At 41.9% G+C, this 72,089-nt stretch overlaps 2 protein-coding genes across 3 annotated transcripts; both read left to right on the top strand.

Annotated features, from left to right (window-relative positions):
- Nucleotides 1-44,547: 44,547 nt before the first annotated feature.
- uba2 (ubiquitin-like modifier activating enzyme 2) lies at nt 44,548-53,259 on the top strand. The gene is made up of 17 exons (XM_053505086.1): nt 44,548-44,775; nt 45,696-45,779; nt 45,871-45,941; nt 47,956-48,020; nt 48,112-48,212; nt 48,335-48,456; nt 49,272-49,339; nt 49,499-49,620; nt 49,701-49,800; nt 49,898-50,049; nt 50,255-50,348; nt 50,485-50,597; nt 51,525-51,680; nt 51,901-51,997; nt 52,126-52,231; nt 52,314-52,453; nt 52,558-53,259. Exons 1-17 carry the CDS (start codon nt 44,632-44,634, stop codon nt 52,752-52,754), a joined length of 1,932 nt encoding a protein of 643 aa, XP_053361061.1. The 5' UTR covers nt 44,548-44,631; the 3' UTR covers nt 52,755-53,259.
- A 1,959-nt stretch (nt 53,260-55,218) lies between these two features.
- Nucleotides 55,219-69,076, top strand: ca5a (carbonic anhydrase Va). 2 transcript variants are annotated; one of them, XM_053505758.1, is made up of 8 exons: nt 55,219-55,603; nt 61,555-61,584; nt 61,684-61,881; nt 63,359-63,477; nt 64,328-64,423; nt 65,065-65,127; nt 65,845-66,003; nt 67,423-69,076. In XM_053505758.1, exons 1-8 carry the CDS (start codon nt 55,444-55,446, stop codon nt 67,576-67,578), a joined length of 981 nt encoding a protein of 326 aa, XP_053361733.1. In that variant the 5' UTR covers nt 55,219-55,443; the 3' UTR covers nt 67,579-69,076. The 2 variants fall into 2 exon arrangements, with proteins under 2 accessions (XP_053361733.1, XP_053361734.1); XM_053505759.1 differs by lacking the exon at nt 61,555-61,584 and having other exon boundaries at nt 55,222-55,603.
- Nucleotides 69,077-72,089: the final 3,013 nt, after the last annotated feature.

The raw sequence follows: 72,089 nt of genomic DNA, 5'->3' as shown, positions 1-72,089 counted from the left end.
GTCAAGGCCAGAACCATTTTCTAGGTAGAGAGAATCATTCCCAGACACCAGACGCATCCCAGAGAGACACACGGGGCATCCATGTGACGAGATCTTCAGCCCGAAGCGGGGCACCAGGATGGGTCAGACAGGTCCGGAGGGCAGAGGGAGTCTGGATCACTGGCAGCTCAGGAACAACATGTGTAGCTCGACAGAGAGAGAGAAAAAGAGTGAAAGGGGGGGACAGGAGGAGAGAGAAAAAAGAAAGAGGGGGGGAAAGAGAAGAAGAGGAGAGATAGCAGTTAGGTATGGTCACAGTCACACAATGTATAATGTGAATGTATATTAACTGTAGAGTGCAAGCAGAGACTCCGGCAGGACTAACTATGACAGCATAACTAAAAGGGAGAGCCAGAAGGAAACACAAACATGAGGGCTTCCTGACATGTAAAGCAAACAATCACCTCACCGTCAGCAAACCTGAGTGATCAATGAGAGTGAGGAAGATAGCATCTAAACATACCAGTTCACCATAATACTCTACGTCCATGAGTCCCCCAGATCTGCTCCTTTACCTAAGGCAAATCTATTTATAAAAATGCTCGGCTAAATAAATAGGTTTTTAGCCTGGACTTAAACACTGAGACTGTGTCTGAGTCCCGAACACTATTTGGAAGACTATTCCATAACTTTGGGGCTTTGTAAGAAAAAGCTCTGCCCCCTGCTGTATTTTTCATAATATGCGGTACTGACAAGCAGCCTGCATCCTTTGATCGAAGTAGGCGTGGCGGATCGTAAGACACTAGCAGTTCGCTCAGGTACTGCGGCGCGAGACCATTTAATGCTTTATATGTCAAGAGTAGTATTTTAAAATCAATGCGAAATTTCACAGGGAGCCAATGGAGTGAAGATAAGATAGGGGTGATGTGCTCATATCTTCTGGTTCTGGTGAGGACTCTCGCTGCTGCATTCTGGACTAGCTGAAGCTTATTTATGCATCTAGCTGAACAACCAGACAGTAAGGCATTACAATAGTCCAACCTAGAGGTGATAAAAGCATGAACTAGTTTTTCTGCGTCGTTTAGCGACAATAAATTTCTTATTCTGGCAATATTTCTGAGGTGAAAGAATGCTATCCTGGTAATATTATCTACATGTGCTTCAAATGAAAGGCTGGAATCAATAATCACACCAAGGTCTTTCACTGTTGCATTTGATGGAACAGAAAGGCCATCTAAAGTTACGGTGTGATCTAAAATTTTACTCCTAGCTGTATGCGGTCCTATGACTAGAACTTCTGTCTTATCCGGATTTAGCAGAAGGAAGTTAATTAGCATCCAATTTCTTATGTCCTGTACACATTGCTTAATTTTAGTAAGCTGTTTTTTCTCATAAGGTTTTGCTGAGACATATAACTGTGTATCGTCAGCATAACAATGAAAACTAATACCATGCTTACGGATTATGTTGCCTAGAGGAAGCATGTAAAGGGAAAAAAGCAGTGGACCTAAAACTGAACCCTGCGGAATGCCAAACTCCACTAGAGAACATGCAGAATAATCACCATTTAAGTCTACATACTGATAACGATGGGTCAGATAGGATCTGAGCCAGGAGAGGGCTGTACCCTTAATTCCCACTACATTTTGTAATCTGTGAAGAAGAATAGCGTGATCAACAGTGTCAAAAGCTGCACTGAGGTCGAGTAATACAAGCATAGTTACACAACCCTGATCAGAGGCCAATAGAATGTCATTTACTACTTTAACGAGCGCTGTCTCTGTACTGTGATGAGGCCTAAATCCTGACTGATACAGTTCATGTATGCCATTTTTATGTATATATGAGCATAGCTGCTCCGCTACTATCTTTTCCAGGATCTTAGAGATAAAGGGGAGGTTTGATATTGGTCTGTAACTGGACAGCTGACAGGGGTCGAACAGCTGACAGGGGTCTGATTAATGAATCTTACGCTTTAATACTACTGGATTTTTGCCTTTTCCTGTTTTTTTTGCGTTCTTTCAGAGAACGCGCGTATCATCTGAGAACAACAAGCGGAATTCATCACCAAACAACTACAACTCCGACTCAGGTACGATATCATGTCTAATATTCAGCTCGTTCAGTGTGTAGAGTGCAGGATGTTTAGACATTCTTCCTCCGTTATTAGTAGTAATTTTATTTGTGATAGGTGTGTGTTAGTGAGCCTTCTGACGGAGAAGATATTAGCGTTAGAGGAGCGCATCCAGACTTTAGAGAGGGTTAGAGAGTGTGAGAGCAGTGTTATTACTGTAGCGGACAGTCTGGGTGCCACAGGCGGAGATAACCAGCCCCCGACTCCGGCATTAGAGCCCTCACAGCGGGGCGAGTGGGTGACGACTCGGCGGCATACTCGTTCAGCCAAAGCTAACGCTAAGGCTAGCCCACCGGAGCACACCTCTTCTGCGCTTCACGTGTCCAACAGGTTTGCTCTCCTCAGTGATGCACCCGCTGAGAAACCTGAAAGAGCTCTGGTTATAGGAGACTCTATACTGAGACATGTGAAATTAGCTAGACCTTTAGGGGCGCCAGCGGCAGTGGTTAGGTGTATCCCGGGAGCCAGAGCACCGGACATAGCAGGTAATCTTAGGGCTCTAGGACAGCACAGGTTCTCTAAGATAGTGGTACATGCTGGAGCTAATGATATACGCCTTCGTCAGTCAGAGGTTAGTAAGAATAACTTTATAGAGGTGTTTAAATTAGCGAAGGCGATGTCTGATGGAGTAGTATGCTCTGGTCCCATCCCAATGAGACGTGGTGACATAACTTACAGCAGGTTATGGTCGCTGAACCGCTGGATGTCCAGGTGGTGCTCCGAAAACAACGTGGGCTTCATTGATAATTGGAAGACCTTTGAGGGCAAAGCTGGCCTGTTAGGGCGGGACGGTGTCCATCCCACTCGGGAAGGTGCTGCTCTCATTTCCTGTAGTATAGCTCATAGTCTCAGAAGAGGCCTAGTTAATCGGTGACAATCCAGAGCCCAGGCCAGGGAGCAGACAGACAGGCTAAACCAACCGTCTGCTAGCTGCATAGAGTCGTCACTCAGGGTTCACTGTATTGAGACTGTGTCTGTTCCCCGAGCTAAAAACAAATTTAGAAAGACTCAGAAAGTCTGTTTTAGTAATTTAATTAACATAAAGACCACAAACTTGGATCAGACTGAATGCGCAGCCGGTACCTCTGATCTGATGCTAGGACTGTTAAATATTTAATATCTCTTTAAAGCAGTTGTTGTTAATGAAACTATCACGGATCAGAAGTTTGGTATACTATGTTTAACAAAAACCTGGATTAAACAGAATGAGTATGTAGCTCTAAATGAAGCTAGTCATCCTGGATACAGCTACATACACCAGCCTCGGTTAACTGGTAGAGGAGGAGGCGTCGCAGTTATTCACAATGATAATTTGACTATTGTACAAAAACACAGATTTAAATTTAATGCATTTGAAATTCTCTATAGTAACATAAAGTCAGCTCAGACGATTCCGCTAATCATCATTTACCGACCTCCAGGGCCGTACTCTGAATTTCTCTGTGAATTTGCAGATTTACTCTCAAACCTAGTCGTTTCTGTAGACAAAGTGTTAATTACTGGAGATTTTAATATTCATTTTGAAAACCCAGAAGACCCTCTGAGAACAGCATTTATGTCCATACTGGACTCGGTAGGAGTAAATCAGTGTGTAGTAGGACCCACTCATAAAGCAGGTCACACTTTAGATTTAATAATATTATTCGGATTAAGTATAAGAAATTTATTTACAATTCCACTGTCTGAAGTTATATCAGATCACTATCTTGTCTCGATTAAAGTGTCTCATAGTAATAATGTACGCACAGCACCGCGCTACCGCCTTAAACGTACGTTCACATCAAATACCACACAGAGCTTTATCGATAATCCCCCAGAGTTATCAACCTTGATTAGATCACCATCTGACTACACAGAACTCGATCAAGTGACTGAATATCTAGAGTCAACTAGATATGTCTGTGTTTCCTTCTGGCTCCTCCCTTTTAGTTATGATGTCATAGTTAGTCTTGCCGAAGTCCCTGCTTGCACTCTACACTAAATATACATTCACCTTATACACTGTGACCATACCTAACTGCCATCTCTCCATCTCTTTTGCTCTCTCCTCTTCTGCTCTCTCTCTCTCTCTCTCTCTCTCTCTCCTTTTTCCTCTACCTATCTCTCTGTCGAGCTATACATGTCACTCCTGAGCTGCCAGTGATCCAGACCCCCTCTGCCCTCTGGACCTGTCTAACTCATCCTGGAGTCCTGCTTCTGGTTGGAGATCTCATCACATGGATGCCCCCGTGTGGTCTGCCTGGAATGCGTGTGGTGACTGGGGTTGGTTCCACTTTTCCATGAAGGTGGTCCTGTCCTCGACTGATGCAGACAGCTGTTCTCTGAGGAGCTGTGACTTCAGTCACTCAATAGTTCAGGACTGGAATTTCTTACAGTCTACCTGAGCCTCCAGGAACAAACTGGACTTTAATCTTACACATCTCCTCTTATACTGAACTTCCAGTCTCGCATATTATTATGCACATCAATCCCTGCTATCTGTTTTTACCCAGATGAGGATGGGTTCCCTGTTGAGTCTGGTTCCTCTCAAGGTTTCTTCCTATTACCATCTCAGGGAGTTTTTCCTTGCCACTGTTGCCGTCGTCGTAGGCTTGCTCATCAGGGACAAACATATAATTTTGATTCATACACATTCACATTTCATACAAACTTAATTCTTTTGATTGTGTAAAGCTGCTTTGTGATAGTGTAAATTGTTAAAAGCGCTATATAAATAAAATTGAATTGAATTGACTAGTGTTTGTGTGTGTGTGTGTGTGTGTGTGTGGTTTTTACTACTATCTAGTATAAGCACATACATGGTATTTAAAATGGGTTATCAATTACTTTTGTTGTTATTATTATTGTCATTTTTAATATTATAAAAATCTTCTCAGTATAGATTAAAAACATATTTATTAAGCATTCAGCAATAATAACAAGCATCAAGTTTAATTTTTTTTTCTTTTTGTATAGTGCTTTAACAATAGTAATTTTCTTAAGGATCAAAAGAAAAGTATGTAATGTGTATGAAATGTGAGAAATTTTGTATTAATTAAAATGAATGTCTGTGATGAGCAAGCTGAGTTTATTTGATTTATTTGACAAGTTTAAGTTTATTTGATTGATACATTTTATTGATACATTTGATTGGATTTGCATTTCTGTCTTGTTGAAGCTGCAGCATCGACCTTTTTATTTTACTTCCCTCTTTATTTTGCACAGGGGTTTTTGCGAACACACAGTTTAGGGTGCTTAGTTGTTCTAACACTAAAACACAAACACAAACAAACACACAAGTGAACAGAGATCTATAACACATTATTCAGAGTAAATAGGTTAAAAATTTTAATTATGTTTTTCATCATATAATAAACATTATGCACAGTGTTTAATGTCTAAAGACAGACACTCACATGAAGCCATGCTGTGGACAGCGTGAATCTATCTTTCGCACGACCAGGACTTCAGCAGGAAGAATTTCCTCCTCGAAGAAATCAAAACAGCACGGGCCATGGTTCACGCTGAGAGCTGAATAAGAGAAACAGATGAGTTCTTTCAGGTTAGACTGTAATAATGGGTTAAATAAATCTACAGTTAACATCCATCTTAAAAGCAGACATTATACAGAAACTGCTAGAAATGAAAAGAGAAATACTGCAAACATGCTATAAATGATTTACATATACAAATAATATTTTAGTTTTTTTTATATTATAAATACTTAGAGAATAGCAATAACATTATTTAATATAATTATTCAAAAGAATAATGTACTACTTCTACTACTGCTAATAGTACTAATGATGACTGTTTTTACTTATTTGTTTAATTATTTATTCACTCACTCACTTCTCCTGTTTGTGGTCACAGGAGGTCTGAACCCTATCCCAGAGGGCTTGGTGTACTAGGCGGTTTACACCCTGGGTGGGGGGCCAGTACACCATAGGGCACACAAATACACAAACACTCTCATATTACATATTTGGGGTCCCTATGAAGTCTTGAGCCTAACCCAGGGAGCTCATAGCACACGACTTCACCCTGGATGGGTACAGGGCATGAGCTCACACAGTTATTTCCAAACAGAGCAGAACCTAACAGACCGTTAGAGGAGTACCTGAAGGAAACCCACCACGCACGGCGAGAACATGCAAACTCCATGCATACAGACCGGGGGTGAGATTTAAACCACCTTCCCCGGAGGTGTGAAGTGACAGTGCTAACCACTGAGCGGCCGTGCCACCTAATAATAATTACAAACTGAATAAATAAACTGTTCACAGCTAAAGAGGTGCTCCAGCCTCAGACTGTACATCTACAAGGAGAATAAAAACCGGTAGGTGTGCTTCAAAAGTGTTGAAATAAAAGGCAATAAATATAAATCCGCCCAGATGTGCTGTTACATAACTGTACATATATATATATATTGTATAATAAACTTACGGTAAGCCTCAGAGGAAAACGCCATGACAATGACGAAGCCCAAGACAAAAAACACACAGCTTGTCTTCATGTTCCCAGCAAAAACGTGAAACGTGAAAAGATCCGCTCTCTTCTTTATCTAAGATTTAAATGCAGTGGTTATATTTTGTTGGCTCATTATATATACATATACATATGTGTGTTCATCTATATAAAGATTTTTCCCCGCCTCCTCCACATTTATACACACCTACAAACCTTGCCAACTCACCACTTCCTCAGTTCAGTGGATAGCCACCAAAAAACTGCTAATGGCACATAATTTGACTTAATCGGAAATATCTCTAACTGATCCATCCATCACTGCACGGTTCTCACACACACACACACACACACACATACATACACACTTATAATCTTTACAGTAAGGGTAGTGTATGATAACATCACATGCACAAATCACATGCAGGTTCATCAGGTGCAGAGATCAAGGCATGTTATTAATAACAGCACAGAGTGATCCAGGGAATAAATCCAAAACAATGCGAGGGTCAAAATACATAACAGCAGATCAGAATGAGACCTAACCTTCCTGGGCCCTAAACAAACGTCTCCTAAGAGGCCCCCTATGTGTTTTCTGTTTCAGTTAACAATAAACATTGACTATTCTATATTCTTCTTCAGGTTCATCCTGGGGTTCGCGCTGGAAGTCTATCGTTCCTGTGGACTGTGCTAGTCCCACCTCACCAGATACCACATACAGTCCCTTTGCTGTTTCAACTTGAGCTTCAAATTTGTTTATACTGGTATAAGAGTGATACATGGAATGTGAGTGTAGTGTGACAGGAGCCAGGCAATTCTTACTAATATAAAAAGACTAATTTGTCTTGGAACCTTAAAATAAAACAATGAACAGATCTAATAGTGCTCAGCTCATGGGTTTGGAGGGAAATTAAAATGGGTTTGGGCAACATCTTTGCAATATCGTATCTTTAATCTTCTGGTTGCTCTTAGTAGTCTAACATGAGATAAATTCCAGGTCTTAACAAGGACAACAGGTTTATATCATTGTGCCACACTATATTGTTTTTATAGAAATATTGCACAAACTTCACATGAGCATCTAAGACTATTTATGAAGAAACCAATTAATTTTAATAACCCATGACTTCTCCTGAAGTTCTGATTTACAATCTTAGGTGTTAGTCTTCTGTCTTGTTTAATGTTCAATCTCTTCTCATACGCATGAGCATCGAAGGAAATCAACATTATCTGTGCAAAGAAAAAACTAATCAGGCAGCTGAAAAGGGAATATAAACAACACATTCCAGAAATTAGTGTGAATAATTAAACAGAACTAGTTTATTCACAAATAAAATCTCACAGTCATCATAAGGAACATTGTGTACAGGAACATTCATGTACATACAGAAAATAAAGAAAAGCTAAATGTTAAATATATATACTTTGCTAAACATTTTATTGCTGGATCTTTCGTAAAACCTTAGATGTAAACCAGCTTTCTGTGTAATCTTAAAGCAATCACCTGCGGCTGGCACATCTCGAATGCGGTTACTACAATGAGATACACTGACATAGCGTGAGAGGGAGAGCGGGTACAGTACGTGTTACAAACAGTTTAATAAATAAAAACTTTGAACAGAATCCTGGACAATAATAATTATTTGCAATCTTTTACAATATATATTTTAAAAGCTTTATGAAAAGGCTCCGAATTAGGACAGAAACTTTAGTATCAAAAAGAGGATCTCTGTCTAAAGCATGGGCACTTAGTATGCAGTATAGTATAAACTGCTGTTGGATACATAATTAATAAACATTCACTAAAAAATCAGCTGAATTTATATTAAAAGATTGATTCAGAGATGGGTGTGTTATTGAGTCCAAGTTTTAATACAGGAAGCACAGAGTTGAGTTTTTGTCAGTAGAAAGTATAGGGGAAGAGTTGTGAGATGTTGAAGCATCGACTGCCAGTACAAACGGTAAAAACAGAACTCTATGACACAGTAGCACTGGGAGCACTGGGAGCACTGGCTAACTTGACCATCAGACTGTTGAAATCAGTGACGGTGGGTTTATTCTTCTGAAGATTCTTGGGTTTTCCTCTGGCCAGAGACGTAGCAGAAGCAGCCAGTGAACCAAATTCTCCAAATATAATCTTCTGTAGAAGGTCTATAAATCTTAGGAAGCCTCGCAGGCCTTTGATGCTATGTTGCAGAGGTGTGGCTAAGACTCCTTTAAGTTTTTTATTTTTTAGCATTTTATGTATCCCAGGAAGTTAAATGAGGGCTGTATATTCACACTTGCACCTTCACACTTTAACTTAATATATAAATTATTGTCCTGAAGCTTTCATTATAGACAGAGACATGAGAAGAGAAGGATTTCATCATTGCAGAAAACAACCTGGAGTATTGCATTCACAAAAGCTTGGAAGCGTTTCCCAGACCACAGGACATTGTAAAATATTCATAATCTACACATATATACAGTTTGGGAGCAGATTGAGATAAATTCTTTTCTTTTGCAAACACATTTTTCTGATTTTGCAAAAAGCTATAAATCCACCATCCACAGTTTTATCAAACTGATTAAATCAGCCTGTTTGAGTTTTAATTAAAATATAGCAAACTTATGCTATGATTGTGATTCTGCAGTGAGTCAAACAGAACGTAGTAACAGAAAATTAAATTAATGAAAAAAAGGCTGAGATGACAAGATGACAAAAATGTTCTTCTTGATGTTTGCTTAATGTACAGTCTACTAATGTACTATGGAATAAACCAGTGTGCATGGAGAGATGGTGGTGGTTGACACATACTTACTGTACCATTAATAACAAATACGTAGGTGTGGAATATCCCCAGGACACTTTAAGGAGACTAGTGGAATCACCTAAACCAATACAGGTGATCCTATTATAGACATAATTACTTCATAATATTGTCCGTGAATCTTACTACTTTGTGATCAGTCTGACAGGAGACACACTTTCTCTAAGTACTCATACAGCACGCACTTACCCTTCAGTGTAAGACAAGTTCAAAATAACGAAACTATCACAGACCAGGAGTTTGATATACTCTGTTTAACAGAAACCTGGATTAAACAGGACGAGTATGTAGCTCTAAATGAAGCTAGTCCTCCTGGATACAGCTACATACACCAGCCTCGGTTAACTGGTAGAGGAGGAGGCGTCGCAGTTATTTACAACGATAATCGTACAAAAACACAGATTTAAATTGAATGCATTTGAAATTCTCTATAGTAACATAAAGTCAGCTCAGACGATTCCGCTATTCATCATTTACAGACCTCCAGGGCCGTACTCTGAGTTTCTCTGTAAATTTGCAGATTTCCTCTCAAACCTTGTCGTTTCCGTAGACAAAGCGTTAATTGCTGGAGATTTTCCAGAAGACCCTCTGAGAACAGCATTTATGTCCATACTGTCCATAGTAGGACCCACTCATAAAGCAGGTCACACCATGGACTTAATATTATCGTTGGGATTAAGTATAAGAAACATAATTACAATTCCACAGTCTGAAGTTATCTCAGATCACTGTCTTGTCTCGATTAAAGTGTGTCATAGTAATAATGTACGCACAGCACCGCGCTACCGCCTTAAACGTACGTTCACATCAAATACCACACAGAGCTTTATCGATAATCCCCCAGAGTTATCAACTCTGATTGGATTGCCATCTGACTCCACAGAACTCGATTAAGCGACTGAATATATAGAGTCAACACTTTGTTATAGCTTAGATAATGTAGCTCCAGTTAAAAGAAAAATGATTAGAGATAAGAAACTCGCTCCTTGGTATAATGACCAGACACGCACTCTAAAACAAACCGCTCGGAAATTAGAACGCAAATGGCGTCAAACTAAATTGTTAGTATCCTGAATAGCATGGAAGGAGAGCATCCTGAACTATAGAAGAGCTCTCAGTGCTGCTAGGTCAATGTATCTCTCCACTCTTATAGAAAATAACAAAAATAATCCTAGATTTTTATTTAATACCATAGCTTAATTAACTAAAAACAAGACCACTGCAGAAATCTCCACAACAACAACATACAGTAGTGAGGATTTCATGAACTTTTTCAATAACAAAATCATAAATATTAGGCAAAAAATTTAGGCTTTGAAACCAGACAATTTAAGTGATACGGATGATAAATTAATCACATCACATCAGAACCTAGAATACTTTACTAACCTTGAAGCGAGTAAACTAATTTCACTCATCTCCTCTTTAAAATCGTCAACCTGTATATTAGATCCGATACCGACACATTTTCTCAAGCAGATAGTTCCAGCAATAACAGAACCCCTGTTAAAAGTAATTAACTGTTCACTCAGCAGTGGGTATGTTCCTAAATCCCTTAAATTAGCAGTTAATAAACCACTAATCAAGAAACCTGACCTCGACCCCTGTCAGCTTTCCAATTACAGGCCGATATCAAACCTCCCGTTTATCTCTAAAATTCTGGAAAAGGTAGTATCACAACAGCTATGTTCATATCTACATAGGAATAGCATACATGAACTGTATCAGTCAGGATTTAGGCCTCATCACAGCACAGAGACAGCGCTCGTTAAAGTAGTAAATGACCTCCTAGTGGCCTCTGATCAGGGTTGTGTCGCTATACTTGTGTTACTCGACCTCAGTGCAGCTTTTAACACCATTGATCATAGTATTCTTCTTCACAGATTAGAAAATGTAGAAGGAATTATGGCTAAGATCCTATTTGACTGATCGTCGCTCCAGCTCCCCAGCCGCCGCCGAGCGTCACTCCAGCTCCTCAGCCGCCGCCGAACGTCGCTCCAGCTCCTCAGCCGCCACCGAGCGTCGCTCCAGCTCCTCAGTCGCCGACAAACGGGTCCTGCTCGCGGAGTGGGATCGACCGCCTCAGTATCGGGGGCCCAGACTGGTGCCGCTGGGGTGGGAGTCCGGGACCTCCGGTGTCGCTCCGGAGGAGCGTTTTTAAGGGGGGGGGACTGTAATGGTTAACACCTAGAGGGCGCCAAAGCGTCGGGTTTGTTCGTTTTCTGTTTATAGTTTCGTTAGGTTGGACTTCGTGTCCCAAACTGCACCTCAGTCAGGTGACGTAAGGATTCACCTGAACCGAGGTAAGCCAATTAAGTTTATTATAAATAGCCTGACTGGAGCGCAGTCAGGCGTCGAGCTTTTGTTGTTGTTGTTATTCATATCATGATTAAACCAAATGGTTATTCATAACCTGGCTTAAACCAAATGAATATATTGGTCTGAATGAGTCTACTCCGTCAGGATATTTTTATAAGCACGAGCCCCGTCTAACTGGTCGTGGTGGTGGTGTCGCCACTATCTACAATGATGTACTCACTGTTACTCAGAAAATGAGGCCCAGGTTTAACTCATTTGAAGTGCTCATCATTAATGTTGCACTTAATGAAATACATAATAAACCCGCGCTATATTTTACAATGGCCACCGTGTACAGACCCCCAGGGCCATATGCCGATTTTCTTAAAGAATTTGGACATCTGCTATTAGACCTAATTGTTAACTTTGACAAAGTGTTGATAGTAGGAGACTTTAACATTCATGTAGATGATGCTAACGACGCTTTAGCCCTCGCATTTACTTGGATTTACTAAATTCCTTTGGGGTTAAACAAAATATAAATGAATCAACTCACCGCTGTAATCATACGCTAGATTTAATTAATTTAATAGATCTACTGTTGCTCCCATCAGATTAAAAAAAGTCAGAGATAAAACACTTGCTCCCACATACCTAACCAGTCTTCTAAAACACTATAATCCACCACGTCCCTTAAGATCACAAAACTCTGGACTTCTTGTAATTCCCAGAATTTCAAAATCTACAAAAGGGGGTAGGGCCTTTTCATATTTAGCTCCAAAACTTTGGAATAGCCTTCCAGACAGTGTTCGGGGCTCAGACACAGTTTCCCAGTTTAAAAGTAGACTTAAGACGCATCTCTTTAATCTGGCATACGCGTAACTCATCCCATAACCTCATACTCCAGTACATCTATCCTGAATGGCAACTACGCTAATTCTCTCCATCTGTTCTGTACTTTTCTACCCATCCCGAGGCATCTGAAGATTGTACCAGCTTCAGTAGACAAAGGCCAACCCTGCGAGGATCCTGAGGCATCCAGAGAAGGACCAGCTCCAGCTGAATTCTGCCTTATTATGGTTGGAGCTACACATCCTGCTCCTGTGCTTCCAGTAATCCAGATCCCATCTGCCCTCTGCATCTACTGACTCATCCCTATGATGAACTGAACTTCATGTTAATTTAAAGAATTTCTGTTATATTGTACTGTACTTTCAGCTGCATAACACACATGATGTTATATCATCTCTATCTGTTTCACCCAGATGAGGATGGGTTCCCTGTTGAGTCTGGTTCCTCTCAAGATTTCTTCCTATTACCATCTCAGGGAGTTTTTCCTTGCCACTGTCGCCGTCACCCTTGGCTTGCTCATCAGAGAAATTTCATTCATTCATCTCGTTATTATCTAGACACATTTTTCTCACACATACACAAATTATTATTATTATTTTTTTTTTTTTTTTTATTTTTTTTTATTATTTTTTTTTTATGAATTTCTTTCATCTTTGTGAAGCTGCTTTGAGACAATGACCATTGTTAAAAGCGCTATATAAATAAAATTTAATTGAATTGAATTGAATTGATTATGTCGGTGTTGATTTTCGTTAAAGGTAAAGCTTTAAACGTGCTCAAAGAAAAGAGCCAAGGTTTTGTTTTGCCTTGTTAATAAAAGCCTTTATTAAAACGCCAGCTCGCCTCCTGCATTTATGCCACAACCACGCAAACACCGACTGAGGAATCGTGACAGTCGCTCAATAGTTCAGGACTGGAATTTCTTACAGTCTACCTGAGCCTCCAGGAACAAACTGGACTTTAATCTTACACATCTCCTCTTATACTGAACTTCCAGTCTCGCATATTATTATGCACATCAATCCCTGCTATCTGTTATCACCCAGATGAGGATGGGTTCCCTGTTGAGTCTGGTTCCTCTCAAGGTTTCTTCCTATTACCATCTCAGGGAGATTTTCCTTGCCACTGTCGCCCTCGGCTTGTTCACCAGGGACAATCATATAATTTAGATTCATACACACTCACATTTCATACAAACTTAAATAATTCTTTTAATTGTGTGAAGCTGCTTTGCGACAGTGTAAATTGTTAAAAGCGCTATACAAATAAAATTGAATTGAATTGAAGTGTGTGTGTGTGTGTGTGTGTGTGGTTTTTACTACTATCTAGTATAAGCACATGCATGGTATTTAAAATGGGTTATCAATTACTTTTGTTGTTATTATTATTGTCATTTTTTATATTATAAAAAATCTTCTCAGTATACATTAAAAACATATTTATTAAGCATTCAGCAATAATAACAAGCATCAAGTTTAATTTAAATTTTTTTTTGTATAGTGCTTTAACAATAGTCATTTTCTCAAGGATCAAAAGAAAAGTATGTAATGTGTATGAAATGTGAGAAATTGTGTATAAATTAAAATAATGTCTGTGAAGCTGAGGGCGCCGATGGCGAGGAACAACATCAAGTGTTTGTACAGTTATTTAAGTTTATTTAAGTTTATTTGATTGATACATTTTATTGATACATTTGATTAGATTTGCATTTCTGTCTTGTTGAAGCTGCAGCATCGACCTTTTTATTGTACTTCCATCTTTATTTTGCCCAGGGGTTTTTGCGAACACACAGTTCAGGGTTCTTAGGTGTCTTAACACTAAAACACAAACAGAAACAAACACACAAGTGAACAGAGATCTATAACACATTATTCAGAGTAAATAGGTTAAAATTTTAATTATGTTTTTCATCATATAATAAACATTATGCACAGTGTTTAATGTCTAAAGACAGACACTCACATGAAGCCATGCTGTGGACAGCGTGAATCTATCTTTCGCACTTGCAGGACTTCAGCAGGAGGAATTTCCTCCTCGAAGAAATTAAAACAGCACTCGTCATGGTTCACGCTGAAAGCTGAATAAGAGAGACAGATGAGTTCTTTCAGGTTAGACTGTAATAATGGGTTAAATAAATCTATAGTTAACATCCATTTTAAAAGCAGACATTATACAGAAACTGCTAGAAATGAAAAGAGAAATACTGCAAACATGCTATAAATGATTTACATATACAAATAATATTTTAGTTTTTTTTATATTATAAATACTTAGAGAATAGCAATAACATTATTTAATATAATTATTCAAAAGAATAATGTACTACTTCTACTACTGCTAATAGTACTAATGATGACTGTTTTTACTTATTTGTTTAATTATTTATTCACTCACTCACTTCTCCTGTTTGTGGTCACAGGAGGTCTGAACCCTATCCCAGAGGGCTTGGTGTACTAGGCGGTTTACACCCTGGGTGGGGGGCCAGTACACCATAGGGCACACAAATACACAAACACTCTCATATTACGGGCGATTTGGAAATGCTAATTAGCCTAATCTGAATGTCTTTGGACTGTGAGAGGAAACCAGAGTACCTGGAGGAAACCCTGAAGCACTGGGAGAACATGTAAACCCTCGACCCTGAAGGTATAATTCCACAGTGTTAACCACTATGCCTATTTATAGATTTAAAAATAATCGTTTAATAAACTCATTTTATTATTATAAATATGAAATTATTTGTAAATGTTTATACACAAAACTATACAATTAAATAAATATTTGGGGTCCCTATGAAGTCTTGAGCCTAACCCACGGAGCTCATAACACACGACTTCACCCTGGATGGGTACAGGGCATGAGCTCACACAGTTATTTCCAAACAGAGCAGAACCTAACAGACCGTTAGAGGAGTACCTGAAGGAAACCCACCACGCACGGCGAGAACATGCAAACTCCACGCATACAGACCGGGGGTGAGATTTAAACCACCTTCCCCGGAGGTGTGAAGTGACAGTGCTAACCACTGAGCGGCCGTGCCACCTAATAATAATTACAAACTGAATAAATAAACTGTTCACAGCTAAAGAGGTGCTCCAGCCTCAGACTGTACATCTACAAGGAGAATAAAAACCGGTAGGTGTGCTTCAAAAGTGTTGAAATAATGCAATCCAGTGTCAAGAGTTTAGGAGTGATAGTAGGGACTTTGTGTTGAAATAAAAGGCAATAAGTATAAATCCGCCCAGATGTGCTGTTACATAACTGTACATATATATATATTGTACATATATATATATATATATATATATATATATATATATATATAATAAACTTACGGTAAGCCTCAGAGGAGAACGCTATGACAATGACGAAGCCCAAGACAAAAAACACACAGCTTGTCTTCATGTTCCCAGCAAAAACGTGAAACGTGAAAAGATCCGCTCTCTTCTTTATCTAAGATTTAAATGCAGTGGTTATATTTTGTTGGCTCATTATATATATACATATACATATGTGTGTTCATCTAGATAAAGATTTTTCCCCGCCCCTCCACATTTATACACACCGACAAACCTTGCCAAATCACCACTTCCTCAGTTCAGTGGATAGCCACCAAAAAACTGCTAATAGCACATAATTTGACTTAATCGGAAATATCTCTAACTGATCCATCCATCACTGCACGGTTCTCTCTCTCACACACACACACACACACATACACACTTATAATCTTTACAGTAAGGGTAGTGTATGATAACATCACATGCACAAATCACATGCAGGTTCATCAGGTGCAGAGATCAAGGCATGTTATTAATAACAGCACAGAGTGATCCAGGGAATAAATCCAAAACAATGCGAGGGTCAAGATAAATAACAGCAGATCAGAATGAGACCTAACCTTCCTGGGCCCTAAACAAACGTCTCCTAAGAGGCCCCCTATGTGTTTTTTGTTTTGGTTAACAATAAACATTGACTATTCTATATTCGTCTTCAGGTTGATCCTGGGGTTCGCACTGGAAGTCTATAATTCCTGTGGACTGTGCTAGTCCCACCACAGTTTAAAAAATTTAGTCGAAGTCAATAGTATCAATTCCGATTGATGCAGATATGATTTACTTTGACTTGTCAGATTCTGTCAGTAATTGGGAATAAGTCAAGAAGTTGCACAACTTTGAGAAGTCTTACAGAATGCTCCCATCAGGATGCTCTCTATGGTGCAGGAGTAAAATGGCTAATTTTACTCCTGCAAAACCTGAGCACCTTGGAGGGCAGTCTGAAGCCTCTGAAGCGTCTGAGGTGGTATAAACGCTGTCGGGCCTTTTTTACCTACGATGTTGATGTGATAGGATCATGACTCCTCCTGCGTGATGCGAACACTGAGATATTTGAAGCTCTCCACTCTCTCCACTGGGCTCTCGTTAATGATGGAGGTCTTAGTGCTGAAGTCCACTATCAACTTCTTTGTCTTACTGATGTTTGGAAGGAGGTTGTTCCTCTGGCACCAGTTCTCCAGATTCCCAATCTCCTTCAGGTAGGCCAACTCATTGTTGTCAGAGATCAGGCCCACCATGACGGTGTCATCAGCAAACTTAATGATGGTGGTGGAGCTGGTAGTGGCCACACAGTCATAGGTGTACAAAGAGTACAACAGCCTGGTGCTCCAGTGCTGAGAGTGATGGAGGCTGAGACATGTCCACCCATCCTGTGGTCTGCCAGTTAGAAAATTAGAGATCCACTGGCACAGAGATGAGTTGAGTCCCAGGTGCTCCAGCTTGGTGGTGAGTGTGGAGGGAATTATGGTATTTAATGCTGGGCTGTAGTCGATAAAGAGCATTTTAACATAATTCCCCCTTCTAGTTCCCCGTCCGCACCGATAGGTCCGTCCAGCGCGCGACCTTCCTCTGACAAGGAACTTTCTGTTTTAGCCTTTGTATTTTGGCATGAGGAAGATGGCGGCATGGTCGGATTTCCCAAACGGTGGACAAGATTGTGCCTTGTAGTTGTCCTTGACTGTAGTGTAGCAGTCATCCAGTGTCCTTTCGCCCCTGGTGGGGCAGGTGATATGCTGGTGAAAGTTCGGCGCTGCGCGTTTGAGGTTGGAGCTGTTAAAGACCCCACCACAATGAGCATCCCAGTGCTGTGTCTGGTGCTGTGTGAGTGCCTCATGCAGCATGCATAAGGCAGTGTCTGTGTCCGCTTGAGGCGCTGATTTTGACCAATGTAAACTCCCGAGGTAGATAAAAAGGACGACACATGACGGACAGTAGTTCCAGGTTTGGTGTGCAGAAGCATGTAAGAGGAACAACTTGGGATTTTACTCGGCCAGCTTGGATCCGGAGTTAAAAATGTTGAATTGTGAGTACATTTTATACCAATGGAAACAAGAGTGTCTCTATCGTACCTAATGCACTCAATGGTGGTGAATTAGCCGGTTAAAAGTTACTGAAAGATAACTTAAAAGACGAAAACAAAGTAAAATAGGTCGGAACAGTCGTGAGGGCAGCTGACCTCACCGGCGCCATCTTGGAATGTTTGCACCATGAGTCTCTTAGCTCCTTTTCTGATTAATGCTGATTAGTGCTCCATGAAATGTTTAGAGCTTGGGATATTTATTACTTAACCCTGCTTTAAACTTTTCCACAACTTGTATGGTGGGTTCCTTGGGCTTCATGTTGCTGTTTGTTCACTAACAAACTTCTGAAGGCTTCACAGAACAGCTGTATTTATACTGAGATTAAATACTAGTGGATACTTGGTTCCACTGAAATTAGTTTGGGGTATCAGAGTAAATGGGCTGAATACAAATTGACATTAGTTGGTGTGAGAGAAGAGGATGGAGAGGATAGGTTTAGATGGAGGCAAAAGAATCGGGAGTACTGGGAGTCATAAAGTTGCGTGACTTTAAGAGGTCTCACAGTCATCATAAGGAAAAGCTGTACATCCGGAGAAAAAGGGAAAAAATGTGTGTGTGTGTGTGTGTGTGTGTGTGTGTGTGTGTGTGTGTGTGTGTGCGGACACAAATTTGCAGTGATCAGTCAGAGATACACAGGCTTTTCTGCTGGAGTTTCTATTAATGACCAACATACAGTAGACACTTTACAAAACATTTCAGTGCTGCATTTTATGAAATCTTTAATAAGTAATCTTTGCTGGTAAACCAGCATTCTGTATAATCCATGGTTGAATTGTAAAATAAAAGTTCAAGAGCATAATTCGTTCCGGAAGCGGGCTCTTATTCCAAAATACTCATAAACCAAATTAAATTTTCCCATAAAAAATTATGGAAACTCAAATTATTCATTCCATAGCCAAAAAAATTCAAACCAAAAAAGTAATGAACACAAAATATTGATAATGCATTTTTGATAAAATCAAAATAATGCAACCACGGGGGGGGGGGGGGCAATCCAGTGTCTTCTTGTGCCAGTCCCAAGTCTGGATAAATGCAGAGGGTTGTGTCAGGAAGGGCATCCGACGTAAAACATTTGCCAAATCAATGATGCGAATCACGAATATAATTCCCATACCGGATCGGTCCTGGCCCGGGTTAACAACGACCGCCACTGGTGTTGTTGACCTACAGGGTGCCGGTGGAAATTGGGCTACTGTTGGTCGAAGAAGGAGAGGAGGAAGGCGTGTTCGAAAGCAGAAAGAGAAGAGGAAAGGCAAGAGTTTAGGAGTGATAGTAGGGACTTTGAATGTTGGGACCATGACAGGGAAGGGAAGAGAGTTAGTTGATATGATGCAGAGAAGGAAGGTGGATATACTGTGTGTCCAGGAGACCAGGTGGAAAGGTAGCAAGGCCAGAAGCTTAGGATCAGGGTTGAAATTGTTTTACCATGGTGTGGATAGGAAAAGAAATGGAGTAGGAGTTATTCTGAAAGAGGAGTTTGTAAGGAATGTTCTAGAGGTGAAGAGAGTACCAGATAGGGTGAAGAGTCTGAAGCTGGAAATTGAAGGGATAATGTTCAATGTTGTTAGTGGTTATGCCCCACAGGTAGGATGTGAGTTAAGAGAGAAGGAGAAATTCTGGAGTGAGTTAGATGAAGTGATGCAGAGCATCCCCAGAGGTGAGAGGGTGGTGATTGGTGGAGACTTTAATGGACATGTTGGGGAAGGGAACGGAGGTGATGAAAATGTGATGGGTAGGTGTGGTCTTCAGGACAGGAATGTAGAAGGACAGATGGTGGTGGACTTTGCAAAGAGGATGGAAATGGCAGTAGTAAATACTTTCTTCCAGAAGAGGCAGGAACATAGGATGACATATAAGAGTGGAGGCAGAAGCACCCAGGTCGACTACATCTTGTGTCGACGTTGTAATCTGAAAGAGATCAGTAACTGCAAAGTGTTGGTAGGGGAGAGTGTAGCCAGACAACACAGAATGGTGGTGTGTAAAATAACCCTGGTGGTGAGGAAGGTGAAGAGGACAAAGGCAGAGCGGAGGAGAAAGTGGCGGAAGCTGAGAATGGAAGAATGTTGTGTAGTCTTTAGGGAGGAGTTGAGACAGGTTATGGGTGGTCAGGAGGTGCTTGCAGTTGACTGGACAACTGCAGCCAATGTAATCAGGAAAACAGGTAGGAGGGTACTTGGTGTATCATCAGGTAAGGGGAAAGTGGACAAGGAGACTTGGTGGTGAAATGAGGAAGTAAGTGTATACAGAGAAAGAGGCTAGCTAAGAAGAAGTGGGACACTGAGAGGACTAAAGAGAGTAGACAGGAGTACAGGGAGATGCAGAGTTAGGTGAAGGTAGAGGTGGCAAAGGCCAAACAAAGAGCATACGAGGACTTGTATGCTAGGCTAGACAGTAAGGAGGGAGAGGGGGATCTGTACAGGTTGGTGAGGCAGAGAGATAGAGATGGGAAGGATGTGCAGCAGGTTAGAGTGATTAAAGATAGAGATGGAAATGTACTGACAGATGCCAGGAGGGTGATGGGAAGATGGAAGGAGTACTTTAAGGAGTTGATGAATGAGGAAAACGAAAGAGAACAAAGAGTAAAAGAGGTGACTGTTGTGGAACAGGAAGTAGCAAATATTAGTAGAAGTGAGGTGAGAAGGGCGTTGAAGAGGATGAAGAGTGGAAAGGCTGTTGGTCCTGATGACATACCTGTGGAGGTATGGAAGTGCTTAGGAGAGGTGGCAGTAGAGTTTCTGACTAGTTTGTTTAACAAGATCTTGGAGAGTGAGAGGATTCCAGAGGAATGGAGGAGAAGTGTATTGGTGCCAATTTTTAAGAACAAGGGAGATGTGCAAAGCTGTGGCAATTATAGAGGTATAAAGCTAATAAGCCAGACAATGAAACTGTGGGAAAGAGTAGTGGAAGCTAGGTTAAGGGCAGAGGTGAGCATTTGTGAGCAGCAATATGGTTTTATGCCTAGAAAGAGTACATCAGATGTAGTATTTGCTTTGAGGATGCTGGCGGAGAAATACAGAGAAGGTAACAGGGAGTTGCATTGTGTCCTTGTAGATTTAGAGAAAGCGTATGACAGGGTGCCAAGAGAGGAGCTGTGGTATTGTATGAGAAGGTCTGGAGTGGCAGAGAAGTATGTTAGAGTGCTGCAGGACATGTATGAGAGCTGTAAGACAGTAGTGAGATGTGCGGTAGGTGTGACAGAAGAGTTCAAGGTGGAGGTGGGTCTGCATCAAGGATCGGCTCTAAGCCCCTTTTTGTTTGCTCTGGTGATGGACAGGATGACAGATGAGGTTAGACAGGAGTCTCCATGGACTATGATGTTTGCAGATGACATTGTGCTTTGTAGCGAGAGCAGGGAACAGGTGGAGGAAAATTTGGAGAGGTGGAGGTATGCTCTGGAAAGCAGAGGAATGAAGGTTAGCCGCAGCAAGACAGAATACATGTGTGTAAATGAGAGGGACCCAAGAGGATCTGTGAGGCTACAGGGAGCAGAGGTAAGGAAGGTGCAGGACTTTAAGTACTTAGGGTCAACAGTCCAGAGCAACGGAGAGTGTTCAAAGGAGGTGAGAAGGCGGGTTGGAATGGGTGGAGAAAAGTGTCAGGTGTGTTGTGCGATAAAAGAGTATCAGCGAGAATGAAAGGAAAGGTGTACAGGACAGTGGTGAGACCAGCGATGCTTTACGGCTTAGAGACAGTGGCGCTGAAGAAAAGACAGGAGGCAGAGTTGGAGGTAGCAGAGCTGAAGATGTTGAGGTTCTCTTTGGGAGTGACAAGGATGGATAGGATCAAGAATGAGTTCATCAGAGGGACAACCCATGTTAGATGTTTTGGAGACAAAGTCAGAGAGGCCAGATTGAGGTGGTTTGGACATGTTCAGAGGAGAGATGGTGAATATATCAGTAGAAGGATGCTGAGGTTGGAACTGCCAGGCAGGAGGTCTAGAGGAAGACCAAAGAGGAGATTTATGGATGCAGTGAGAGAGGACATGAAGTTAGTTGGTGTAAGAGAAGAGGATGCAGAGGATAGGGTTAGATGGAGGCAAATGATTCGCTGTGGCGACCCCTGAAAGGGAACAGCCGAAAGACAAAGAAGAAGAAGAAGAAGAAGATTGAGTAAAAAATAAAACAAATTAACCTGCACTTTAATTTTTAAAAAAAGTAAAAATAAATTCCGACAGATAAGTGTTTCTGTTTGTGCACGCAGGTGCTGTGTGTGTGTGTGTGTGTGTGTGTGTGAGTCTAAAGTAAGCTCCCCTCCCCTCCTTCTCATCTTACCCTTCCTCCACTCTTTTCACACACACGTGCGCACACACAACGGAAACACTGTTTTATCGGAAAAAATAAACAAGAAATCTCTCTAATGACACTCTAATGACTGTGTAGAGCAGAGAGAAAGTGTGTGTGTGTGTGCGTGTGTGTGTGAAGTAGAAGGGGTCTGTGTGTGTGTGTGTGTGTGTGTGTGGCATAAAGAGCAGCTGATACAGAGAGAGAAAATGTATCTTTAACCTCTTTAACGAGACTTGCTTTTGCTTTACACGCGCGCTATACAGACACGCATACAGACACAAAATAAAATATGTTTTACACACACACGTGGTCACAGTGTTACAGTACACGCATGCATGGATGTTGATTATACCAGTAAGAGACGCGCACTAAGACCCAGCAGGGGAGACGATTACCCACAATTCCGCAGCACAAGCGAGAGAAAAAACGTTGGCTCAGTTGTGATCACGTGACGCTCGGCGTCAAAACAAGAAGCGCATGCATGATACATAATACTTAGTGCTTGTAAACCAAGATGTGTTCGTTTTCCAAGTCAAAATTTAATCTTTGCTTGTCTTGCGGAACACTCGCAAACCGTGTTACTCGCAATCCGTGGTTTCACTGTATATTAGTGATATATACAGACTTATGCAAAAGTTTAGCCACTTGATAAATAACAGATTTTGGTGATTTTTTTAATTGAAAAGATGTTAACAATAATTTTCACTCGCTTTCAAGTTGCTTTTATGGATTTTATACATATAAATACTTCCGCTTAAGATGACAGCTATCCAGACAAGGGCTGGATGGCTGTTCAGTTAATTTCGTAAGCTGGAATGTTAAGTCACTTAACCATCCAGTAAAACATAAAAAGATATTTGCACATTTAAAACAACTTGATGCGGACATCGCATTTCTTCAGGAGATTCTTTTAGGTACAATGGATCATTTCTGGCTCAGAAGGATTTGGGCGGAACAGATATATCACTCCAATTTTCATTTAAAAGCTAGAAGTGTGACCATACTCATCAAGAAAAATACACCATTCACTATGACTAGTGTAGAGGCTGATTCCTTGGTGCGATATGTTATTGTGGTGGGCCAGCTTTATTCCCTCCCAGTCATCCTGGCCAATATTTATGCACCAAAATGGGAAAACCCTGCATTCTTTTCAAACCTGTTCTCTCGGTTACCAGATATATAATCACACCACCTTATTCTTTGTGGCGACACGAATTGTGTGCTTTCCACTGTTTTAGGCCATAGCGTGTCCAAGAAAGCTCCCCTTTCTAAATCAGCACGTTAAATTAAACTTTGTCTTAAATCATATGGTATAGCTGATGTTTGGTGGTTTCGGAACCCTACTTCTAGAAAATATTCCTTCTTTTTTTCTGTTCATAGGACCTTTTCCATATAGATTTTTTTTTCCTAGACAAGAGACTTCTTCCTTTTATTACCAAATGTCATTATGGAGCTATAGTTATATCTGATCATGGTCCCCTAATTATAAAAATGCGTATACCCAATACACAGTCCAGCTACCGTCCCTGGAGGTTCAACTCCTTGCTTCTATCAGAGGAAGCTTTTACTGAATTCATTTCCTTTGAGATTACATTATTCCTTGAGAGCAACCAAACACCAGGGATGTCCACTTCAACTATATGGGAGTCACTTAAGGCATATTTTCGAGGCCAGATACTTTAACATTGTGCAAGGAAGAATAAAAATGACACTGCACGCCTTAAAGAACTGGCTGATGAGATACTGGAGCTAGATAGACTATATAGTTATATACCCTCTGCAGACATAATGAAAAAGCATATATTTTTGCAGACTGAGTTTGATCTCCTGTCAACAAGGCAGGCTGAATATCTTATTTCTAAATCAAGACATATGTCCCATGAGCATGGGGACAAGGCTGGGTGAACACTTGCTCATCAGCTAAGACAAAGGACTGACAATCAGTCCATCTCTGTAATTAACAATGAGCAAGGCTTAAAAAATACTGATAGCCTTAAAATTAATGCATGTTTCCAAAATATTATCAGTCACTATATACTTCTGATTCATGTGGTAATCCTCTTTCCCTGGAGGACTTTTTCAATAATATACATATCCCTTCTAGTGTCCAAGTGAGTAAGTGATGTGTGGAGGAGATGAGAGATGGCATCATCAGTAGAACAATTTGGACAGTAAGCGAACTGTAGTTGGTCCAGTGAGTCTGGTAATGAAGAAATGATAAAGTCCTTGACCAGGCATTCAAAGCACTTCATCACTACTGAGGTGAGGGCTACAGGGCGATAGTCATTATGAGAAGCAGGATGAGGTTTCTTTGGGACAGGAACAATGATGGACACTTTGAAGCATGTGGGGATCACCAACTGAGATAAAGAGAGGTTGAATATCTCAGTGAACACAGGTGCTAGCTGGTCTGCGCAGGCTTTGAGGATACCACCTGAGATGCCGTCTGGTCTTGCTGCTTTCCTGGTGTTCACTCTCTTGAAGGCTCTCCTCACGTCACGCTCGGAGATGTTGAACGCGTTTCCAGTGCTGGCAATGTCTTCCTGTCTGCAGCCGTTAGCGCCGCTAGCATTAGCATCGCTAGTGTCTTTAGCTGCAGCCTCGAAGCGAGCATACAAAGTGTTCAGATGTCTGCCAGTTGCGTCCACGTTCGTCATACCGGATGTTGGTGCTTTATAGTCCATAGTTGTTCTTAGTCCCTGCCACAGGCTCCTAGAGTCACTCTTTCACCGCCTTCCGGACATTATACAACGCAGCCTTGTACGGTTCCATGTCCCCCGACGCAAGTCCCGTGTTGTAGGCAGCAGTGCGAGATCTCAGAGCGTCGCGGATGGTTTTATTAACTTATGGCTTTCGGTTGGAAAAATGTTCTGGTAGTCTTTTTCTCCACAGTATCATCCGCTAGTTTCCCAATGAATCCCACAACCGCTTCCGTAAACACGCTGATGTCATCATCGGAGCTGTTTCTGAACATGTCCCAGTCTGCGTCATTGAATGCGTTCTCTAACGCAGCCACCGATTGGTCCGTCCAGCTGAACCAGAACTTCCTGTTTCAGCCTTAGTTTTTATTTTGGAATGAGGAAGATGGCAGCGTGGTTGGATTTACCAAACGACACATGATGGACAGTAGTTCCAGCTTTGGTGTGCAGGAGCGTGTAAGTGGAACATTGCTTGCGCTGTTGCACCAGCTGCTGTTTACCATTAAACACACGCACAAACTGTCCATGCGGTAAACCGAGAAGAACTCAGCCGGCTGGATGGCATGGTCTGGCACCACTGGGTTCAGCCATGTGTCAGTGAAGCAGAGGAGATTGCAGTCCCGAATGTCTCTCTGAAACTTTACCCTGGCCCTGAGGTCATCGAGCTTGTTCTCCAGTGACTGGACGTTGGTGAGCAGGATGCTAGGCAGAGGTGTGCAATGTACACGGGCTCTCGGCTCGTTTCCCTCGAGGCCGCCGCTTCGCGTGTGTCTCTAAGAGTGTCTCTATCATACCTAATGTACTCAATGTTGGTAATTTTGCCGGTTTTAAAAACGCTGAAAACTAACTTAAAAAACAAAAACAAAGAAAAGGGGGTCAGTTATTGACTCTACTTACAGAGTTTGGCAAAATATCTGGCTATAAAGTTAATATCCAGAAAAGTGAACTAATGCCAGTTGGTGATGGAGTCAGTCTGTCAGTTATTGACTCTACTTACAGAGTTTGGCAAAATATCTGGCTATAAAGTTAATATCCAGAAAAGTGAACTAATGCCAGTTGGTGATGGAGTCAGTCTGTCATCTTTAAGCTCAATTCCCTTTAAAATTAGCCCTAATAAATTTAAATACCTTGGGATTTGGATTATGCATGATCATAAAGACTTGTTTGGAGCCAATTATCCACCTCTTTTATCCAATCTAAAACAAGATCTTGAGTGTTGGGACCACCTCCATCTTTCATTCGGTGGAAGAATTAATACAATAAAAATGAGTGTGTTGCCCAAGTTTTGTATATTTTTTAGTGCCTTCCATTATTCTTAACAAAATCTTTCTTCTCCAAATTAAATAATCAGATTTCAACCTTTATTTAGAACAAAAAAACACCAAGAATTAAAAGAAGTATACAGCAGAGACCTCGTGCAAAAGGAGGGATGGCACTTCCAAATTTCATGTATTATTACTGGGCAGCCAATATAAGAGCAGTCATGTTTTGGTTAAATAATGACATTAATTCCCCTGTTTGGACAATTCTGGAGGGGGGCTAAGTTAGGCCCACTTCTCTAATAGCATTAATGTGCTAAAATCTAAAATACCATTTATTCAACCAATCCTAGAGATTGATTTGACCTCTTTCCAGTTGTTATACATTCAGTTAAAATCTGGAATCAATTCAGACTATCGTTTTCCCTTAGAGAGCTACCGCAGGCTGCCCCAATTGCTAAAAATTAAGTTTTTTCCATCTACAGTGGTGTGAAAAACTATTTGCCCCCTTCCTGATTTCTTATTCTTTTGCATGTTTGTCACACTTAAATGTTTCTGCTCATCAAAAACCGTTAACTATTAGTCAAAGATAACATAATTGAACACAAAATGCAGTTTTTAAATAAAGGTTTACATTATTAAGGGAGAAAAAAAACTCCAAATCTACATGGCCCTGTGTGAAAAAGTGATTGCCCCCCTTGTTAAAAAATAACTTAACTGTGGTTTATCACACCTGAGTTCAATTTCTGTAGTCACCCCCAGGCCTGAATACTGCCACACCTGTTTCAATCAAGAAATCACCTAAATAGGAGCTACCTGACACAGAGAAGTAGACCAAAAGCACCTCAAAAGCTAGACATCATGCCAAGATCCAAAGAAATTCCACAACAAATGAGAACAAAAGTAATTGAGATCTATCAGTCTGGTAAAGGTTATAAAGCCATTTCTAAAGCTTTGGGACTCCAGCAACCACAGTGAGAGCCATTATCCACAAATGGCAAAAACATGGAACAGTGGTGAACCTTCCCAGGACGGCCAGCAGACCAAAATTACCCCAAGAGCGCAGAGACAACTCATCCGAGAGGCCACAAAAGACACCAGGACAACATCTAAAGAACTGCAGGCCTCACTTGCCTCAATTAAGGTCAGTGTTCACGACTTCACCATAAGGAAGAGACTGGGCAAAAACGGCCTGCATGGCAGATTTCCAAGGCGCAAACCACTTTTAAGCAAAAAGAACATTAAGGCTCGTCTCAATTTTGCTAAAAAACATCTCAATGATTGCCAAGACTTTTGGGAAAATACCTTGTGGATCGACGAGACAAAAGTTGAACTTTTTGGAAGGTGCATGTCCTGGTACATCTGGCGTAAAAGTAACACAGCATTTCAGAAAAAGAACATCATACCAACAGTAAAATATTGTGGTGGTAGTGTGATGGTCTGGGGTTGTTTTGCTGCTTCAGGACCTGGAAGGCTTGCTGTGATAGATGGAACCATGAATTCTACTGTCTACCAAAAAATCCTGAAGGAGAATGTCCGGCCATCTGTTCGTCAACTCAAGCTGAAGCGATCTTGGGTGTTGCAGCAGGACAATGACCCAAAACACACCAGCAAATCCACCTCTGAATGGCTGAAAAAAAACAAAATGAAGACTTTGGAGTGGCCTAGTCAAAGTCCTGACCTGAATCCTATTGAGATGTTGTGGCAGACCTTAAAAAGGCGGTTCATGCTAGAAAACCCTCAAATAAAGCTGAATTACAACAATTCTGCAAAATTCCTCCAGAGCGCTGTAAAAGACTCGTTGCAAGTTATCGCAAACGCTTGATTGCAGTTATTGCTGCTAAGGGTGGCCCAACCATTTATTAGGTTTAGGGGGCAATTACTTTTTCACACAGGGCCATGTAGGTTTGGATTTTTTTTCTCCCTAAATAATAAAAAACATCATTTAAAAACTGCATTTTGTGTTTACTTGTGTTATCTTTGACTAATAGTTAAATGTGTTTGATGATCAGAAACATTTTGTGTGACAAACATGCAAAAGAATAAGAAATCAGGAAGGGGGCAAATAGTTTTTCACACCACTGTATGATGGATGATGCTTTTAAAGTTTGGGCTAGAAAGGTTTGGTGTCATTGTCTGTTCCCTTTCAAAGGCTACACTCGATGCTGCGTGAAAACGCTATGGGAACATCTTGTCATGTTGCCGGTTGTGAAGCATGTGTGTACCAAACACGCCAAATTTTTGGCTTTTATAACCTCGGTCAGGTGACGTCATCTGATAGGACGCACCTGCAGGTTATAAATAGGAGTGAACCGGAAACATTCCTCAGATTCTTGTCTTCACCTTGTCTAGTTGTGAGCGTGTTGTGTCTAACCAGCAAAAATAAGTGTTTAACTCACCGATAATGGCAGAGTTTAAACGAGATGTCCCTCCGTGTGTATAATCCATATCGGAGGGCGATCTCTACACTTTACTGCTCCGATTAAGTGCTACGCGCGCGCCTCGCATTCCTTGAGAATCTTCGAGCCGCCGCGCATTCCTGGGGCTTAAACACGTGCACCCGGCAGAGCTGTGAGAGACGGATTTAAAACTCCTTTCTTTCGCGTTCTCATCGGATCGGGAAATCCCTCTGTCCGCTCGCAAGCGCGCGCCGCGCTTCTTGTGAATGGGCAAGGATAAACATCCTCTCTTGCTTCCGCGGAGATGGTAATAGGCTCTAAGCACTTAAAAATAATAATTAAAAAAAAAAAAAAACATAGACGGCAGGTTCTGTCGGGTGGCCGGGGGCGGAGCCTCAACGACGCTCTCTCCCCTTTTCTTAGCAATCTCCATATAAGTTAACCCTTTCATGGAGTAAGCTGTATTCATCCCGTGTTTTCCTGCCATCAACTTATTTATTTATTTAAATATAATTGAGGTAGAAACGCGGAGTTATATGATGACACCCAGATAGAAGAGACGCTTCCAGGCTATCTCTCTTCTGGGACATCATCCTTCCTGAAAAGCTATTATTTCCTTTCAAGTTGTGTAGACTTTATATCTTCCCTGGAGGGAAAAGCTTTTCAGGCAGCAGGTCAGGTTGGCGCATTGCACACCATGGCGGTTTTGCACGCCTACCAGGCTGACCTGCTGAGAGACTTGAGTACTGGCGGGGCTCTGCAAGGTAAGGCGTATTGGATTTACGCCGGGCCACAGACTTGTCTCTTCGTGCAACAAAGCAGACGGCTCGTGCTATCGGCCGTTTTATGGCTGCTATGGTCTTCGCGGAGAGGCACTTGTGGTTGAATCTCAGGGGCATTAAGGAGAAGGATCGTGTATTCCTCCTCGATGCCCCATCTCGCCTCCCAGCCTACTTGGCGATGTCGTTAACTCGGTCGCCACTAGGTTCATGAGGCGAAGTTTGTATAACTAGCCTTCGGGAAATTCCTTCCCCGCCTTGCTCAAGAGTCGGGACTGTCGGCCACCCAGTCTCGACCGGGATCCGCCTCAAAAGAGGTCAGACTATATTGTCTTCACAAAAAAGCCCTGAGGTTCATGTGCCCAGGACCGTGGGGGGTGGTCCCCCAATGGGGATAGGCACGCAGAATTCCTTTTAAAGAATAAAGTGTTCTCCCTGGCACCCCCAGGAGGTTGGTGTTCTTGCTCCGCCACCACTGGTGTTTCGGGCAACTCCAGTCTCCAATAAAATGTTAGTTTTTCGGGTTTTTCCTGCCGTGTTTCAGGATGCCGAACATCTAACATCCCCCCTCCCCCCCCCCCCCCCCCGTTTAACCAAGCCGCTGAGCTTTGCCCCTTTCTGAGAAACTGGCAGCGTGGAAGCTACTGCCAAGTATATCTCCTTGGGCACTAAGCACTGTACAGAGAAACTACAGGATTCAGTTCTCACATCACCCTCCGCGTTTCAATGGCGTGGTCTCCACTTCCATGAAACCGGAAAGTGCAAGAGGAACGGGGGGCTGCGTCCAATTTTTTAGATTTTGCGGGCTTTACCGCTATCTAAAAATAAATCAATGGAAATATTGCCACAACACAGGAGGTTCCTGAGGTTCGCTTTCGGGGGCGAAGCTTACCAGTATCGGGTCCTTCCATTTGGTCTAGCTTTTTCACCCGCACATACACAAAATACATGGATGTATTTCTGGCTCTTACGACTCCAGAGCATCCGTATTGAATTACATGACTGGCCGGCCCAGTCTCAGTAGCTAGCGCTTCGACATCAGCATGTCGTTCTAGCTAATCTTTGTTTCCTAGGATTGAGATCCAATGCCATGAAAGCATGCTCTTTCCTGTTTAGAGGACAACATTTTTGGGTGTCACATGGAATTTGAGCGTAAGCGGGCACAGCTGTCTCCCGCTCGTGTCGAATCCATTCTCAACACCATCAAGGAAATCAAGCTAGACCAGAAAGTGACCATCACTTTCAGAGATCTTAGCTCTCATGGCAGCTGTATCCACGGTGACACCTTTGGACCTTCTGCACATGAGAGCATTTCAGTTGTGGCTAAGAACCAGGGGATTTTACTCTAGGGCCAATCCCCAATAAGGGCTACGCGCCAGGTGCTTCGTACCCTTCCTATGTGGTTCAGACCCCGGTTTCTGACTCTGGGTCCCACTCTAAGTTCGTCTTGTCGTCGCAGATGCTAACGACAGACGCTTCCCTCATGGGCTGGGGTGCGGTCTTAAATGACCGTCCAGCCCAAGGGAGCTGGAGAGGCCATCTTTTTGCGCGGCACTCAATTGCCTCAAAATCATGGCTCTATTTCAGGCCCTAAAGCACTTCCTCCAGCAGTTGAGACTACCATGTCCTAGTGCGGGTGGACAACACTATGGCAGTCTCGTATATTAATCGCCAGGGCGGACTGTGCTCGCGCCGCTAAATAGCTAGCGCACCAGATTCCTGTCCTCCCGATTTACATTCTTGGAAAATTTCATGTAGCGTAGGTGGACCTCTTTGCCTCGCAAGATCAGCAAATGTCCCCTTTACTACTCTCTGACTCTAAGTCAAGCTGGTCTTCCAGCCAGCGTAATTAAGACTATTCTAAGTGGTGTTACCTCTCTAAGAGGATCGGACAACTATTGCCCTCTCCTATGAGGCGCGTGGGCTCACTTCGCCTCTAGGAATCAGGGCTCATTCAACCAGGGGAATCGCCTCATCAATTGCATTAGCAAGAGGTATTCCCTTGCAGCAAGTATGTGACACGGAGGGTTGGTCCTCTCCACACACATTTGCCAACATGCATCCTATTGTTTTTTTAAGCCTTCTGTCCTCCGCCTTTACAGCTTCGGAGCAGGAGAGACATCACTTACTGTGTCCAGTACGTGCTCTTCAGATTTACATCCACCGCATTAGCCAGTGGCGTAAGTCAGAGCAGCTTTTACATGTTTGAAGCCGCAAGCTGCGTGAGAGATGCTATTGCCCTCTCCTATGAGGCGCGTGGGTTCACTTCGCCTCTAGGAATCAGGGTTCATTCAACCACGGGAATCGCCTCATCAATTGCACTAGCAAGAGGTATTCCTTTGCAGCAAGTCTGTGATGCGAAGAGTTGGTCCTCTCCGCACACATTTGCCAATATGCATCCTATTGTTTTGAAGCCTTCTGTCCTCCGCCTTTACAGCTTCGGAGCAGGAGAGACTTCACTTACTGTGTCCAGTACGTGCTCTTCAGATTTACGTCCACCGCATTAGCCAGTGGCGTAAGTCAGAGCAGTTTTTACATGTTTTGAAGCCGCAAGCTACGTGAGAGATGCTATTGCCCTCTCCTATGAGGCGCGTGGGTTCACTTCGCCTCTAGGAATCAGGGTTCATTCAACCAGGGGAATCACCTCATTAATTGCACTAGCAAGAGGTATTCCTTTGCAGCAAGTCTGTAATGCGGAGAGTTGGTCCTCTCCGCACACATTTGCCAATATGCATCCTATTGTTTTGAAGCCTTCTGTCCTCCGCCTTTACAGCTTTGGAGCAGGAGAGACTTCACTTACTGTGTCCAGTACGTGCTCTTCAGATTTACGTCCACCGCATTAGCCAGTGGCGTAAGTCAGAGCAGTTTTTACATGTTTTGAAGCCGCAAGCTACGTGAGAGATGCTATTGCCCTTTCCTATGAGGCGCGTGGGTTCACTTCGCCTCTAGGAATCAGGGTTCATTCAACCAGGGGAATCGCCTCATTAATTGCACTAGCAAGAGGCATTCCTTTGCAGCAAGTCTGTAATGCGGAGGGTTGGTCCTCTCCGCACACATTTGCAGTACGTGCTCTTCAGATTTATGTCCACCGCATTAGCCAGTGGCGTAAGTCAGAGCAGCTTTTACATGTTTTGAAGCCGCAAGCGGCATGAGAGATGCTATTGCCCTCTCCTATGAGGCGCGTGGGCTCACTTCGCCTCTAGGAATCAGGGTTCATTCAACCAGGGGAATCGCCTCATCAATTGCACTAGCAAGAGGTATTCCCTTGCAACAAGACTTCACTTACTTTGTCCAGTACGTGCTCTTTAGATTTACGTCCACCGCATCAGCTAGTGGCGTAAGTCAAAGCAGCTTTTACATGGTCTGGGGCCGCAACGGGGGGTGGCCCCCACTACACTGGGCTTATTGCCCTCTCCTATGAGGCGCGTGGGCTCACTTCGCCTCTAGGAATCAGGGCTCATTCAACCAGGGGGATCACCTCATCTATTGCACTAGCAAGAGGTATTCCCCTGCAGCAAGTGTGTGACACGGAGGGTTGTCCTCTCCGCACACATTAATTACATTTATAGTTTGGATGTTCATGCTACTCCGGGCTCACGGGTCCTCGAGTCAGCTACCCAGACATAGTTCTGAGACCTTCTCGGCCTTGTGCGCACACGCTACACAACCTTGGAGTCCAGACACTCGCAGTGCGGCGGCGTTGGCACTCTCGTTCCCATAGCGTTTTCACGCAGCATCGAGTGTAGCCTTTGAAAGGGAACGTCTCGGGTTACTTTGCTGTAACCCTGTTCCCTGAAAAGGCGGGAACGAGATGCTGCGTCCCAATGCCGCACTGCCTATGTGACCGGACGTCCGTTCAGACAAATCAATCTGAGGAATGTTTCCGGTTCACTCCTATTTATAACCTGCAGGTGCGTCCTATCAGATGACGTCACCTGACCGAGGTTATAAAAGCCAAAAATTTGGCGTGTTTGGTACACACATGCTTCACAACCGGCAACATGACAAGATGTTCCCATAGCGTTTTCACGCAGCATCTCGTTCCCGCCTTTTCAGGGAACAGGGTTACAGCAAAGTAACCCGAGACGAACTCTATATTGATGGTAATTTTGCATCCTTCGAACAGTTGGTACAGAAATACGATATTCCCAAATCACATTTTTATAGATACTTGCAGCTTCAGAACTTTGTGGCATTGAATTCTAATAATTTCCCATCATGCCCTCCACTTTCTTTATTAGATTCAATATTTGAATGTAAATCAGTCCAAAAACAAACTATATGCAGGATTTATGAAATACTCAATATGTATGATTCAACGCCCTTAGATTTATTTAGAAATAAATGGGAGACAGATTTAGATGAACCAGTTTCAGAGGAAATCTGGCACAAAATAATACAGGAAATTTTCTCATCATCCATTTGCCTTAGACATGCTGTAATACCATTTAAGATTGTGCATCGTCTACATTGGTCAAAAGTCAGACACTCTAAGATTGAAACTGATATAGACACCACATGTGACAGATGCAGACAGGCTCCTGCAACTCTGCTGCATATGTTCTGGACTTGTCTACTGTAAGACTCTACATGTTCTGGACCAATATTTTTGAGACTTTTTCTAGAATATTTGGAGAGACAGTAGAGCCATCTCCATTTATTGCATTGTTTGGTGTGCCTCCAGAAAACACCAGTTTTATCCAAAGGAAAATTAAAATATTGGCCTTCTGTTCCCTTTTGGCTAGGAGATTAATTTTGACTAAATGGAAAAAACCTGATTCACCAACATTTAGCCACTGGATAAGGGAAGTGATGTATTGCCTTAAACTGGAGAACATTAGGTACACAGTTAGAGGGTCTACTGGCACATTTTATAGTATTTGGCAGCCTTTCTTAACTTTAGCAGAGGGCATAAACGCAGATAATATTGGACTGTAAAGGACACGTGTGTTTTAAGATTGCTTATTATTATTTTATTTTATTTTAATTTTTTATGGACATCTGATTGTTATGGCATTCTTGTGTTTGTCTGGTGTTGGGGGAGATGGGGGGTTTGGTTTTGTGTTCTCTTTTGTTGTGTTTTCTTGTGTTTTTGTTCTGTAAAGTTTGGAAATAAATTTTTTAAATGATCAAAGAAAAGAAAAGATGTTAACATTCTCTCTTGGAAATGGAAAAATGTACAATATTTTCAGCAAACATTGATGCATAGTTACTACTTATGCCATAAATGGAACAAAAATAAAACCATTATTCTGGCACTGTGCAAGGAGTAGAGTGCAAACAAAGCAAACACGATTGTCTGAGACATTGGGTTCAGGTCCAGACTCAGCAGGCTCCCATTGGCCGTATAGTGAGTAATGGCTTCTGTCTGGCCGCTCTACCATAGAGGCGTGCAGTGACCATAGCTCTACCATAGTGTTTTTCTGTATGTCTCTCCCATCTCCACAAGGTACCTCAGGATCTCAATTATAGTGACCCTTGGGTTTTTGGTTCCCACTCTGACTAAGGTGCTTCATCCCTGATTGCTCCGTTTGTCTGGGCTTTCAGATCTGGGAAGACTGTTTGCTGTTCCTTTTAAAGCTGACAGAGGCTAGTGTGCTCTTGGGCACTTTCAAAACTGCAGAAAGTTTCTTGTATCCCTCCGCAGCTTAATATCTTTACACAATCCTGTTCGCATTTATGGTACATACAGTGGTGTGCTTTCCTAATTATTTCTTTTAAATTTATTTAGGCACAGGTGGACTTCAATTAAGCTATAGAAGCTTTGTTGTCTGCTAAATGCTTGGGCAGAATAGTTAATTCGTCTGTTATCTGTTCTTTAACAGATAAACTTTTGCTCTTTGCAATTGCAATAAGAACCTTGCTTGATGTGGTTAGTATTACAGTTACACTTTCTACCCACCAAACCAGATCAAAACATTTTGATTACAATAGTTTAGTCTTGATTAAATTTACCATAACAAAACCTCCTAGACCTTTAAAGCTTTAGAGAAGACGGTTTTAAAATGTTTTTCCATATTTTAAAAGAACAATAATGCTTTGTATATTTAATCACATTTTTAGAATAAAAGTCTCAGTTCAGTGTTCCATTTTGGCTGGAAATGAGGGGAAAAAAACAGCAAAGGGCAAATTATCCTATCAGGATATTAGTAAGTGCACCATCGCTAAGAACATCAGGGACTAGACAGAAGACCTTATGTGCTAGATTGACTACTGACATATTGTCTGCTCTACAAGTATTTAAACAGCAAGGCCAGTTCTTTTGTTTCTGCTACACACATTTGTGTTTCAGAATTCTAACTTTTATTCCTTGATATTTATGTCATGGTTCTTCCTGTATTTGTACTTCTGACTTTTGTGTTCTATAAGACTTTTATATTAACATTTGGTTCCAGACTCTAGTTCCCAGCACGTTCTTCACTAGTCATATGGTCCTAATTGAATTCACGATCAACTGGGTGAGTTAGGATTGTGTTAAACTACTATAGAACATGGCAGTGTTTGTTTAACCCACTCATTTTTCAAGTTATCAGATATAGTAACTGACAGGTGTTTCAACGTGCCCAGTTAAATTGACTGTTTTAACAATCTCTACACTTGAAACACCCACTCACTCATCATCTATACCACTTTAACCAGTGTCGCAGGGGGCCTGGAACCTATCCCCCTATGGGGTCGGGTACACCCTGGACAGGGTGCCAATCCGTCAGAGGGCACACACCCAATCAAGCTACAGGCAAGTTGGGAACAGCAATCTGCAGGTCTTTGGGAGGAAACCAGAGTACCCAGAGGAAAACCACCAAGCACAGGGAGACCATGGAGAACATGCAAACTCCATACACATTGAGGAATCGAGCCTGGCTGGGAATCGAACCTGGACCTTGGAGGTGCAAGGCAACAGTGATAACCACTACACCACCGTGCCGCCACAGAACACATCTGTTGTTAAAAAGGTTAAACCAACATAAAGACCAGTAAGCTGTCTATGGGAGAAAAGCAAGTCATTTTAAAGCTGATAAAAGAAGGAACATCAATCAAAGGTAAATATATTGGACATAGTGCATAGAACAACAATTTGAAAGTCCTGAAAAAGACTCACTGAAGTAACAGTGAGTGACATCATCAAGGTCTCACCATACACCTTTCAAAGAAGACTTTGAAGCCATAGCACAAGATGGAACCTCTCATCAGCAGAGAGAATCAGAAGGTCAGACTGAATTTAAAATTGAAAGGAATACGAAGATGAGCCACTAAAGTTATAGAACTGAGAGAAACCTCTATAAAAGTGATTGAAAGGCCAAAGTGTGGAGAAAGTAAAGATTTCTATCGTCTAAAACATACAAACCCATAGGTTAAACACAGGTGAGGTGGCGTCAGGGCCTGCATGGCTGCTTCTAGAATGTTCTCACTAATCTTTATTGATGGTGGATTGAGAAGCAGAATGAAGTCCGACGTCTACTTAACCATTCTGTCTAATACTTTACAGAGAAATCTATCCAATGTAACTGGAATAAAATTATCATGCAGCTGGACAAGAGCATCAGCAGAGCTTAATCCAATGTTAAGCTTCTCATCTCCTAAAGAAAACAAGCCTGAAAAATCATCACAACAGGAGAGCACAACGTCACAAAGTCACCAGCTTGATGCTGTTACCGCAAGCCAGGGAAATGCTACAAAAATGATGTTTTAATATCCTTTGTGGGGTGGACTACGGTTCGGAAGATCCCAGGTTCAAACCTCACAAGTTGCCACTGTTGGGCCCTTGAGCGCGGCCCTTAACCCTCAACTGCTCAGATGTGTAATGAGATAAAAAATGTAAGTCGCTCTGGATAAGATCGTCTGCCTAAATGTAAATGTCTTTCCAAATGTCCTAGAAGGTCAGATTCATCTTTATAAATCGCACTCCGTGTCTTACAGTGTGGGACGATGTAAAAGTGTGAAGCTGATGTCAAATTCTTAAGGGTTTTCCAAATGAGCGTTTAAGACACAATGTAGTTGTGTTCTTACTCAGATCTCATTTAATTCATAGAATTACCTCAGTTCCCTGATAAGCAAGATTAATTATAACATGCAGTGAAATTCTAAAATTCTCTGCCTAAACTTTGAGGTCTTTTAAATTCTAGTTATTATCTACGTAAAGGTCTGTGATCACCCCGTTACTGATTCATTTAGTTATTTGCTCAGAACCATAAATAACACTCAGACATGAATGACTAAAACTAAAATGTCTCATGGCAAAATCACTGACTCATAGCTCACACTGATGAACCACATGCAGTGACGAAGTTAAAACATAAGAAGTGGTTTTGTCTGTCAATGCATGAGTCGCATTCGCCCAAACTTTATTAAAAATATTAAATGGATAAAAAAGAAACTATTAATGGTACCTTTAGTATTAAACTACAGTTTATGATGCCAAACGGTTTACTATGTGTCTGTTTACTGATGTTGTTTCATGTTGCTCTTTGTTTAGCCAAACTCGTCTGTGTGGGAATGTGACTGCACTTTGAGTCAGCATCGGTGAGGGCTCCACCAACAGGTCAAAAGAAGACACTCATGAAATAAGAAAGAAATACGGAAATGGACCATGCTGCAACTTTCTGCATCTGTGACGGGCTTTTCCCACATTTCCAAACATTTTGCACAAATGCACTCCTCTATAAACTGTCTAAGACCTCCCATTATTGACCTGCCGTCTGTTCCGTCTGCTCCAGAATCTACCTTTAAATTTGTTATGAATGTCAAAATATCAGCAAATTAAACAAAAAAATGCTGCTGTAATCAAAAAGAGCATCTGTTAAACACCACCAGTAATGACACTGCATCAGTCCAAAGACAGAAACGTCAAAGCACTTTTGTAACTCGTCCTGAATAATTAAGTCTTTTACACAAGTGCACTGTAAGGGTGCAGGATCCTGCTGTGCCCAGATAAGCATGGATTCACTTTCGTGCTGTATTGTGGTAATGTATTTTGTTAAAAGAGAATTAGAATAATAGAATTAACCAAGGGCTGGACTGAGACAAAAAAAAATCAGTCATGGCATTTTTGGTCGCGTCAGCCTACTAAAACAATCCAGAATCGGTCCAGTTGGCTGCCAGTCATATACCGTAAACACCATAATTCAAAACACACACACACACACACACACACAGTGCCATGCTAACAAAAATACAGCATTTGCTAGTTCATCTTGAATTTGATATGAGATGATTGATAATTCAGTGGACTTATCACGCAATCTCCCCATGTTCTTATGGCATGGATCCCCCAAAATAAACACAAGCACTTTCGATACAACTGCAGCCCGAAAACCCGCTTACCAACCAGGAACGTGCCCGGTACGCCAGACGGCCTGTCCCTGCTCAGAAATAATGAATGAACGGGCATGAGTTATGGGCCGCGACTCACATCTACATGATCTCAATCATGCATTTTGCATCCAGTTAGTGCTCATCCTTAGACAGTAACCAAGCCAGTATTATTGCCTATGAATGTTCATTTAAACAACATTTGGTTTAAATCTCTAAATGTTTAGCTGTAAACTTACAGTAGATTGTACACTACACTGTATAAGAATAAAGAATTATCAAACGCCTTTTACTTCTATACTGTCTTTAATCTTTAAAACGAGTGCAAGTTAAATGTTGACTAAGCGTGCATTAGGCGAGACATCTGTGGTTTCCTTTCCCGCTTATCTACTACACTGCAGCACCGAAGAGGCTTAGCAAACTGGTTTATTATCAACATCTTGTATCAATCCATCTTCACTCTGCAACATAACAGGTTTACTTATTTAGTTGCTTTCCAGTCCCCCCAAACCCACTTCCCTTTGCTTGGTTCAAACTGCCACGTCACTTTTCTTGAGAACAAAGTGACATGTCGTGTCATCTCAAATGCACGAGAGAACTCTAGGCCTATGGCTTTAGCTTTAATGAAACTCAAACTTTTTTTGAGTATTTGATCAGTAAAAATGAAACGAGGTTGTAATTAGAGTGCCAGCTAATCGTGGAACTCATTTCTCCCTGAAAAAGAAATGTTTTGTTCAGCCGTGCAAGTTTTGCTCTTAATCTTTAACCTATTCCATATCTCATGCAGGATCTGTGATCATGCAAATGACAGTTTCCAGGAAGTTTATTTAGGCCTTTAAACAGTTTGTGCTACATGGACGGGGTCGTCCTGAGCAACAAGACATGAATGAGCATGGCAGAATAAAACCCACGAAAAGCAAAAGGGAGAACAGACCCACCAACGAGTGTTGATGTCAATGTGCCACTGGTCTGGATTCACACATCTTGTACAGAAGATATAAATACAAGAATTTAAATATTCACATTTAAATATTCACAGTTATAAATAATATCATAGCAACCACGTATTTGGGACCAAGGCATCAGTAACAAGTCCTATAACTTGCGACGTGTAGCCTTCATGGTTGTTTTTCCAGCACCTGCTACAGATGTTCAACTAGATTAAGATCGAAAAGACTGAGGCCGAGGAAACACAGCAAACTCTTGTTAATGTTCCCCAAATCGTTCCTGAACAACGTGTGCAGTGTGTCAGGACGCATTATCCTGCAGAAAGAGACCACTGCTGTCTGAGAGCACTGTCTATGTGAAGGGGTGTAACTCGGTTAGCAAGAATGTTTAGGTAGGTTGTACGTGTCAAAAAATATTTAAATGAATAGCAGCTCACCTTCTTCCCATAGTGCATCCTGGTGCCAATTTCCGCAGGTAAGCAACACACATGATGTAAAAGAAAATGTGATTCGTCAGACCTTCTCCATTGGTCTAAGGTCCAGTTCTTATGCACATGTTCTCATTGTAGGAGCTTTTGTTGGTGGACACGAGTTCCTCTCTATAAGAGCCAGTATTTACTTTTTCTACAGTAGCTTGTCTAGGGAATTGGACCAGACAGACTAGGCATCATTGGTCATTTGGTAAGTCCTGACAGCTGCTGACCGGGAACATTTCCAAAGAGCTGCCCGGTTTGGAGTTGCTCAGACCCAGTCGTCTAGACATCACAGTCTGACCCCTCAAACCACTGCTCTGACCCTCGCTGTGACCCTTATGCTTGCCCATTTTACCTGCTTCCAACACATCAGCTTCAAGAACTGACTTGATGTTAAATTCACATGTTATCCTGTAACTCTTTGTCCTTTCTTGTCAGAGAAGCTCAGCTGTGGTTTATAAAAATGTCTTTTGAAGAATGTGTAAATGTCAGCGACTTCGGGGAAAGCAGTGTCAGCGATTGACATTGTGTTATTACTGATTGTAAAGTTTGATGTAGGTGTGTAGGAGTGACCGCTTGATCTAATCTTCAAACATTTCTTTAACTCACTGAATGAGTTCAGTGATCTCAATTTACTGTCACCTGCTTCATGGCGTTCGCTCTCCAAGTGCAGACTGAGTTCTGTCAAGGACCTCCAGCGAGCACGAAATGGATTACTTTTAGGTTTCTAATTTTTAATTATTTTTATTACTACTAGTTATTATAATTAATAGTCCAATGTGATTGAAATGTTTGCCCTGGAAGAAATTCCTAATCATAAAGTTCCTACTGTCGGTGCCATAATATACTATAATATTAAACTCGTAGAGCTCAACAACATGTGTGTGTTTATGTTCAAGATAAAATCCAGCACAGATCAACTTTTAATGCAAATGACCCCCCCCCCCCCCGTCGTCAACCCCCCCTCCCACACACACACACACACACCAGAAGTGTATTGATTATCAGAATGCAGAAAATAAGACTTTTTCAATGTGAACAAATACAAATTTCAAAAAGTCAAAGAGAGAAAAAAATGGGTTGTTCCATGTCTTGTCTTTGCTTTCTTTTTCTTACACACACACACACACACACACAAGAGATCTACGTGAGTGTCCTAAAATGATCATAAAGTGAATTAAACCAGTTAAATGCTGACGGCACATTGTAAATGTACGTTCTAACCCGGTTTGGAGCGCAGCGCTGTACAATCCTACATTCAGTCAAGATTAAACGTGTTTCTGTCTCATGTATGGACGGAGTTTCCTTTAAAGCCTTAACCTTTAGTTTTATCTCATCTTCTAATTTAAAACTAATTTCAAATATAATCATATAATATTTAATCAGTGTTTTTTTTACCATGTTTATTATACCTAAAGTTAATGCGCTGCACTCTTAGGCATGTTCGTCTTTAGACTTGCAGCGTCACTCTGTAATTAACATCCAAATTATTAATCAGATAAAAAAGCAAATGTGTTCGAGAGCTGATGAACAGATCTGATAATCTGATGTCTGTGGCACGGGGTCGAGCAACAACTTTCCACAAAATTCATTTACAGCTACTGTTTACCACATTGCGTTTCTAATGAGTCAAGCACACACACACACACACACACACACACACACAAAAGACAGCAGTAATCTGTTTAACAAGTTTAGACTCCAAAGGCAAGTTTATTTCTACATGATGTTTAAAGTGTTTTAAAGACTAAAATTTTAATTAAAGCACATAATGATTCAATTTAACATCATTAAACAGATTTAAATAATGAAAAAAAAAAACAAGTGTGAGGAGTAAACAGTCAGACTGATGAAGAGAAGTGAATAAAGAGAAGTGTTTTCTGGTTGGATTTAAAGACAGAAAAATCTAGGACGCATCCATCAGAAGTAAAGATCGGTGAGGCTGCACACACACACACACACACACACACGTCTCTTTATTTAACATCCTGAACATCCTCTTTCACATCAACACCAGAACGGGAGCCGCGATTGAGGCCTTAAACCCGCGCAAATTTCCAAGAACTTAAAGTGTAGAATATCTCAGGTGTAGAACTAATCAGAAATGAAACGCTTGCGTATGTGCTTCTATCCTGTACACGTGGACGTGTATCACAGCGGCTGAGCCGTGCCGTAGTCCAGCGACTCTCTGGCGCCACCTTGACAATAAACAAGCAGAATGAGGAACACTCGAAGCTTCATAAGACATTAACTTAATATCTATATGAAAAGTGCTTAAAGCTTGGCTTTGAAGATGGAGATACCTGAGGCTCTCAGATGATGATGCAGGTTCAGGCGTCTCTTTATTTAACATTTGACAAAACTTTGGGAATTTAAAGGACAAAATGTATTTTTCAGGTCACGTTTAAACGTTTAGATTCGTCTCCAGTGTGTAAAAAAAAAAAAAAACAGGAGGGAAAAAAACATTTTTTTGGTTCTTAAACAAGCCACCCTGATGTGACCTCATATAAGTAGAGCCCCTCCCCCTGGATTTTGCTGACCTTTGCTGTTCTCTGGAGGGGGCGTGGCTCAGTAGCAGCACATTTATATGACACTGAGGAGGGAAAGTGAAATAGTGTGAGTTTATTGGGTGAAAAAAAATTACCTACAAACTGTATATAAGACGATCCTAAAGCCGAACACTGCAGTGTAATAATCATCATGATTAGGATAAATAATCAACAGAACAGCCGGCTGGGTTTAACACAAACTCATCTGAACTCATCACCATCAGAAATAAAACAATAAACCTTTTAGGTGAAACTAATAAGAGTCGAGTTTGATATTTTATCTCTGTGAATGAGTGACACGGCTCTGACCTGAACAGTTATAAGGTAATAAATAAACTCCTCACTCTTTATGTGCTTATCTGCCTGTGCATCTTTTTTATCTTTTCACACTACGAATCACACAAATCAAATAAAGCATGAGACTCATATGAGTTCTGTCAGTGATCTAATGATAATTATCGCGAGAATAACCCTCCACGCTATTTTAAAGCTCAACATTAAATCCGTTGTTGGAAATGTGGTGAAATAATTAAGCAATTAACTGATTGTTCCTGTTTGTTTTATGATTTCGCGATGCAGTAATAAATAGTTTGTTTAATTGTTACACCGTATGTTAAGTTCTGTCTGAAAGGTCTTCGTGCTGCGTTTGGTGCCAGCGCTAGCTGGTGAGAAATATTTTATCTCAATGTGCAAAACCTATTTACAGTAAATAAAGGTAACATTGAGACATGTAATAAAATATAACTATTTAAATGTTACTTCTGCCAGCACAGGGGCGTTCACCACTGACCTCCAGGGTCCCGGTTCGATTCCCAGCTCAGGGTCTGAATGCACGTGTTAATGTTGACTGTAGGCCCCCCACCACACCACTGGCCTCCACGGCCCCTAGTTGGTCTACAGAGGATCCTGGATGGATGGAAGGAAATTCACTTCTACAGCATTTGGATTAATTCAGAGTGACTTATAGTAATAGTAATCATTGTAGCCTTGTGTCATACCTATATATATAATGAAATTTAAATAAAATTGTATTGAAAACGATTTTGCAATTAAATAGCCATTTTAAATATAAATAATTTCGTTACATGAAACATGTTCATTAACATAGCACTTCCTTGTTACCACCAGATGGCGACAAAGTAAGGTTTATTTTTATTTTTTGTTTGTTTTTAAAGTCCTTTTTTGTTGTTTTACCGCCGCCTGGTGGAAAACCGACGCATCAGCAGCCGTTTGTTTATTAGGCTGTGTCCCAAATCACAGCAAATCCACTACAGAGTGCACGCTTTCAGAGTTTTAGAATTTCTCCTTTTTTCCTAGTCAGAAATATCTAACAATATAATGTAATATAATGTGAAGAATTTTCTATAGTTTAGAGTACTTTAAAGATGATGATACGCGACTTTTATAGTGAATACGGTTGATTTGTGTATAGTTTGGGACACAGCCATGTTAGACTCAATGATGAATCAGTGAACCGAAAAGGGTTTGCTTAAGGTAACTTATTGTATGGAATAAGTGAGTAATTTAAAAATTAAGGCTTAACGTCCCTCTGTACCTAAGAACAATATATTTCGTGTATTAGCGCTAGCTGGCTAAACCAATGATTAGCGAGGCGCCATTTTGAAATATGAACACTGTCGCTAGGAGACGAGGGTGGGCGGGGCGTACTGAGCGCCGAGATAAAACCTGTAATTTAATTAATTGATATCATTTAAATATTTAGGTATTTTTATTAAATATTTTCATTTAACTATTATGTGAGTAATAAGTTAACCATAATATCTAAAAATGAATAAATGTAAAAAATAAATAAATAAAGTTTTTTAAAAAATGACACCGTCCAATCAGGGATCTCTTCGTCATGGTGATCTGTTAGCCAATCAGAACTCAAGGAGGCGGGACTAACGCAATACGGGTAGGACACAGCAGTTCCGTCGGCTGCCGAATCACAACGTCTGAGTTCACGCGCCAAAACTGAGTAAAGCTTAAATAAAGCATGGAGGTGAAACTGGACGGACCGCTCCGGAAAGAGCTCGCCGACTCGGTCTCCTCCTGCCGGGTGCTGGTGGTCGGAGCGGGCGGTATCGGCTGCGAGCTGCTGAAAAATCTCGTCCTGACCGGCTTTAAAAACATCGAAGTGGTAAGGAAGGGTTTCTTTGTGCGGCCTAAAACGTGGGTCGCGTCTCAAATCACACGGACGGTAATGTGTAGTGCACTACGTCACTCCTGGAAGCGAGTCTGTTTCTATCGTAAGTAGTGCACACGGGTGAGGAGGGAGGAGTTGATTTGGGATTGAACCGAACTCGTTAGCTCTTTTTTTCCCCCTTTTCTTAGCATCAGTAATTAATAAAAATAGAGCTAAATATTTACACTACGCTATTATTAAATACGTTTTTACTCTTTTTGTTTTAAATGCTACTAATTAATGAACAAGTCATGTATTTAGTTTAAATTGGCATTGATTCCTGTTAAAGCTAGCTAGCTAACACTCCTCCTGATAAACTCACATCATGTTTATTTCCTTTTTCCTTCTTAAGTGTCATTAAATGTTTTTATACTGAATAAAATAATTATTTAAATCTGAGACGTGTGTGCTGAAGCAGCTAATGCTAATAATAAGTTAGCTTAAAGGCTACCTGCATCATTGAAGTAAAACATAAGTGTGTGTGTGTGTGTGTGTGTGTGTTTACACACTTATAGGGGTGTTTTATGAAGCTTTTGCAGCAATTTTTTCTTACAGCTTGAAAATACTTAACGATCTGTGCACAAGACCAATGTTTTACTTTTAGGAACATTCTCCCTGCTCTTTATATATTTATATAATTCTCTAACATGTGAATAAACATTAATGCAGTTTTATATACTCAGCTAAAAAAAAAAAAACATCACAGTTTTGCCCTAAGAATCCGTCAAAGTTGGCGTTTATGTGGCGGCTGAGACTGTTAAGTCACCGAACCGACTGCCGTCCTGAAGCTCGTGTGTAGGACAGTGCAGAACGAATGACAGGTGTGTGTGTGTGTGTGTGAGCTTTAATCTGTTTAATCTGCTGTCTGGATGCAGATCGACCTGGACACCATCGACGTGAGCAACCTGAACCGGCAGTTCCTCTTCCAGAAGAAGCACGTCGGGAAATCCAAAGCGCAGGTCCGTCCGCCCGCTCGTGTCTTTCTCCGCCTGTCTTTAATCTCCACATCTGTTTTGCGTTTGCTCATGTGTTTTCTATTTCCCGTTCCAGGTTGCCAAAGAGAGCGCGCTGCGCTTCTGTCCTTCTGCGAACATCACGGCGTATCACGACAGCATCATGAAGTGAGTCTGAGAAGGGACTTCACGCCTTTTATTCTCACCTAAACAACCCCTGTGTGTGTGTGTGCGCTGATCACTCTAAACACAAAACGGACATCTTCATGGCTCTGAGACCCGCAGGACATCGAGTCGGGTCAGAGGTCTTACCGGTCTGACCGAGTCGGGTCTCGCTCCGCAGCCTCAGGCCTCGCAGTATCTGCTGCTCCTGATAAATAGGAGCGAAGGAAGTGCTGCAGGTTTCTCTTTTCCTTCTCAGTTTGTGAATCGGCTGCATTTCAAACGGATCTCCACATTCTTTAACTCATGCAGGTCGAGTTCAGGTCGGATCCTCTCAGGTCTGTGTCAGGTCCTGTAATGTAGACATTATTCCTTATACAGCTCATTTGTATTTAGAAACACCCACAAAACTCCTTATAAGGTCAAATGCACGGACCTGAGGGAGCAAGAAACGAGCGATGGAGGTGAAGTCTGAAGGGTAAAAGCGGAAGGTGTTTTGATTCGTCTGTACAGCGAGAAAAATGTTTAACAATCTAACAGTAAGCTAGAATTAAGAATAAACTGTAGCACTGAATAGAAAATACTCACGCGATCAATTTACGTGATCATCTCCGGAGCACACAGCGTTTGCAGAGTGACGGCGTATACAGCTTAAAAAGAAAAATCTCAAATTTACCAGAAAGGTTTGGGTTTTTTTTTTTTCTTCACTTCTGACAGTAAAGTTGATTTGAGGTCGAATTGTTTTCTCGCTGAAATCGACCAGATGTGGTTTATTTAAAGTGTCGGTTAAATGCGAGTCTGTCTGATGACGAAACTGAAGCAGGTGTGAACAGAGAACCTGAGACGCTTTTAATAACATTGTTTTGATTTCCAAAAGAATCTGTGTTACTCAGCACTTCATAAATCTTTATATTCATTCAAGTTAGGGGTGGGCGATATAACCAAAATCTTCTATCACGGTAGAAGCAATTTTCTACCTCGATAATGATGTATATCACAATATAGCAATTTGTATCTGGAAATGCATAAATAAAATAATGTAATTTTATTTAAACTGTGAATTGTTGAGGTTTGCCGCATTTTTTTACTTTGGCCATATTCGTTTGGATGCTTGGATTTCAGATAATAGAAAAGGTTTGACGTGTTTCCACCACTTGTTAAAACAGTGCACTTGCATACCTTGCAAATCACTTTCGTCTCATTCGTATCACTTTTCTTATACCCAAACCAATTCCACACCACAGACGATGCACCTTTTTTCTTTACGATCTCCTCGTTGTTGGTTTTGTCACATGTAAGCAAACTTACTGCTGCTGCACCGTTTTCTTCCATTGTCAAAGTGTATGTGAAGCCAAACACATCAAAAGTGGAATGAAACCGTGGCACCTGATTAAACCAAATATCTGCGCGGCCCAGTGGACAGCGCAGCGCGACTATCTGGATAGCGCAGAGATGATCTGGTGTGGATCGCGCAGCGCAGACTAAGTTGAGCAGCGCTGCTTGAATCACAATCCTGCGACCCACTGTTTTTTACTTAAAATGTCAGGACTGTTTAATATTGTTTCCTGGATTGTACGTGCGCATTCCTGCGGGGCAAAATGTATTTTGATGTTCGGCGTGGTCTATTTTGATCAGCGTCGCGCAGGTTTGTGATTTTAAGCAGCGCTGCTCAAGTTGGTCTGCGCTTCGCGATCCGCCGGGTCTGGATATTTGGTCTGCCCACGCCGCCTCAATCGGGTGCCACGGTTTCGTCCCACTTTAGATGTTTGGCTTCCCATAAAAGGGAAGGTGTATTGCGTGGTTACATAACGAGCAACATCACTTGATCTCAACCGCGATTAACCAAATCGCGACAATAGACCAAAATCTCTATCGGTTGACAGATTTCTACTGGTTAACCGTGTCTACCGGTATATCGCCCACCCCTAATTCAAGTAAAGTTCACCTGTTTATAGTAAAATGTATTAAAAGCTCTATAAAGGCTGTTTTTGTGTAACAAGTTCTTATCTGTTCCTCATAGTCCAGACTACAACGTGGAATTCTTCAGGAAGTTCCAGCTGGTTATGAACGCTCTGGATAACCGGGGTGCGTAATTAAATTTTTTTTCCTGTCTCAGCACACACTCCTTGTGTGGTCGTTACGCAAAACTCAACGCGATTCGTTCGTCTGTCTCCAGCGGCCAGGAATCACGTGAACAGGATGTGTCTGGCTGCAGATGTTCCCCTGATCGAGAGCGGGACGGCGGGATACCTCGGGCAGGTCACCGTCATCAAGAAGGTGAGGTGATGAACTGACAAGAGAGAAACAGCATTGATGCATGAAGTTAACCTTAATCTAATGTGTAATTATCATGTATCAATCTATCGTTCTTCACATGATATTTGTTTTCTCTCCTGCAGGGGGTGACGGAGTGCTACGAGTGTCAACCCAAACCCACGCAGAAGACTTTCCCTGGCTGCACCATCCGTAACACCCCGTCCGAACCCATCCACTGCATCGTCTGGGCCAAATACCTCTTCAAGTGCGTCTTTTGTTTATAACACCTCATATAGAGTGTGTGAGTGTGGTGGTGTAACGTCCATGAGACTTAGAAAAAAATATTGCCAGTGATGACTGTTTTTTGTTTCTACACTTTCTACCAATATGACACGTTAGGTCTGAGGTGAATTTGGTGGTTGGACCCCCAGGAGATATTCCCAATCTTGAAATTGTAGAAAATCACATGGCTTTGTCAGGGAGTTCCTTAGAAGTCAGGATGGTGTGTGTGCAGGAGAATTGAGTCGGCCTCACCAGTTTCACTGGATCAGTCTGGAAGCACGATGATGGAAAATGTCTGTCCTGTAAATCTGTTCTGATGGTGAATAATTATAATTGTGGAAAATCCTCAACGAAACAGACTTCACAGTCTAATACGGTGAAAAACAGACACTACTTACGTTTCACTGTGAGATTCATTTTATAGAGCGTGGGTACGGTTTTTGCCCACATGTTGGCAGTATGGGGAAAGAGGGCAGAGATTTAGTCAAGTGGATTGGTATACTTTACATTGTATATTCATGTCCAAGGCATATAACACTCAGTTTGTGAGACTCGAGAACAAATCAGACTTATGAACGTGCTCCCGTAATGGACTGAACTGTATAGATCAAAAGGTTTCACTGCAGCACCACACTTACAGAGAGAAAAGAAATGTTTACAGTATTAAATGATCTGCTATCGGTTTCTAAAATTCATCTTATTAGTGTTTCAGATGTTTTGCTGTGTGCGTCTTGTGTTGTGGTGAAGCTCTAGTTTGTGTGTAAAAGTGTGATGAGTTGCTGTGACTCTTTTCTTTAGTCAGCTGTTTGGAGAGGAGGATGCAGATCAGGAGGTTTCCCCCGACACGGCCGACCCCGAGGCTGCATGTAAGTGACTCTAAACATCGGTCTGTGTAACGTAACGTTATAAAATGGGTTTAATCTCCACCCGGTTCTGTTTTTATTATATTTATGTAATGCGGAAGGTTTTTGTTTAATATTAAACGGTGTACTGATGTTCTGTGTGTGCGCGCGCATGCATTTTAGGGAACCCTGAGGAAACTGCAGCACGAGCCCAAGCTTCGGATCAAGACGGAGATATCAAACGCGTCTCTACTAAACAGTGGGCTCGCTCTACGGGCTACGACCCCATCAAACTCTTCAACAAGGTGAGAGTAACTACAGAAAGCGCTGAAATTTTTTTATTTGCATGGAGAGACTGATTTGAGACTCGTCTGGTCTTCATCAGCTTTTTAAAGATGACATCATGTACCTGCTGACCATGGACAAGCTGTGGAAGAAGAGGAAAGCGCCTGTCCCGCTCGACTGGTGTGAAGTGCAGCAGCTGGGTGAGGACTCGATAGTCAAATTACTTTTAGACGCTAATAGACCTTCACTGCATATTTAGTGTGATTAACACGTGTGTGTGTGTGTGTGTGTGTGTAGTGAGCGGTCAGGACGAGGTGTGTGTCACAGGGCTAAAGGATCAGCAGGTTCTGAGTGTTTCGGGTTACTCTCAGCTCTTCCAGCACAGTGTCGAGACGCTCCGCTCACAGCTGGCCGACAAAGGTGACGGAGCTGAGCTGGTCTGGGACAAGGTCAGTGTGTACACACACACACACACACACACACACACACACACACACACACACACAGAAAACATCATGATCACTCGGTCTCTCTCGAACACGCACTACCTGTGACCGGACAGACTGAGCGAGCACAAGACACACACGTGGTTGTTTGGGTCGATGCTGTTTGTTTTGATAAGATCACGTGAAACACGGCTCTCTCGGTTTCCAGGACGACCCCCCGGCGATGGACTTTGTGACGGCGGCGTCTAACCTGCGCATGCACATCTTTAGCATGAACATGAAGAGTCGCTTCGACGTTAAATGTGAGTGCACGTGTGTGTGTTTGTTTTCTAATGTCCGGTTTTCACAATAACATGTCTCTCAGCTGGTGTGATCTTGTCCTCAGTGTTGTGACCTGTGCAGATGTAGCTGACTATTTGTGGCTCTTTTTTACTTTAGCTATGGCCGGCAACATCATCCCAGCCATCGCCACCACCAACGCGGTCATCGCGGGGCTCATCGTGCTCGAGGCGCTCAAGATCCTCAGCTCCGACATCCAGCAGTGTCGCACGGTGAGAGACTGGGGAGAGACTTCAACAAATACTTGAAGTTTCATTATTTCAAAAAAAAAAACAGTGTGATGCGAACTCTCAGTATTGGGACTAAACAGCTGTGAGACTCATCAGAAAAAAGGCTTGAGTTTAAGAGCTAGGGAGCATAAAGACTGGACTTTGGAGCCATGGAGAAAGGTCATGTGACCTGATGAGTCCAGATTGATCCTATTCCAGAGTGGTGGGTGTGTCAGTGTAAGAAGTGTGTAAAAGTGGTTCTGGAAGCATGAGGAATTATTTTTACTTATGAACTGGTCAGAGTATTTATTTTTATCATTATATAGAAATTGATTTTTTATTTTTGTCAAAGGACTAATACACAATAGTTGTAATTTGTTGTCATTTTCCACATTCATTTATTTTTCTGGCATCCTGTAGCAAATAATTATTGTGATTTTATTTTTTTCTTGTATCATGATTCAGTTCAGCACGCCCTAATCCACATGTACACCAGTATTTTATAAAACGCAGCTCATTGGCGTCTTCTCCTGTTTGATGTTTGCTCGCGGTTAGCATAGACTGTAACATCTCGCTCATCTTCCTTCCTCTTTACTCCCGTAGTCCTAAAAAAACTCTTTACATACTTTTCTTCCTAGTCCTCTTTCCACATTTTCCAAAGTGTCCTCTGTGACCCGTACAATGACCATGTCTTCCTTCTGCTTAGAACGCGAAACACATTGTTCATGAAGATGAAAAAAAAAAATCCATGTAAAGAAAAAAAAAGAATCCCCTTGTACATGTAGATCAGGCACAATGTGCCTATTAAAAACTAAATATTGCTGCATTAATACGAAGTGCTTAAAGTTTCTCAGCTATAGTTGTTAAATGTCCATAACATCTCTAGTTATCTAACGCTTGGGAGCGTTCCCCCCCCTCTCTCTTCCTCAGATCTTCCTGAACAAGCAGCCGAACCCCAGGAAAAAGCTCCTGGTACCGTGTGCGCTGGATCGCCCCAACCCCAACTGCTACGTGTGCGCCAGCAAACCTGAAGCCACAGTTAAACTCAATGTGCACAAAGTCCTGGTACAGACTTTACAGGATAAGGTGAGACATTTCAGACCCTGCAGTCTGTTACATAACGCTTTGTTCTCCGCTTCTCTTCACGCTGGATTCAAGTGGATCGGTGTGCTTTACTGTATAAAGCGCATTGTATATTCTGGTCAACAGCCTATGAGACTCTCGACTTAAGAACACATCAGACTTATGGACGTGTTCCTGGACGTATTGTACAGTAAAAACACTTCGACTTGTATTTATTGGTCAGATCCTTAAGGAGAAGTTCGGCATGGTGGCACCGGACGTGCAGATCGAGGACGGCAAGGGGACGATCCTTATCTCTTCAGAGGAAGGAGAAACCGAAGGTGAGTCTGCAGTACAAGGAGACGGCAATCACTGACTCTCAAACTCTTAATTCACTTCAGCGTTTTATGTTTTAGACCTAATTTAAACTCCGCCCAAGTACATCAGTCTCTCTCTCCTCTGTCTGTAGCCAACAACAGCAAGCTCTTATCAGACTTTGGGATTCGGAACGGCAGCCGACTTCAAGCTGATGATTTCCTGCAGGATTACACACTCCTGGTCAACGTAGTGCACTGGTACGAGTGTGTGTTTCTCAAACGGATGATGCTAAACTCAACAAGTGCAGCGCTAATGATCGTGTGTGTGTGTGTGTGTTAGTGAGGAAATGCCGAAGGATGTCGAGTTTGAGGTTGTGGGCGATGCCCCTGAGAAAGCTCCACACACGAGTGCTCCAGAACAAGAGAAGAACATCACCAATGGCAACAAGGACTCCGCCCAGCCATCTACCTCAACAAAAGGTAAAGTTAAACCGTTTAAACACCACGTGCAATGTGTAAAACCTCATAAACAACATGAAGGGTGTGACCTCTATCTGCTCCTGTTTGTTTCCTCTCGTACTCAGCGGTGGCCGAAGAGGACGACGACGTTCTCATCGTAGACTCAGATGAGGAACCTTCCTCCAGCACCATGGACGTTTCCACGGAGACCAGCGGCCTCAAGAGGAAGCTCCAGGACTCTGATACGAGCGAAGCGGCGCCCAAACGCAAACGCCTCGACCCTCAGCCGGCTGAAAACGATGACATCATCGCCCTAGACTAGGGCATCCTGTCGTCTTCCCCTTCGCTCAGAGGGACTTCTTCTATTTGTATTGTTCATACTGTTCCCATTAACAACCTGGTGTAAATACATGTGTACAAAAAAACGCTGAGCGCTGCATCTATGTCTTTTTTCTTTTTTTTTTTTTTTTCCCAGAACAAAAGGACTCAGACTCTCTTATCCAAAACTGTTCTCAGATTGTTTTCAGAAATGCTTTTGATGAAAATCTTTCAGAGAAAGCATTAAGGTTATTACGATGTATTTGCTGTTCGGAGGGATAAGAGGCCGAAGGAAACGCCTTGTTGGTTTAATCATCAATGTTGAAGACCTTCCATATTTATTATATTTTATGGACTTGCAGAAACGACCAGATGCAGGGGTTCATTTAACAGTATTTTTTTTTCCCCCTTGTTTAAGTCTGTCCAGTAAGCTTCTCTTTCCAACATAAAATGTTTTTGTTTATTCATGTTTTTTAATACAATTTGATGGCAGTTATTTATTCTCCCTACGAGTTGTCTTGTGTTTTCTTCTGCTCAAACAGGATTCTCAAGCTTAGGTGTTAAAGATCCTATTTTACTGATTAATCTGAGTGTAATCCGTTACCGTCTGTGATCAGTATTTATAATATCAATCTCTTGTGTAAGGAGTTAAAACCCCTGGGCAGGAATTTTACAGGAAGATAACACCGGTTTGCTAACAGCTACTCATAAATATTGTACAGATTCTGTTCTATGGTTCCCTTCAACATTCTGGATTGTCCATCAAACAAGTTCTTTCTCGTCCTCTGGCAGCTCTATACATTGGTCCCTTTTTTTGTCAAGTCAGTACTTAGAAACTGGGAGACAATAAATCCTGTCCTGGAGACATTACTGGAAAATGCAGTGTGCTAACGTAATAACAGCTGCCACAAAAGATCCTCTGTATACAGTAAATATTAACTATGAATCTTACCGGGTTTTTTTTTTTTCTTCTCAAAATCAGCTTGTTTTTCTGTTTATATAAACAATTCTAAATCATCCTTTAGATCACTTCACAGGAGGTGTTCAGTATTGTTATGGATCAGATTTAACCAGAAAGCTACTAAAGACATCAGTTTATTGCACCTGAATAAATATATATATAGCTAACACACGGAGAAAGAACGAGACGTTAATAAACAGCGTCTCAGAGAATCATGTTGTGTTTCGATGCTGTATGAACACAAAGTGTCTCTGAACGTTTGTGTTATAATGTTTACAGCAAAGGTCTAAAGTCCAGTCCGTGTGCGAGTACACACAGGGTTCATCCATGATGCGAATCGCCCAGTGGGCTTGTAGCCAGGCCGTGACGTGAGATATGATGATGTTTGTTGTCATTCCTTTCAGTTTATTTTTGACCCTGTATATCTGAGCATGCATTATATATAGTGTGTGTTTTAATGTTTTATGATATGACATTTTGTATATGCATGTGTGTGTGTATTATACATGGGTCATTCTACAGAAAAGGTGGGATTTGGGTCATAATCTGAAATTTTCTTCTTTTCACATCTAGAACTTCTTTAATAACAATAACTTTATAAAATTATAAAAAGTATAGCACATTTTACACATTTATTAACTGGCCTTACTTCTCTACCTGCTAACATCGATGACAATTGAGAGTAAAATCATAACTATTTACAACATGGCTTCCATATGTAAGACCACATGGTTTTCAATCATCATTCAGTTTTTGACAGTCATAATCATAAAATGAGTAAAACCAATGACAGACTTAAAAGCTTTGAATAAAACTGCAAAATAAATGATGACATTCTGAACCAAATGAAGCGAGAAAGCTGATAAACTTCATATTATTATTCATCTTAGTTTCAGTTGTTGGTTTTAGTGTTTATAAGATATTGATGTTATTGTGAATCAGATTTATTTCAGGAAATAAATGTTAGACGAAAAGTATAAAGTCCCCCTTTGATGTATGATCAAGAGCACAAGACATTCCTTTGAACTTGTCCTTTTGAAGCTACATTTAAATATTAAACATAACAGGAGGTTCTTCTCTCTGCACGTGCACAGCGTCTGTCTTCACTTCAGTTCCACCGTTCCGTTTGTACACTGACCCATGTGTTATTATATAAAAACATTTTGTACATGCATGTATTGTGTTTGTGTTTACACACACACACACACACACACACACGAACGCCCCTCAGAGACGAGAGCTGATTGGATGACGGTGCTGCGCTTCCGAATAAAAAAATTAAACTTACAATTATCTTTAAATATATATAAAGTGTAAAAGTTACAGATTTATATCCAATGATTTACAAACAGTTTGTTTGTGTAATAAAAATAATAACACGGAAATAAACAAGCCTACACTTTGGGTTACGTAACGCGTGACCGCTGTAACCCCGCCCCCTCTTCGAAAATCCACCAATCGATGGTCAAGACGTCGGGCCTCGAATGACGTAGCGCTCGCGAGCTGTATGGCTCTCGCAACATTGTATCGTTCCGTGGAGAAGGTGCAGCTTTAGGTGCGCTCGCGCTCACCTTATTTCTTTACGTCATTATTCTAATCAATTAATTAAAGGTTTATTTAAAAACAAACAAACAGGAGAATTGTGGGCCGTTGCTTTGGTTCTTTTTAAGCGTTAAGGCTGTAGTAGAGCAGTAAGTTCTGTGTGTGTGTGTGTGTGTGTGTGTGTTCAGCCATGGTGCTCCTAGCAGTGTTTACTCGGCAGCTCCACACGAGCCTGGTCCGGCAGGTCCACACGAGCCTAGTCCGCTCGGTCCCGGTCCGGCAGGTCCGCGCGGTTCCGGTCCGCATGTGTAACCTGTCCGCGTGCTCGAGCAGGTTCGTCCTGTCCCAGAGTAAGTGTTTCTCTTTAATCATTACATCATCTGTGTTTATGACTTTTACTCCTGAGTGAGACATGACTGTGGATCTTCTCTAACAATCCTCTGGTTTATTTAAATGATAAAATCTTTTGCATTACTGAAATTATATATACACACTTCCATGCAGAAGTATTTAACTCCCTCTGTCTGTCTGTCTGTCTGTCTCTGTGTGTGTGTGTGTGTGTGTGTGGTTTGCAAAATAATTTACAAATTGTAAAAACAAACAAAAAAGAGGTAAAAGACATTGTTAGACTTGTCTGAGATTAGTTCTGGTACAACTTGATCAGAACTGGTTGAATAGAGACAACCTGTGTGTGCAGGTAAGAGTGCAATTAGGAGTCACGTGATCTCATTGTTACTACAGTCTGTTCATGGAGGGGGAAAAAAACTGAATAAAAGAGCTGGAAGTCATGGAAAGGTATCAGACAGTGATTGATGTTTGAAATCAGGGACTGCTGCGTCGAATCGTCAGGATCGTGTGTGTATCAACATGTCTTGTGTGGATCAGGAAGGTTTTCTAATGACGAGTAGCGTAGAGAAGAATAAAGCCATGCTTTTAGTAATTTAATGTGTCTTTAACACACACTATGTCTGAATGTCACATCATTAAATCAGATAAGTCTATCGTGTGTATCGTGAGCGGTGCAGCGTTCTCAGCACTCGGTAGATTAGCAGTGTGTTAAGGTGCTTCAATGATCAAAGCAAAATTCTTCGAGCTTATCTAGAAATAAACACAGATGGAGACGGAAGCGTATCAGCGCCCATTTGGTATGTGATGTAATGAGGTCTGAATTGATAACACAGCTTTAATACTGGCCTACTGTACTGACAGGAGATGGGGAGAGGACATGACACACTACACCGGGCTTTTTATAACAGGCTTTTATTTTTTAAGCTTTTATGTCACATGATGCAAAACCTCATATTCTTAGATATCTTGCTCAAACAAAAGCAGAAAGCCAGGTGTTGTCCTGTGAGTTTAGCAGGTCAAAAGTCATTAAACAGGTTTCTTCTGTTTGTAATGATTTTCTATATATTTGAGGTTTATTGTACTGGCTTTATCAAGAGAGGAGTAGAATTTACAAGCCTACATCGCTTCCAATCTTTTTCTGTAAATTCCTGGATCATCACATGCTCGACTTGGTGTTGATGTAATTAAAATGCATAATCTAAGTAGAGATAAAACACGTTCAGATTGCATTAGTTAGACTGGTCAGTGTCTGTAAACAGACCTCTAATCAATATTTATAGGGTAAAGGGGCAGTTTGTAATTGTTGGAGCCCTCTGCTGGTTGTAGGAGGAAGTGCTGGTGCAGAGAGAGAATAATATGCAGAGCTGACTCCGCCCCTCACATCACTCACTCACTCACTCATCGTCTATACTGATTCATCCTGTATTTAGGGTCGCAGGGACGTGGAGCCTATCCCAGCAGGCTTACACCCAGGGTGCCAATCCCTCACAGGGCACACACACACACACACACACACACCCTCATTCACACACTGGAACGCCTAACTTGCATCTCTTTGGACTGTGTCCTTTTTTTGGAGGAATCGAGCCTGGCCGGGAATTGAACCCAGGTCCAGGAGGTGCAAGGCAGTGCTTATCACTACGCCACTGTGCCACAGTGCTGCCTATCCCAACAACAGTTTGTGAGTTTTTCTTTAACACGATAGGATCGATGGACGTATCGAGGTCATGTCACTTTATGTTCTTATACTCCAAATTGGAAAAATCTCTTGAATCTGATAAGATTCAGTCATATTAATTGAGGTATTGTTACGGGGTCAGGGGTCGCTCAGTGGTTAAGGCATTGGACTACGGTTCAGAAGGTTTAAATCCTATGACCACCAGGTTGTTCCTGTTGGGCCCTTAAGCAGACGTATAATGAAATAAAAATGTAAGTCTCTCTGGTGAAGGGCGTCGAGTAAATGTAAATGGTATTTATTTAAGGCATGCTTATCCAGAATATCTTGGTGAAGTGCTTTCCTCGTGCTCCTGCCGGTTCACCTGGTCAGGCCGTACTGAAGCTCCTTTTGGTAAAATTAACTCCATGATGGATTGTGTTATTTCCTGTGAAGTTGCTACGTCGCTCGTACGAGGTCAAATATAGTAACCTTTATGGATCATTTTAAACACGACAGACCAGCGATATATACATATGCACAATATTACACTATATAAAGTGGACGACCCAATCATGATAGTGCAGGAAGTGACACTTTACACGCGAGTCATGATGCATGGGTCCTTTTTTTTTTTTTTTTTGTCACCTTGGGAATTAAAATTGTATCTTGCGTAGGGATAATAAACATTGAGCTTGTTCTAAACACTGTAATGTTCAACCCTGTGTACATATTAGACTTTCTGTTTATTTTAAAGACCAACGTACACCTTGTGAAATAGGCGTATCTACACAAAGGGCATGATCTGTTTACGCTGTTGTTGATTTCCCCGGGTTTTTTCTCCTCCTTAATCTCCTGTTGGTGACATTTGTGCAGAATATTATTTCTTTTTGTTTGTTTGAAAGCTGTTAGTTAGGATTAGTCACCTGGTTAGTCACTAGTCATCTGTAACCCTCACTAGTCATGGAGGAAGTTTCTGAGACAGGAGGGTTTTTAAAGTGAAAATCATTCAAAATTCTGAAGTAATTGAGACTGAGCTCTATCCTGACACCTGCTGGACAGTAAGTATTACTACACCACTCATCTCAGCTGTGTGTCCCTTTATGCAGCTTCCTTACTGTTGTCCTTTACATTAGTGAGTTGGGCGACTCGATTCATGGCGAAATGGGAATCAGGTTTTTACTCCATGGGAACTGAGATCACGATTCTCTCGTACGATTCTCTCTCTTAAGTTTTTTTTTCTTTAAACAAAAACACTTATTGCACTTAAGAAAAAGAAAAGTGTGTCAGGAGTCACAACTCTCCTGTATTAAAATAAAAGTCACCTAAAATAAATAAAAGTTTCCTTATTTTAATTTAAATAAAGTGAAAATTTGTTAAACCTAAATATAATATTAACAATAAAACATGAAAATAACATAATAATAATAAGAGCACTTGTGTATTTTGAAAACTCAGACAAATACAGAACTAATCGTGTGCGTTATTAATATTATTATTATTATTATTATTATTATTATTATTTGAACATCATATGGTAAATGTAACAGTGTTGTGTGGAGTTTATTCTTCTCAGAGGGTTTATTGCTCAGTTTTAAATGAGGCTGTGAGATGAGAAGTGAGTGAGTTGTACAGTGGAACTAAATCATCCTCTGATCTCCGGCCCGATTGGTGATTTAATAGTGTTTTATGTTCCACTGTCCGAGTTCAACCCAGTGACCTCGACTGATCCAGCGACCCGGGATTGTAGAGTAAATACGTGAACTCGTGACTGCAGGGAAACACACGCAGGTGAATCAACGTCACTCAGAAATCAGATCACGTGTGTGTGTGTGTGTGTGTGTGTGAGAGAGAGAGAGAGAGATTTTATCGTGCAGCTCTATCATAGTGGACATGTGCTTTATATTATTTAATTTTTTAATTGCTTAAAACATATTATAATAAAAATTGATTTTATAACACAAACATTAAAGGGGAAAATGGAAACAAAACTCCTTTATCACAAGAAACAATATCACTTAAAATAACATTTAAGTATGATTTCATTTCTTCTTCTTTGTTGTTGTTTAATGGTGGTTGGAATGCAGAAGGTCACGTTACCGACACCTGTGGGTCTGATCTCGTCTTCACTTCTCCGCTCCGTGTCCTGAACTTTTCGTCTTTTTATTTAGTCAATAACAATTGAATTTCTTTTTTTTTTTTCACATCTGGTTTTTTTTTATTTATTTCATTGTTTCGGATTTTGGATTATTAACATCAGTACGGTAAAACTAAAAGGTGATGTAATGCTGCAGATCTGCGACGCACTTTATCGCAAAATATTTAGCGAAATACCACAAATTCCAGAGGATTGAGGGAGCGATCCAGTGAAGGTGTTACCATTAGCACCCGAGTTCATTTCCAGTCTGCAGAAATACAAGGAAATGTTTGAAATGCAGAACTGAGTAGCGTGCTTTTGGCATGAAGACGTGAGAAATCAGCATTTTAACACAGACTGAGAACAAAACAACTGCTTATAGGGACGTGTGTGTGGACGGAGGAGGCTTCAGACATCACACTGTGTTTGGAGTATGTGGGGGGATGATGTGAAAAAAGTGTAAAACTGATGTTTATTTTTGGTCACAACTGAAAAAACACAACTTCACCGTTGTGTCGGAAAACGTCTTTAACAGTAAACCTCTCTAATGTCACTTACTTTAGCAGTACCGTTACTGAAGGAATGCTCACTACACCCGGACACAAAATAAAACCCACACAGTCAGAATGTTAGAATAAACAGCACACGCGCGCACGGATGTCGACTGTACGGGTGACGCACTGCGACTGAGCGACTCGTATATCAGGACGTCGCTCATTAAAACTTAAAATATTTGACCATTTTGCTCGTCTTGCACATCGCTCTCAGACCAAGTTACTCACAATCTGATATTCCACTGTGTATAATATATAATACAGTTCTGATTATTGTGTCCAAGAGGGCACAGTGACCCTCTAACTAACTAACCCTCTAACTAACTAACCCTCTAACTAACTAACCCTCTAACTATGACTAGCTAGAGAATTTTTCCACCTCTAAATACCTCGAATCTGATTGGTCAGATGGTGTTGATTAATTTCCTGTAACAGCAGCCCTGACAGTAATGTGTGTGTGTGTGTGTGTGTGTGTGTGTGTGTGTGTGTGTGTGTCTCTGTGTGTGTGTGTGTGTGTGTGTGTGTGTGTGTGAATCGAGATCCTGTTTTTTTTTTTTTTTCATTATTTAATCGTGCAGCTCTGTCATAGTGGACATGTGCTTTATATTATTTATTAATTTCTATACAAGTAGTAGAAAAATATCCAGCAGTTTTCATCTTCCAAGAGACAAAAAATTGTGATTTTATGAAAGGAGTCTTTAGTGTCGGAGGAAAAGCTGAATGTTTTCATGACTCGTCTTATTAACTTAACTCTAACATTAAAAAAAAGTCCTACATGTTTGTCTTTCTTTGATTAATTATTAACTGTAATTACAGACGCACTTTTGTTGCCTAAACGGAATAAAGCGCTGTTTTCCATCAGCCTGCGTAACTCAGTGTTTTACTCCTTAAATAGCTCGATCGCAAACAAACGGGTCTCAGCCGGGTCTCAGCCGGGTCTCAGCCGGGTCTCACCCGTGTCTCACCCGTGTCTCACCTGGGTCTCAGCCGTCTCTCAGCCGGGTCTCACCCTCTGTAGATGTGAAACACTTACTGTTATTTGGCTGTATTTCTGTAAGCAGGCTTTGTGTTAGAAGTGGAGTGTTTTCTTTTTCTCCTGCTGCCCCTTGAAGTAGTTCGGAGGCGTGACATCGTCGACTGTTTGGTCAGTGAGCTCACTTCCTGCTCACATTCCTGTGGCTCACATTTAATTCAGTGAAACGCCTTTGGAGCTCCGGGTCACATGTGTGTATAAGCTGTGTGTGTGTGTGTGTGTGTGTGTGTGTGTGTGTGTGTATGTGTGTGTGGAGACGATATGCTCTAGCTTTGGCTCTTTTCTTAAACTTCTCCTAACCTTTTCGTCTCGAGGGAACAGGACATGTAATATTCCATCAGATTGATTTCCTGCTTCAGAGACAGATTTTCTTTCCTTCCCTCCTGACCACATGGAGATGACGTGTCTGTTCCTACGGCTTTATTTAACAGATTCTTTGTGAGTCACATCATCGAAGGAGAATTTTCTTTCTTTCTTTCTTTCTTTCTTTCTTTTCTGCTTTGACTCGTGTAACGGTTTCAGAAACAGCCACCGTTCCTGTTTGTGTTTTTTTTCCTAAATCATGTGCCATAAAGCGTGCGGAGCAGCGGACTACATTCCCAAGCGTAGGTGTTTGGTGTAGATCACTTTTCTTTTCGTGGAAAAGCCAATTCAGTTGTGTTTTTGTTTTCTCTTTTGTAACTGGATGTCTTTCCTGCCCTCAGTGCACCCGATGTGGCAGGAGCCTCTGGAAGTCCCCGGAGGAGATCGCCAGTCTCCCATCGACATCAGCTTACGGAAGAGCGTCTTCGACCCGACGCTGAAGCCGCTGGTGACCCAGTACGACCCCAGAACCTGCCAGCAGATCTGGAACAACGGGTACTCCTTCCTGGTCGAGTACGACGACACCACAGACAAGTCCAGTAAGAGTGCGACGTTCTCCTCCTTAAAACACAGTGAAGAGTAAAGTAATGGAAAGTCGAATGAAAACAACCCAGGACGAGCTGATCGTGTTAATGAGGCTAACGAGAGCCAACGGTTTAATGAAGTCGCCGCACCGCGAGCTCGTTTAGGAATAAATAGAAATAGATTAAACAGTGAACGTTGAATATCAGTTGAAATATTTATCAGTAATATTTAAAACCTAATAGTTGTTTGTGATGCTTCCTGTAGGAACTGTTACAATTCAATATCCAAAGCAGAGTAAAAAGTATTGGCCCCCCCGAGTAAAAAGTGCTCTGGGGTTTTCCTTTCTTTTTCCTTTTTTTTTACATTAGAATTATGATTTTTGAGATCAAACTAATTTGAATATTCCCATTTTTTAATGATGAATTAATTTTTTAAGGAAAAAAGCTGCTTAAACTTACTGGCCCTGTGTGAAAAAGTAATTGCCCCTTTCTAAATCACGAATGAACTGTGATTTTTGGAAGTCTGAGTTGAGTGTCACTTGCCACGCCCGGGCCTGATTACTGCCAGACCTGCTGGATTAAGAAATCACTTATATAGAACCTGACTGACAAACTGAAGCCCGCTTAAAGTAATTAAAATAAGAAACAAACAGTAATTGACATGTCTCACGGTGTAAAGGGACAGGTACATGTCTCAGTCTTTGGGACTTCAGTGATCCACAGTGAGACATTATACACACATAGAGAAAACCTGGAACAGTGAAGAACCTTAACAGGAGCGTCCAGGCTAAAATGACTCCAAGAGACAACGATGTCTCATCCAGGAAGTCAATGTCTCATCCAGGAGAACATCTGAAGACCTGCAGGTCTCACTCGTGGACAAATGTTCTGTGGTCTGATGAGACAAACGTTGAACTTTTTGGAAGGTGTGTGTCTCATTACATCTGGTGTAAAACTAACACAGCGTTTCATAAAAACATTGTGACACCAGCAGTGAGACATGGTGGTGGTAGTGTGACGGTCTGGGGCTCTGCAGCTTTAGGACCTGGACTACGTGCTGTAATTGATGGAAGTGCTGGAAGCATGCATCCTGAGCTCTACCAGAGAATTCTGATGGAGAATGAGAGAACATCAGGTCGTGGGTTCTGGGTTCTGCAGCAGGACGATGATCCCAAACACATCGGCAACTGACTGGCTCAAAAACTAAGGTTTAGTGGCAAAGTCAAAGTCCAGAGTTAAATCTGATTAAGATCCTTAAACAGAGCCTCCAGTGTGGATGAATTAAAACACCTCTGTGAAGGAGAGCGGGCCGACGGCGCCGCGGGACTCCGTGCCAGTTATCACAAACGCTCGACCGCAGTTGGCACCGCCACGGTTCGCACAACAAGTTATTAGGGTTTGGGGGCAATTACTTTTTCACATGAGGCCAGGCAGGTTTGGACGTTTGTAGAGGTGTACTGTATGTGTGTGTGTGTGTGTGTGTGTGTGACAGTACTGCGCGGTGGTCCTCTGGAGGATCAGTACAGGTTGTGTCAGTTCCATTTCCACTGGGGAGAGAACAACACCTGGGGCTCGGAGCACACCGTGGACCGACACCTCTACCCCGCTGAGGTACACACCACTTAACCTTCAGCTCTCACTGTAGTGCAGGTTTCTGTTCATGCACTCACTCCAACACCTTATCGTTTCCATAGTAACCACATTTAACAATCTAACATTGTTTAACATTGGAACTTACGTTTATGGAAGGAGTCTCCAGTGTCGGGGCTTCTGCCAGATTGTGGCAGAAACAGCAGTGTTTAACGTTTAAACAGTGTGTGTGTGTGTGTGTGTGTGTGTGTGTGTGTGTGTGTGTGTGTGTGTCTACTTTTTGTTTAGAAGTGGAAAGTTCTTAGTGAAATGTTTTAACCTCCAACAAGGACACTAATTTAACACGTGCACACAAACGCATGCGCGCACACACACACACACACACACACACACACACACACACACACACACACGTTCACACAACCAGTCCTCACTTGTATCAAATTTCTTTCTGTTTTCTTTCATGCTATTTTTGTGGTGCCTTCTCAAAATTGCGTCTTTTAAAACTTCTAGTGTGTGTGTGTGTGTGTGTGTGTGTGTGTGTGTGTGTGTGTGTGTGTGTGTGTGTGTGTAAAAGTGCGTAAGTTCACTTATAACTGTTAACTACATCAGCCGTCAGTAAGTCACTCCGATTCTCTCTAGCATGCGCCCTTGCCCCGCCCTCACCTCTCCCCACCCTCACCTTGCCCCGCCCCCACCTCGCCCCGCCCTCAGTCTTTTATTTCGCCGGGTGAATAGAAGTCCAGTGAATAGCGTCTGTGTTCATGTATTGTGTCAAGCTTGAGGAGTGGTGTTACAGAAACATACACACACACACACACACACACACACACACATATGTATGTAAATAACTCCTCCTACTCTCCTGCAGCTTCACTTGGTCCACTGGAATGCGGATAAATTCGCGTTATTTGAGGAAGCCATCATGGAGGAGAACGGACTGGCTGTGATCGGAGTCTTTCTGAAGGTACTGCGTCCGAGCCACACCCGAGCCACACCCGAGCCACACCCGAACTCAAGCCACACCCGCTTCATTATATTATTATACAGTAGATGTCACTACACTCTGATATCATCACGAGTCAGAAAGCAGGAGGAGAAAATGATTTCCTGTCTGTCTGTAGATCTGCATCTGGGTCCTGATTAGTGCAGTTAGTAAATGTGATCCATAACGGGGCGTTCGAGTCAAAGCAGGACTTTTGATTGTACAGAACAGTCCTGAAAGTAAAAACTCCCTTTATGTCTCTATATAATCCCCTGATACACTAATGCACTTATCCCAGTGTCTCACTAGAGCTTGGACACCATCAAGGTAGGAAGTTCTCTCAGTACGCCGGAGTCATGATCGGACTGTCTGTCTGATTCACGTCTGTACGCCGGCCTCCCAGGAACTCCTTCAATGACTTGTGTTTTTCTAATTCCCACCACTATTCTTTGCTGCTCATCAAAACCACACACAGGTTTCAAGTGAACCGTGAGCCAATACATGAGTGGCGTCTCTGAGTACATGCTGATGTTCAGTTATTCCTGGATCTTCGTGGATTTTACAGGCTTTTGTGATTAGACTTTAAGTCCAAATTGTCTTTGTGATGTTTGTCCCTTGTTTAGGTTGGGAAGAGACACGAGGGTCTGCAGAAGCTGGTGGACGCGCTGCCTGCCGTCAGACACAAGGTGTGTACTGCTGTTTTAAAACCTGCTTCAGTGAGGATCGTGTGTGAAGATCTGAAGGATTGAGATCCTAATCCTAAAGCGTTTACGACGTTACGCGCTGGTCCGTCTCGAGTCCTCCAGCAGAAATCTCTTAAACTCTGGACATGTTGTGACCCGGAGTAATGCTGTCAAAACGACCAGAGAAAAGACACACCACGATCAAAGCTATTGGTGATCCAAAGGGATGCACATGCAAAAGTATTCACACCCCGTTGAACTCTTCCACATGTTGTCGCGTTACAGACACAAACGTAGATGTGTTTTTTTGGGGATTTTATCTGACAGACCGACACCAAAATGTTTTACAAATAAAACGCTGGAAAGTGTAGTGTGCATATGTATTTACCCCCTTACACTGATCCCCCTAACTGTAATCACCTAATCAGTAAACAGAGTCGACCTGTGTGTAATTTAACCTCAGTATAAATACAGCAAATGGGTATGAATACTTTTGCACAGGGCTGTACAGTATGCATTTGTGTTTGTCCTGGCAGTGTACATATTTACGCACACAGACGCACACACACACCATTGAATGCATTTTTGTGCAGCTATTAACTTTAACAGCTGCTGTGTTGTCTTTTGTTTTCTTTCTGTCTCTCTTTTTCTTTTCCACTTTTCGTCGTCTGTCTCTGCTACTCTGTCTTTCTGTCCCCCCTCCCTCCATGCACCACACAGGACAGCATAGTGGAGTTTAATAAATTTGACCCGTCCTGCCTCCTGCCTGAGGACATGAACGAGTACTGGACGTACGCCGGGTCCCTGACCACGCCCCCTCTGACCGAGGCCGTCACCTGGATCGTCATGAAGCAGCCGATTGAAGTGAGCCACGATCAGGTACGACCGGAGACGCGGACACCAGCCTTCACAACCCGTCTCTTCTACAGGACATGACCTTTATAAACCAATCGTACACGAGCGTCCTGTCCGAGCTCCACCCGTCCCCGTCCCCAGTGTGGAATTAAAATAGTTCAGTTCTGTTTAGAAATAACAGGCTGGAGTTTAATTACAGGTTTGGTTTAACAGTCGGTAATTAAATGTCTTGTAATTGTCCCGCATGTCTAAACCGCCTCCTGAAGTCCAAAGTCTGGTCTTATTTTTATAAACGTTTCATTTAGTGGTCAGTAACCTGATCATGTGTTAGTTTAGTGTGTGTTTGTTTGTTTGTTTGTTTTCCCCATGCAGTACTTCTCCATCTGACCTTCCCAGTTGTAATCAGTTACACACACACACACACACACACACACACTCTCATTTCTCTTCTCTTTCTGTTAAAACCAAAAGAGTTCACAGATATTATGTTTTGCATAAGACGTTACGGGAGAGATGTATAAAGAGTAAAAGCGTCTCCTAACCCCCCCCAACCCCCCAAGTGAATGTAAAATGAGACGTCCTGCTCAGTAAACCTCAGCAGCTTTAAAACTAGTTCTGCAGGTTTTCAAAAAGACAATAATTTTGTTTCTTCTTTAAAGATACTTAAAGGAAATTGTTTAGTTAAAGAGTTTAAAACATTAAAACTTAACTGAACTTAAGATGAACCAGAAGCTCGTTAAGGTGAACTAAAAACAGACATAAAGGCCATGAGACACTGCGTGATTATTATTATTATGGAGGACAGAAGTTCTCATAATGCATTGCAACTGATAAAAAATTATTTTAGGGATTAAAGCACATGTCTCTCTCTGTGTTTGTCTCTCTCTCTCTCTCTGTGTGTCTCTGTCTCTCTGTGTCTCTGTCCCTCTCTCTCTGTCTCTCTCTCTCTCTCTGTGTCTCTCTCTCTCTGTGTCTCTCTCTCTGTGTCTCTCTCTCTCTCTGTGTCTCTGTCCCTCTCTCTCTGTCTCTGTGTCTCTCTGCTCTCTCTCTCTCTCTGTGTCTCTGTCTCTGTCTCTCTCTCTGTCTCTGTCTCTCTCTCTCTCTCTGTCTCTCTGTCCCTCTCTCTCTGTCTCTCTCTCTCGGTGTCTCTCTGTCCCTCTCTCTCTCTCTCTCTGTCCCTCTCTGTCTCTCTCTCTGTCTCTCTCTCTCTCTCTCTGTGTCTCTCTCTCTCTCTCTCTCTCTGTGTCTCTCTCTCTCTCTCTCTCTCTGTATCTCTCTCTCTCCCCCTCTCCCTGTCCCTCTCTCTCTCTCTTTGTCTGTGTCTCTGCCTCTCTGTCTCTCTCTCTCTGTGTCTCTGTCTCTCTCTCTGTGTCTCTGTCTCTCTCTCTTTCTCTTTCTCTGTGTCTCTCTGTCTCTCTCTCTCTGTCTCTCTGTGTCTCTCAGCTGGCCGTGTTCAGGAGTCTGTTGTTCACCTCGGCGGAGGAGGACGTACAGAAGAGCATGGTGAACAACTTCCGGGTCCAGCAGCCTCTGAAGGGCCGAACGATCCGTTCGTCCTTCACCCCGTTCCTCCAGAAGGTTCCTCACGCCAACCCATAAACCCTGACCTTGTAGAGTACAGATGATGTCATCAGTCTTGTCCCTGTGATAGACGGCGCAACAGCGCACGTTTCCGGCTACACGAACCTGAAGTCTGTCCGATCCTGACACACACGCGGGATGTTCAGATACGTTTGATTTCATTTGAAATGTTGGTTTAATGCAGGAGTTTTGTTTCTACTCGACTCTTTGTGCAGCTTCTGTTCAAAATTTTTTAACATTAACTTCTCTTTAACTTTTACTTTTCTGTGGGTGGAGTTTTCTTTCCTGACTGTCTGTACATGTTACATGTTTAATGATGGAGTATCACATGGACATCTTGGCTACACACTGCCAGTCCATGGTGTACTGTGTGTGTGTGTGTGTGTGTGTGTGTGTGTGTGTGTGTGGTTTTATTTCAGCATGCCTTACTTGTAGCTCTACAGAAATGTTACACATTATTAGTTGGACCTCTCTCTATAGTGACCATGGGGGGGATAGATGGGGGGGGGGTTTATTACGACCTCACCCGCGTGTGAATTTCACTTCCTGCCCTGATGAGCAGCCGCGGCTAAAACAGAAATAAAAATTAGATTTAATTAAGGATTTGTGTTTCTGTACATCCACACATTGTACTGTAAATGTATTTTAGTTTTTTTTGTTATAAGGTATTAAACCCCATGAGGAGGTATAACGTTAATCTTAATGATGTGGATGGTGACGTTTGTGACGTTTCTCTTTTAGAGTATTTACGGTAGCCATGCTTCTCCAGAGTGTACGGTAGTTAAAATGCCGTTGCGTGGCCCATAATGCTAAACTAATCCTTCTAGACAGATCGGATTAATAATCTAGAGCGAGCTCGTATCCAGACGGTAACGTTCACGTCACAACACGTCAGCGTCACGCGCGGCCTCTTCTCTTCCTCCGACTTTATTGTTTTTGGTACTTTCTCTTCTCCCTGCACGTCTTCTACAAATAATATATCAATAATAATAATCTATGTATAGTTTATAAGCTTTAAACATTCTGTATATTATCTTTAACACATTCGATGTTCTCAGTTACTAGTGGAGTGTAAAATACACGCCGTGCCTCCAGCATTCCGCTCTCACGCCGCCGTCGCCTCCGCCAGCAGGAAGCCGCTGTTTGTTTCTTTGTTTGTTTTTCTTTCTTTGTTTTTAAATATATAAAATGTGCTCCGAACTGTCCACTGGAGGGCGCTCCAGCACAGTGCTGCAGGTCCTGTGTATGATTCAGATTCCAGCCCCGACCTGCTGCTGTCACACACTGACTTAAAAACAAACTGACGAGTTTAAACCAGAGCAGAAATGTACCAGGTGCTCAAAACTATTAGCACCCCGTCCTCTCTCTCACTCACACACACACACTCTTACACCTTAGAGAAACTTCCTCCTTTCACCCAGACCCAGTGGAAGTATTTCTAAAGTGTGCTGGAATCTGGATCTCCAGAACCCGAGATCACACTGACGGAGCCGCGTGAGCTGCGTGAGCTGCGTGTCCTGGAAACGCGATGCACAGGAGCCGTGTTTTATTTCTATGATGAGATTAGCAAAGATTATGGAAGGGAAGCTCTGCCTTGTCGTGAGTAAGTGAGACAAAGGAGTGACGCTGAGACCAGAACCCTGATCAGTTGTGTGTGTGTGTGTGTGTGTGTGTGTGTGGCCTGCGTCACTCCGATGAAGCGTGAAGGCTCCGATCCCGCGTCAGCTCTCCCTCTCCCAGTCGTCTTTGTCTGGACCGCGACGGCGTCCCGCTTTGTGCCTGAATAACGGCGTCTCTGTACAAACTCTGCCTCCTTTGTGCTGGGCCTCCGTCTGAAAAGGCCAGCTGGCTCTGCGGGTTCAACATTCAGATCCTGCGTTACTAACCAGACTGGGACAACTGAGCAACACACACACACACACACACCATCTGTCCTGTAGCAAAATAGAAAATGTGTGTGTGATGATTTTCTATTTTCTCTCTCTCTTTTTTTTTTTTGTTTTTTTTAAGTTGAACTCAATATTATTTTGAAGTATAAATGGTTGCCAGATTGTAACAATGCACACTTTTTTTCTTTTCTTTTTTTTTATTTTTAGGACTGACTCACACTACAGTTTAGATGGATTATAATAACAAATGATTAATGTCTACAAATCGTGTGATCTGGCAACCCTGTGTAGGTTTTCTCTTTTTTCTTTCTTTTTAAACCTTGTTCGTGTTACTTGATGAGGAACAAAAGAAACACATGAAAGTGCTTAAAGTTCCGCTCTGAGACGCATCAGACATGAAAAACCTTTTGGGTTCTTTGTATCACACGGACGTTACAGTTTCAATGAGTCGTGAGGTTTTTGATGTTTCTCTGCACCGATAGTGATGCACTGACCTCGTACACACACCTCCGTCTCAGGAGCGCTTGTGTGATCAGTTGTAGCAGTTCATATTCCAAACACTTTACTTTTTTTTTTTTTTTTTTTATAAATGTTCTGTAGTGTGTTATGTCCAGATATTAAAGTGCACATGAAAATTTATGTTGTAGACCTTCTTATGCAACTCTTTCATTCTTAATTTGACTCAAAGATGTCTCTTTAATTAAATACATAAAGTATAATAATGTGAGGTATAATCCTCCTAACCTTAGTCCGATGATTATTATTTATCTGGTTTATATTTTCCTTCTCGTTGGCTGTTGAATCTCTTGTTTGTCCGATTGCAATAAACAGTTTTAATCAGTAACCTTTTTTTGTTGTTATTATTATTTGTTAATACTCTTACCTTTATCTAACCTAGTGTGTAAAGTGTCATAAATGAACATGTTTATAAAGTTGTGCGCTCACGCTGTCAGGAATCCAGAATGGGAGTCGAGGTTTTCCGGGGTCATGAGAAGGACCGTGTTCCCAGCATGCTCTGTTGTAGCAGGTGCTGACCCGGTCAGATCCAGCTGCACTGGGTCTCTCTCTCTGAGATTTTCTCTACAAATACACACACCCAGACATCACGCTACAAACGCCTCATTCATGCTGTATAGAAAAGAAAAACTCTGTGTAGTAAAAATACTTTGATGTAAAGGATGAAATAAAATCTAAACAACTGGAGCCCTGTTTCCTCCTGGTGTGTTTCCTGCTGCGCGCGGGACGCTGTGGATTAAACACCCTGAGATAACAGGGTGATTTTATTAACTGTGGAAAATAACAAGCCTGGCAGGGTGGAGCGCCTTCACCTCCATCAGGATCAGAACCCGAGCCGCGGTGGACCGGAATAAAGACGGCTGAGGCCATCGGAGCTGAGGGAGGAAGGCTTTATGCTCTCGTAGGGAATTATAGAAAAGTCATCAGCAGAAAAACTAATGTGAAGAAATAGAGCAACATTTGATGGATCCAGGAGGAAAAAAACTTTGTAAAACTACCTTAAGTTTAATAATATCTCATATCATCATCTTAAATGGTAATTTGCCGCAGTGGTGTAGTGGTTAGTACTGTCGCCTTGCACCTCCAGGGTTCAGGTTCGATTCCCACCTCGGGGTCTGTGGCTTTCCTCCGGGTACTCTGGTTTCCTTCCACAGTCCAAAGACATGCAGATTTGGTTGATTGACATTCCCGAATTACCTGTAATGTGTGTGTGTGTGTGTGTGTGTGTCAGTAAGTCATTCGGCTCAATCTGAAAGTCAGCAAGTAAAGTGAATCTTCGTCCTCGTAGTTCTGCTTTTAGGGGACCAAACAGGTTAAAGTCTGATGTAGTGAGATCAGGACTATAGTGAGGACGCTTTAACACCTCAGAGTGTCCACAGTGTGGAACAGACGCATGTGGACATCACGTGAGATCACGACGCCCTCAGATACCAGTCCGCTGTGTTTAATCTCAAGTTTAGTCTTCAGCTCTTCAATAAACATCTCACGGTAACGAGCACTGTTGATTAACTTTTTTCCCTGATGATGTTCCAATACTTCTGACCCTTAAGAATCCCAGAAAATTGTAAGCGTTGATGAATTCTCCGGCTAATAGTTGACGTTTGAACTTTTTCTCGGTTGGTGATTGAGGATGTTTCCGTTCCAGACTCTCAGGCTCGTAGTGATGAGTCCATCTCGTCACCAGGAATGATTCTTTCTAAGAAACTTTCACCTTCATTAGAGTATCGCTCCAAATTCTCTATACAGAGATACACACACTTGTGTTTATGATCTTCTGTGAGTTGTTTCAGCACCAGGTGCACCCTCAGACCCAGATCACTGCACGCTGCTCTTCTTTCATGCAATCACAAGTGAGGCGTCCATGTTTGTTTGCATCGCAGTAACAGATGAACTGATGTAACACATTCACACACACACACACACACACACCAGTGACCGGGGAGAGAGGAGCCTCGACTGGAGACAGGATGGCCTACGGGAGGGTTTAATATAAGCTGAGTGCAGATCGCCTTTTAAATAATACATGCTAATGGACGGAATAAAATCTCTCATCACGTCACTGTCACCTTGAATGATGTTTGTGTTGATGTGCTGATTGATTCAGTCTGTAAGAAATCACTTTTT

This window comes from Clarias gariepinus, chromosome 10 (assembly GCF_024256425.1).
Source record: "Clarias gariepinus isolate MV-2021 ecotype Netherlands chromosome 10, CGAR_prim_01v2, whole genome shotgun sequence".
In the NCBI taxonomy this organism is placed as follows: Eukaryota; Metazoa; Chordata; class Actinopteri; order Siluriformes; family Clariidae; genus Clarias; species Clarias gariepinus.
Note: the sequence above shows the minus strand (reverse complement) of the source record. Positions and strands in the feature narration are given on the sequence as shown.

Bases quoted from the DNA above. Each gene is read 5' to 3' on its own strand.
- uba2 (XM_053505086.1), top strand. From the start codon at position 44,632: ATGGAGGTGAAACTGGACGGACCGCTCCGGAAAGAGCTCGCCGACTCG. The intron at 45,780-45,870 runs GTCCGTCCGCCC...TTCCCGTTCCAG, and splicing joins TCGGGAAATCCAAAGCGCAG to GTTGCCAAAGAGAGCGCGCT. The intron at 52,232-52,313 runs GTACGAGTGTGT...TGTGTGTGTTAG, and splicing joins CTGGTCAACGTAGTGCACTG to TGAGGAAATGCCGAAGGATG.
- ca5a (XM_053505758.1), top strand. From the start codon at position 55,444: ATGGTGCTCCTAGCAGTGTTTACTCGGCAGCTCCACACGAGCCTGGTC. The intron at 61,585-61,683 runs GTAGGTGTTTGG...TCCTGCCCTCAG, and splicing joins AGCGGACTACATTCCCAAGC to TGCACCCGATGTGGCAGGAG. The intron at 65,128-65,844 runs GTGTGTACTGCT...TGCACCACACAG, and splicing joins TGCCTGCCGTCAGACACAAG to GACAGCATAGTGGAGTTTAA.